Source organism: Diadema antillarum, unplaced genomic scaffold (genome assembly GCF_040938485.1).
Source record: "Diadema antillarum isolate AM-2024a unplaced genomic scaffold, OU_Dant_1.0 seq00000372_RagTag, whole genome shotgun sequence".
Classification (NCBI taxonomy): Eukaryota; Metazoa; Echinodermata; class Echinoidea; order Diadematoida; family Diadematidae; genus Diadema; species Diadema antillarum.
In genome coordinates, this window is record NW_027271372.1 from 70657 (window position 1) to 125379 (window position 54723).

General features: G+C 40.0%; 1 protein-coding gene across 1 annotated transcript; it reads right to left on the reverse strand.

The window, feature by feature from the left end:
* Positions 1-5152: 5152 nt before the first annotated feature.
* Positions 5153-31136, reverse strand: LOC139731443 (uncharacterized). The gene is made up of 20 exons (XM_071642326.1): positions 30928-31136; positions 29228-29345; positions 28413-28491; positions 26066-26212; positions 24419-24482; positions 23837-23911; positions 22966-23110; positions 21701-21903; positions 20923-21108; positions 19712-19814; positions 19251-19354; positions 17255-17437; positions 16498-16629; positions 16008-16109; positions 12887-15772; positions 11562-11654; positions 9603-9954; positions 8164-8339; positions 6375-6467; positions 5153-5356 (listed from the first exon to the last, which is right to left on the reverse strand). Exons 1-20 carry the CDS (start codon positions 31084-31086, stop codon positions 5183-5185), a joined length of 5574 nt encoding a protein of 1857 aa, XP_071498427.1. The 5' UTR covers positions 31087-31136; the 3' UTR covers positions 5153-5182.
* Between the last annotated feature and the right edge of the window lie 23587 nt (positions 31137-54723).

A 54723-nucleotide genomic window follows, 5' to 3' on the forward strand; every position in this document is an offset into this window, starting at 1 on the left:
GGACTTATCGGTTTTTGCGAACAAACTCTTCATATGTACGACTATCTCACTTTCTCTGCTCATGTCACTCTCAATGCTGAATCCTCCATGCCGACCAAAACATGAATCACAAGTTTTTGAAGGCGTAATTGTTGCATAAATTAGTCTCTTTTTTTCTCTTTCTTTCATGAGTTTGTTACAAAGCAAGGTCAAAACGTAAGTACATCGTACAAAAGATCTTCTACATAAATAAGGTATTTGTCAAATGTTCTGCTAAGTCATCACAAAAGAGAAATAATGTAAGTTACAAAAGGAGTACAAATTGAGCAGCAGGAATTACAAAACTTTTAGTTACCTGTACATTTACTGATTATTTTCTTTAAATATATGAATAAACATGATTCTACATGAATCTTGACAGACTGTGTCTTTGAATTGGTGCATTGGCAAGGTACTGTAGTCTGAAACCAACTTCACATTTTGACATCAAAATTAAGAGATGAAAGGTGTATCCACTTGTACTGACACGATCAATGCAGAATACATCGTGGGGAAAAAAAAACCACAATCACATCCGAAGCAGGAATGAACAGAACTATGAGCTCACAGAATTAGCACCAATTAGGTAACAAACTCACATTAAGCCTACTGACACTAAAATGTACATCTACACATATTGCCCATGTGATCTGAAAGAGTTGACGCAACTGATAACATACATCTACCCATGTGCAAGTCGACTTTTCATTGGTCAAATACTAGGATATGAAGAAGATTTAGTATTAAAGTTCAAGGTGGCTGAGAATTTAATAATTCCCATACACATGTGTTGGTGGTTACTGTGCAAGTCAAAAGGTTCATCTTTGGTCCCAGTGCATTAATATTCATGTTGCATGATAGTCTTTGTAAAAGACCCTCCAGCTGTAGTGACTGCAAGAGGAGCAAGCAGGGTGTCTTCATGCAAGACTAGTCAAAGCCACCAGTGCGAGCCAATACCCAGCAAATATATGGAAATTCAATTCAATTTAATCATCCAATAATTTCTTAACTTAATGCATTTGAATAACTGAATTTTGCTACACTGGTGTGTCATCATTCTTTTTGCATGGGCAAAAAAAGTAAAATCCATACAAGTAGTAGTACAATGTAGTTATCAAATGCAATCCTCATGAGGAACTCGATAAGATTATAAAATTTCAGGAGCACCATACTCAATCAAAGAAGGGCTTCAAAAATTATTTTGGCAGTGCTCTACATATGAAATTTTGCTATGCCTACATTTTGGTCTGATTCAATCAAATCTGTCGATATGACAACACCGCAATGGTGGACTTTTCAATCTCTGCAAGCATACCATTTTAGTACATTGTACTAAGCAGACACCTTTGCAAAACGTGCAGTGCACTTCCAAAGCAATCTCACAACACCCAATAATTTTAAAGCCTGCAGGGTACATACAATGTACCACTCAAACAGTTCCATTGTTGTTTTCATTTTCATTTTTTCTGCCTACTTCTGGAAGAATACCAGTATCCTTTAGGGTCAATGCCCCGCGTCGCATGTATCATTAAGTAGAGAATATGTATAAGGAATATGCCCTTTGGATCAAGGTGATCTGACTTGCAAGTTTCTTTGGGAGTACTGCACTACATCATCATGGATTTAAGAAAAAAAAAAAGAGTTCTGTGACACTTACTTTTAACTGTTCACATGTGTCTTAATTGTGATATTCTTTGCCTTTGACATGGATCACGGTCTATCTCAGCGCCTATCAATCTATCCTTTAGCCGTGTGTCTCCGAACAGGTTCAGTGTTCGATACAGGCTTGCAGAGTTTCACATAATCCGAGGTCCATACAAATTGTTTTTATACTTAAAGCTACCATACTCGTGTATCCTGCAATAAGGCCCTAATGAAGGTATCCACATTAGGGCTTTTGTACCTGCAAATACAGAACTGTGACGAACTGACAGACTGTTTCGACCTCATGAATCAACATTTCATATAAGAAACAAGGCCAATAGACAATGAACTAAAATATACATACAGACTTGGCTGGGTGCATTCACACCTCCAGATTGGAATACACTCGTCTTTAAGAATATAATTTCTTCTCTGAATGAAAAAGATACGATATGTCCCTACAGAAATGACAGCTTTCGTCAACTTCTACAGAATACATCCCTTCCACATACGTTTACATCCACCACAGCACAAACAGATATATATACAGTAGCATCTAGACTTTGAATATCTCTTTGGTTGGAGCTATGTACAGACAGACAGACAGTCTACATGACAGACAACAATTTTAAGTACTGCTTTGTTACATTTGTCTACATTAACATCAAGGTTTAGAATGTTCAAGTTCCTGGTTCCAGATAAAAAGGTACTATGGTGCGACCTTCGGAAACACTTGCTACATCTAGCCTGTACCCCTGGCCTAGAGGAAAGAAATCAACTATCAGATGCAGTAATTGCAACAAAATATGTATACATTGATTACATTTCCTGGAAATCATGATATTGTTCCACAGATTTTCAGATTTAACTGAAATTTATTTCTTCGAGAACAAAAAAAAAAAGAAAAAAAAATGGACAAAAGGTGATTCTTTTTCAAATGAAGCTGATAACCTTTATAAATGCTTGCAAACAACATCTCTTTTTTTCATCTTTCAAATGGCCATTTGAAATAAAGAACTCTACCATACTCTGCTTTGTGCTGGAGTGAACAACAATTCAAAAATATGAATACAACATACAAAGATTGAATACAAAGAGTCTCTTGTTGGCAGCTTACCCAGCTGAGTTTGAAATACAATACAATATGTTTCAAAGGAAATTTAAATTGCATATATTATGTAGTATTTATTAAATGTACATCTTTCCATTCTGGTACCAGTTCACACAGTGAATTAAGTAGAATAATTGGATGCCTTTGGTAAATTCTTGACAATTCATGATTTCATACATCATTTTTTATATCATTAAGATTTATTGCTACTTGTATTTTCTTCCTCAGTGCAACTCCCCATGTGCAGCATAATACAAAGCAGTCAGTAGTAAATCCTGAGCAGATCAAAATAAGTTTTGCAAGGGAACATTTAAATTCAAAGAGTGGAGTCTCAATTTAAATTTATGTGGTATGTTAATCACAATTCGTTACATCTGTTCCATATACTCCTTACATTATTAGTCAAATCTATAAATAAGAAATAATCACTACCATCTCTCTTAATTCAATGAATTTGAATTTGCATTGTCGCAACATTTTCAAATATATACCAATAGTTCCACCATGCAACAGACACACATGGAAGTAGATTTGAAATCAAAATGCAATAACTCTTGAAGCTAAATTACACACAATTCTTTTTTGATTTTTATTCCCCTACACATACTGAATTAAGAACACTTATTTGTGGAAGGCACTTTCTACAACACGCAGTTTTCAATACCATTGCCATGACTCAATAATCGGTGATTAACTTCAACACACCGTGTACTAGCTGAACACATAAACTCTCTCTGAAGATATCTACCTAGTACTAGCTTCGACTTCAAGTTGATAGGAGGTAAAAGTGAGTTGATTTGGCACAAGAGACAAAGAAGAAATCAATACAACGTGGAAACATGAAGATATTCCATCTCAACAGTACACGGAAATCATAATGTCACCAAACATGCTCATCACTGCGTATAAAAAATAAGGTCAAGTTACATAACAGAACGTTTATAACTAACTGTTCTGGATAGAAACATGGTTTGAAGCAAGTGCTTTCCCGCTGTAAGTGGGAGTCGTGATTACAAACAGTTTTGAAACATGGTCTTGAAATGCACTGTGGAGGTGTGATTCCAAACCGCGTTTCACTAGAAATAAGGTTTTGAAAGTCTTCTAAAAGCTGACTGCAATCTCAAACAGTTGTTTGCGCCCTGTTTGACCTAATTGCCAAGGGACAAGCTGCTCATAATAAGATGCGTAAAGACACAGTCTGGGCGCTAGAGATCCAGAAACACGCGTGGGAAAACTCTCATAAACTCTTCTCTGTCAAACCATGTTACTAAACCATGTTTCAAATCTGTTTTTCTGTATGCAAATTTTATAAACGCAGCCTTAGACACCTACCCTGTTAAGATTCTCATTCACACCTGGAATGCATATCATAGTTTCAATAACAGGGAATGCTGTCTTACTTTGATAAAATGAAGCAAAAAAACATTTACTTTCACACTAATACCATTTCTCACCCTCATTCTCAACAGTGACATAAAATTACGGACATAAAGCAGCCTCATCATTGGAAAAATACTAAAAAGTGAGAAATTGAACAAGGGTGACAATTTCTGAAGAAAATTTTGGAATGAAATTAAGTCTTCCTACGTCAAAAGTCATGCACTAAATGTTCAGGTGAATTCCAAATGACTAATGTTCCCCTTAAGTGAAGCTTGGTATATCGGCATTTACACTTGACACCAACATGTAAGCATTGTTGTAGATCAAGCACTACAATCATATTGTCAAGATGAGAGGAAAAAGGACACTGCTGCTTTGCATACCACATGGATTTCAACACCCTTTTGTTTCTCACTGTCTAAACTCTTCTATTCGTCCAACCGCAGGGAATGTCTCATATCATTAAATCACAGATTTGCATGAACCAAACTTACATATGTAATATGCTCAATCCCATCATTGGTCACGTGATCAAAAGGTTTTGGGGAATCTTCACCTTCTTCTGACCATTCAAGGTGACCAAACAACTTGGAAGCAGATTTAGAGTAAACAAATACTATTTTAAATACCATCACTGATAAATCAAGTTAAAAACAACTAGTCTTACATCACTTTTATACGACGGAATGTTGAGGGAACACGATAGTTGTTTTTTTTCCCCAGAATGAAAACAATTGTTTTCATAATGATTTCCCTTCAAAGTTTGACAAACAAAACATCTGCTGAGAAAATACAATGTTAGTTGAAAGGTTAAAAACTAATAAATGAGTGACCAGAATCATCAACGTTGTTTTCCATGATCGATAAAAACAGAATCAGAACATCATACAATTGGTCTGAACACTACATGGCAGTGATATTGAATATTGAGCTTTGAATCATACATGGTGGAATACTTCGGGATCGAGTTGGGATTTTTGGTTTTAGTTCACGTCTTTGGTGAATCGGCCTGATGAGGATTGGATACCATCACGTCTCCCTGCTAATCACCATGGCAACGGGATTGCTGATCTTCAGCATGGTGACCGCCTCCTCGTGGTCGATGTCCAGGAAGTCCCGGTCGTTGACCTCCAAGATCTTGTCGCCGGGGACGAGGAGGTGGTCGGCGGGGCCGTCCGGCTGGACTTTGGTCACGAAGATGCCCTGGGGGGACAATCATTACTCAATGGTCATCTCACATTTCATTACATCACGGTATATAGGTTAGTCAAATGCCAGTCAGCGATTGGATGAATGTGATCATGTGATAGCTAGTGGAAGATTCTTTGGATGCCTTCCCACGGCATTTCAAACTTCCACTTTCCTTATATTTTAGACAATTCGTTTTCCTGTTTGCTCTGTCCTTCCTTCTAACAAACTTAACAATTTCTTTTCCTTCGTCTTTCTCTCTTCATGCACATTTCCACGTACTTTTCTATGCTATGAATATATCCTTGCTTTCCTAGGGGAACGCTATTTTCCCTTATTAAGTACAAGGAATCAGAACATTTAGACACCATATTCTCTGAAACATTAGCACTTTTGTTTGCCCATGCACTCAGCTAAATCTTGGGAAGCTATTTCAGCAGCATTTGGTTAATTCCCCAAACCCGTATAGTAAGACAATCCACTCAGACAGAGCTGTAACGGTGATTCCAAAGGGATGAGGGAATCTTCTTAATCCTTAATCACTGTAGACTGATGATCAGTTTGGTACATCTGTGTTTTAAGAAAGTAAGCTGGAGGATGTGCTGCTAGGTGAATAAGTATGGAAAGGGTTCGGCCCCTTGGGGAAGAAGGGGGGTTGCTGAGAAAATACTGATGGTTATGCTAGTCACTCAACATGGATGCATTTTCTACATCATAATGAATACATCTTCTGTGAAGGACAAATTCCACAATGCAAAAACAATGTTTGGAGGAATACTGTAGATGCCAAATACTTCGCAAGGTTTTTATTTTCATGAATTTTGTGAGTTGGGTGCTATTCCCGAATTAATAAAAACGCGAAAATATCAGCTCTGATCCCGACAGGATTGTGACGTGCACGGATCCATTTCTCCATTCAGTACTGTACTCTACAATCACAAATCAAAACACTCACAAAGTTGTCTGGAAGTCCTGATTTGCGAAAAATTTGACTCGCTGAATGTATGGTGTATACAGTAATCAAGGATCTCACCATGTCTTCGGGATGGTAAGGGTTGCCCGGTGAATTCTTGCCTCCTGTTATGCTGAATCCCAACCCAGGGTTCTTGTAAATACTGACGGGGATCTGTTGGGTTGAACGTGTGAATAATCACGCTTCAGGCAATGAGTGAATAATGGGTGTAGCATCCTTTGAACCTGAAACAAATGGTTTCTTAAACAAATTTTATTCTTTTCTGAAACTACCAATTTATATGATTAAGCCAGTGGCTCATGACATTGACTGTGATTGTACTTTATCTCTATCATCAAGAGATTTATTTTAAATAATATTTGATGGTATAATCACCTACATTTTAATGAAAAAAGAAAATCATCATAAACTAGAAATGTCGCTATGGCAACTGGTATGCCTCCGCCATAATGGGATTTACAGACTTTAACTTGACTTTGACCCATTCATACGTTTATACATGGAGTTATTTTCAAGGTATGGAGAAAAAGTGCAATTTCTGTATTGAATAGTAAATTGTTACCATTTTCATCTGGCCTTTGACCCTAAAATTCATAAGATACATGTAATCACTGTTAGGCAGAAGATGCATAGATATGTAGTACGTTTCAAGATAACTTGAGCCACTTCCGAGATATGGAGGAAAAACTTAGTTCAGCACTTTCACTTGATCTTTTACCTTTTGACCTTAGAGGCAAAAACAAAAGAAAAAAAAAACTTTCCAGAGAATCTCTATTAGGTTAAACATGCATACACCTAGTGTAAAATAAAACAATCCTGCTGGCATTGCATAAATATGAGGGAAATAGTAAAATTTTGAAGTGTTGCCCTTGACCTTTGACCCCTGACCTTTGACCCCATGAACCCTAAATTCTCTAGATAATCACTGCCAGTCAGTACATGTATATATACTATCTTCCATGAAGAGACCTTGAACAATTTCCAAGGTACAGAGAAAAAAGGTAAAGTTTTAATATTTTTGCTTGACCTTTTGACCTCTTTGACCTCATGACCCAAACTTTCACCAGAGAATTTTAATTGGTTAATACATGTATACACTAAGTTTCAAGAAAAATATCTTCAGGTATTGCAAAGATATGATGGAAATAGTGAAATTCTATGTATTTGACCTTGACCTTTTGACCTTTGACCTAGAGCATATGCACCCAAAAGTTGATAGGCACAATTTCATCCCTAATACACATACATGCCAAGTTTCATTACGATACCTCAAAAGGTTTTGATAGTTACCTTGTCCACAAAACTCATTACGGACGGACGGAAGGACGGACGGACGGACGGATGGAAGGACGGACGGACGGACAACCCGAAAACATAATGCCTCCGGCACCACTTCGTGGCGGAGGCATAAAAAGGGAGGATTATATTTGTGGAGAGAGTGTGTAATCATGAATTGCAAATTCTTAAGTAAGCTTTAGTGAAAAACATCTGTTCAAAAGAACTCATCTATGAGAAATGCAATATTGAATATCAGTTTTTGCAGTTTCATGGGTAAGTATGCATATAAATTTAATGGCACGGACTATTTAGATAAATCTGTAGTCTATGATACATGTATATGGTATAATGATATGTACATTATACCACTTTTCCAAAATAAGACTGAATTTGACTTGTTATCAAACTGCATTATTGATTATGAGAGAGACAGCTTGGAATTTAGGATTTGAAGCAGTAAGCTTTTACTTTTGGTAATAGGAAAGACCCCCCCCCCCCCCACCAAAAAAAAAAAAAAATGGCATAAAATTTGGATTTCCCTTCTGCTTTGTGATGTACAAGAGTCACTCACTCTCTTTGGTCCTCCTGTACCATCAGGATCTGCCCTCCTCATCGGCAGGGGAGACTGGGAGGGTCCGGTGGGGGTCTGCTGGTAGGGATGCAGCCGCCTCTGCAGGCTGGGAGAGGGGGCAAAGCCACGCCCGTTGCCTCCCGTGGTGGAGCTACCGGAGCTACCAGGTGGTGTACCTGGCAGATATACAAGACACACAGGAACGTTAAGGCAGATTATGAAAAGAGACATTCGTGCATAATAAGATATGCAGTAACTGGCAAACAGAATTATCTTTATTTCTTGACACTGAGAGGTTTTAAAAGTTAACCCTAATCAGGCTGGGCTTTTTTGGCTATGCTATATCTGGGGGGGGGGGGGGGGGGGGGGGGCGGATTCCGCCCCCCCCTTCAGATCTCGCCTATGGAACGCGTGATCGTGCCGAAAATCGGCACACACGACGCCCACGACGTATACTATCAAAATGTATGGTTGCTTTCTCCGTAAAATTTTTCTTATATTTTATATTAATTAATTACATTGTAATTTATGCATAAAATCAGTTTTGGGCTCTAAATCACTTATTTATGCTCTAATTAAGCTAATTTCTTTTTAAAAATGTTTCTTGTATCATTCTCCTGAGACATAGGATAAAAAAAAATCTGTATCGAAATTGATTTCTTATGTATTTGATTGTTTTTTGGAATTTCTTTTGTATTTCTATGTTTTTCGACCTTTTGTTTTTGTTTGTTTTTCGGCCAAAATTTGTCACAGACATTTTTCGAAGCTTTATTATACTAAAATAAATTAATTTCGTCCATTCTAAGTCAAGATATGAATTTTTATGTGAATTAATTGAAAAAACACAATTTGCATTGGATTTGTACAAAAAAACACGTTTTGGAGCAATTTTGGGGTTGACAAATTTTTTTCGAACGGGCGTCACGTCAAAACGGTACGCGCGGGTGCAACAATTTTGGTCTCAAAAGTTGCGCGATACTTGAAAGAAAAAAGTCATGAAACATCACGGCGGGAGCTTATCGCGCTGCGAAGATATTGCGCGAAACGTCGAGGGGGGGGCGGATTCTGCCCCCCCCCCAGCCTGATTAGGGTTAAACTTATAGTTGCAGTGTGGACTGTAAGAAGTCTTGAATGCCTGGATATGGATGAATAAAGAAGGAAGGATGTTGGAAATAAGCACATACCCCTGTAATATGCGTCCTCTCTCTGTACTTACACATGACACACGATAATTCTCTCTTTCAACCATTGCAATTATTACCCTGTACAGTAAATGAGTTCAAGTTGGAAGTTCCACACTTTGTTGAGTCAGTTGTGAGGTACAGTTGTGGAAGGTTGTTCAGGATAGACCGTCATTTACGACAAAAGTCTCAACATCAGAATAACTGAAAAGATCATCACATCTAGTCTAACTCATCCATGGGCCTCCAGGTGCCTACCTCTTCTCAAGTCCTCTACACTCATCTGCTCCACGATCTGTGCTGGTGGTCTGCCATAGGTGGGCGGGGACTCGTCTCTATGGTAACTGGGTGGAGGACCTCTCCTGCCCTGGTCCTCTGGTATGGAGTTTGGTGGAGTGGAGTAGACGTGGCTCTGGGGCGACGGGTGGTAGTGGGGGTGTCGATGCAGGGATCCCTCTGTCTGTTCCAGGTGAGGGGCGTGGTTGGGGTGAGGTTGGGATGGATGTTGGTGGTGCCTGGTGGTGTTCTGGTGGGGGTGGGGTCCCGCTGGAGAGCGTGATGGCAGGACGGGGGTATGGAAGACATCATCACTGCAATCATCACTGGACCTCTGAAACACAATATGATTACAAAGTATATATTAGGGAAAATGGTATTCATAGTCATGCTCAACTCCTCTGTGATTGCATTTTATCATCATCTCACCTAGTGGATAATGTTTGTAATATTTGTTTGTTTGTTTACTTGTTTGTTGTTTGTTTTCCTTTCATTAATGACTCTCAAGGAATCATCTTTTATGCACAGGGTGCAATTTTACTAAGCCAACCACATAAATTCAAGCAGGCATAAATTCATTCATTGCTTTTGCAAATCCCCCTTCACATCTCAGGTTGCTAACTTGTAACAGAAAGAAAGGAATGAAAAAATAATCAGCCGTAATAAATGGAGGGATGCTATTATACAAGTACATGGACAAAGACTTTGTTCAAAAGGAAGAACAGCAAGTATCTAAAGATGCTAAGTGCAATATACTTTCTGCAAAACAGAAACTATTTGGGGGAACAGCGAAAAAAAAACATCACTTGCAGCTAATTTTGGAGAATTATAACAGACATTTTATCTGTGAATATCCTCCTCCAACCGTTAGAGGCATTTGACTTCACTACGAAGAGATAACTACGACAAAATAATAATAATAAATAAACAAACAAATAAATAAACAAATGAATGAATAAATAAATAAATAAAGAGAAGAAAATACACTGAAAATTAATCAAAAAGGTGATAGCAGGCAAAGAAAGTTGATAGAATTCTGAGAGCACAACTGATTCAGTGATGTCAATTGCATGGAAAGAGAAAAACAAATGAGAGCCATGTGACATTAAAAAAAAAATGCAGTGCAGCTTGTACATTTCTAAGCTTGTTTGTAACATGTCTCACACAGCTCATGAGTAACTCTACGACTCTTGATATGGATGAATTCCTATCCCCTATCAGCTTTTAACTGCTGATGACATTATAGACAAACTTTGAGCCTTACTGTAACTCTCCTTGGACAGAAAAGCTTACGCTCATACCGGCATCCCGTATTCCACAATCGGCTGGCTACGCTTTTATCACATAAGCATTTTCCCTGACATGAAAACATATACCTGTTGTTGTTTTTTTCTTCTTGTTCTTCTCCCTTTGGAGAAGTTTAATATTAGTGTGACAAAACACTGCAAAAGTTTTGTTGAGTACATTAAAAAATCAATCTCATGACACACACTAAAACTCTCGCATGGTGTGGGCCAGGTTAGTGAGAAGTTATTAATGAATGTTAGAAATATATAAATGTTAATTGTAAAGTGAAGTGGTGACAACACATAAAACAACAAATTTCAATTTAGTCAGTGCAATATTTATTATCCACAACGACAACAAACAGAAGAGTAGGCTAGTTGACCCACCACCAATACAACTGAACTAGGCATAAGAATCTTTACCCATATCTTCACAAACCCACTGCTATCTCTATCTTCTACGCAGGAAGAAACCAACATGGGTGCAAAATCACAACCAATGACTAGGTGAGGAATTTTGGTGCTGAGTGGAGAGTGGATATGGAGGATGGGGTGTGGTTTGGGCTGGGAGATAGGGGTTGGGATGGGAAATGAGGGGATGGGGTGGGTTGGGAGATGAGGGGGGGGGGGAACACTCTGGAGGTATGAGACTTACCATCTCATTCTGCATTCTTGCTCTCAAGACCTGTAACCGCCTACTCTGGACGGTGGCGGGGTGGCCACCACCAGAGCGGATCGAAATGGGCGTCTGCGGCGGAACAGATTAGCAATCACAGACTGAAGCAGTCTTTTCATAGCACAATCATCTAATTCCACTACCTCCCCCCAATCATCTTTCATTAAGACAATGAGTACATGTAGTATTGTCTCATTGCCCCTATGTAAAGCTGTTTAGTCTTGACCCTTTCTTTATAACCTCTGCAAAGATATTGTAAGCACATACTGATACATACTACATGTATATAAAATTATGTGTGCACATAAATACACATGAAGAGTTTTATCGCAAAATAAGCTAAATCTATTCTTGCTACATTGATATATTTGTGTTGAAAGCTGCTAAAAAACAAAGAAAATAATAAGAAAATACAGGATATTTTTAATCATAACTTCTAGAATATTCCTTGTTATATAACAAGTGAGGTATTTCTGGAAACGTTTAATTTTGCTCTATCCGATGATGGACTTACTTTGAAATGTGTAAAAATGGCACTTAGACCATCTTGCAATAAAACTCTTCACATACAGTGTATAAAAAAGTACTGTAGATAAGAATTAACATAAAAGTATGATGAAGTATATAAATAATCTTTATATTAGTATCAATGTTAGTACCAGAGTTAGTCATCCCCTCATTGATTACACTTCCACAAGGTAAAAGGCCAGAATGACATCCATGGCACGCCAAATCATCATATCATGAGATGAGGAACGTACACCTCAGTCTTATGGACTATGGACAGACCCAATAATTGGAGAGGTACAGAATGAATCAGAGGAAGGACTCTCAGAGAAAAAAATTAAAGAGTTTTTCTCCCAAACTTGCATTGCACAACATTGACGATTTCTGGCACAGTACTACGTATCAAAATTCCAGTCTGGGCGCGCCATCCACCTGTGTGTGTAAACAAAGAAGTCTGGCAAGTGTAGTGCTACTACGGCACTCAATCAAATAATATCAAGGAAATCTCTAGTACTGCCACAATGAGACTGCCTCTCACACATCACAAAATTTTTGAAAGCGAAAATGCAAAGGAAGTTTTGACAAAATTGTTTGGGAGTGTGGCTGGAGGTTAGTCGTGACATATGCGTGTCTCACGAAACATTTGCAAAGATTTTTTGACAGGTGTCTGAATATTCTTCATTGTCTCTGAAAACTGATGTCCATCTGCTTTGATGGCACTCAACTGAATTACAAGTGTGCTGCCTTTTATATCAGGAAAATAAATGTCAAATGAGCAGGAAAGATGGTATGCTTACCTGATGTGCGTGTCCCATGTTATTCTTCTTGGCCAGCTTGGCCAGGAGATGCTGCCTCCAGTTCTCCTCGTTCACATCTGGGGAGTTGCGGGTGCCGTCGGCCAGTCTCTCGGCCGAAGAATCCCTCCTGGCAGGATGACCCCTGTAAGGCGGAGGAGATTCCTGCATGGGCGTCTGGCCGTGCCCTCCGCCGTGTGCATGCCTGTGGGCTGCGTCCTGCGGCGAGCGAGGGTCCGGAGCAGCCTGCCTGTCCAGGGAAGAGTCCCTCGATCGTGGGTACTCTGGGGCATTCCCCTTTCTCCTGTAGGCAGGAGATGGGGAAGCCTGGTGTCCATAATTTGGTGGAGGAGGTCTGCCTCTTGTGGTTGCTAGGTGACCATCCTGGTAAGGTGTTATCCTGTGAGCTGCATAATCTGGAACAGGGGACTGCCCTCTCACAAAATTCCTGTTGACGTCAGCCTCAATTTTTCCAGCGTTGTCAGTCTCATCCCTGTATCTCTTCAAGTCCCACTGGAGGTATTTCTCATCACCCTGATCTTGTTGCCTAGGCAACCTTGTTGCATTTCCTTCAGTGTGGGGATTCACTCTGTTCCATCTATCATGGTTAGAGTTTGGCATCTGGGGTGCACCTTTGATGCTCAACTTTTGACCCTGAGGTAAGATAATGTTTTCATTGCTGTCCGAGTGTTTGACGGGGCTTGCTCCCCTGTGCACATCATTCAGATTCAGATGTGCTTCTCTGTCATGAGGCTGCCCCTGCACCTCATGGTCGGCTGACTCGGGATCCGGATACCAATCATCTACACTCTCGTAATCATCTGGAGGTCTTTCCCTCTCGTTGCCGAGTCTGTCACTGGTATTGCTTCTCTGAGTTGTCACATATCGACCTCTTTCTTCTGTATCATGGATATTGTCATTTGACACAGCCGCGTGGTCAGTCTGCCTCGACTGCACCTTGGGTCCGAACCCAGTGAGGGAGTTGAAAGCCTTGACTTGCTCTCTGTTGAGACTCTCTCTCCTGCGTCTCAGGGCTTCCTCGTAGCTCGGAATGGCACCCCGCTTGGCAGGCTGGCCAGACAGTGGAGTTTCCTTGCTGGGAGTTCTTTCTGGATGGTGCCTTTGGTCATCTTGTAAAAATCCACTGGGAATCCTGTTTGCAGCGCTGGTCTCTGATGAAGAGCCTTTTGAATTGAATCTACTTCCTTGAGTTGGCACGGGGGAATCTGTTTGTCGTTGACGATGGAAGTGGCCTGGAAGAGGAGAGGGACTGGGGTTGTTCTTCTGACTGGAGGCAGATGGTGGTGGATTAATGTAAAGTCTGTCTGCTGGACTTGGAGGTAGTGGTGAGTTTGGATCTCTCCTTCTGAAATATGTGGGAGGAGGTTTGTGCTCCTCATGGACAGTTTGTTTGGAAGGTGTTACTCTAAGGTTGTTCATCTGTCCCTCCACAACCTTGACACCATTATCTGCCTTTGGTGCTGGAAGATCAATCACAACAAGACCTTTCTTCACTTGTTTTACATCCTCAGGAGTGGAGGACTTCACTTTCTTGTTACCCTTTCTATCTGCACTTTGGTCACTGTCATCCCTTGTACCCTTCTGAGGCGAGGCAGCAGGGGTATCCGTGCCACTCTGTCCACCAGTCTGACTGGAGCTGCCGAGAATCTCTGAGATGTCCCACTGTAGTGTCTGCTGGTTGTCGGTTTCATCTTTGGAAGAGTGCTCCCCGATCTCTGCCTCCTTGGAGTGTCCCTCCGATCTGGCATTGGCCACTGCAATGCGACCGAGCTCTACGGGATGATTGCGGGCATGGTGCCGGGAAAAGCCTGGCTTGGGTTCCTCTGTGAGTTGTCTTCGTGGCATTTGCTCCTCCTCATGCCCTTTGGCAGACTGCTCTGGGGAGAAGGTTGGATAGACCCATTGTAACTCTTCGTCCTCTGCATCTTCAGTCCTCTTGTCTCTTTCTTCCACCTCATGGTCCCTCCCAGGAGCAGCACTATTTCTTGGATTGGAATCCATGTGGTATCCCTGTTCTTTCGACATCCTACTCTGTCTCTCCAAAGTTCTTTGAGCCCCCCTGGAAGATCTCCCATGGTCCCTCGTGGACGGGGCACTATCAAACGGTAAACCTGTGTACGCCATCACCTCCGAATCTGTCCCATAACCAGAGTATGGATTGCTTACTGCTTTACTGTTTCTGTGTTCACTTCCCTGACTTTCAGCAGCAACTTTGTTTGGTCCAGCCACATTGTACCCTGTTTTCTTTGGTGGGGTCTGGTATGCAGGTTGATGTTTCGTTCCGGAGCGTCGCTCCAGGGAGTTGTGATAGAGTTCCTCGAGCTCCGGATCGGTGCCGTATCCAGAACGGGGCTTCTGGGCGTTCCGCCTTCCCTTGACGTTTTCCTTACTTGAGGTGGGTGTGTCGCCCAGCTTGGCAGGGTCTGCGTTCATATTTCGAGTCAGACTATGCCTCCTCAAGTCATCCCCGTGATACTTCATCTCACCTCTCGGCCGTCTCCTCACCCCATCCTCCGGGTCAGCCCCGACTATAGTCTTCCTCCCTTCCACGTAGTCACTCTCATACCCCCTCCTCTCTGATGACCTATGGTCATTCCTGCTATGTCCACTCTCTACTGTCCTGTAGTCTGTGTCATCAACATGACCTTGTTTAATACGTCCATTCTGATGGGCATACATATTTTTGTTACTTTGGCCAGTCGGGCTGCCAATGTTGGCTTCATGACTCCTGTACTCAGCCACTCGGGAGTTTCCCTCTTGACCCAGGGACTGGTCGAGGGTCAGTGACCGCCGCATGTTGCTCTTCCTGGGTGTCCATTCCGGGTCGATGACCTCTGTGTCGCTGTGTGCTCCCCGGTCAGATTTGGCCTGCACGAAAGACACCAATGATACAAGAAATAGAGAAGATGTAGTAAAGGCCATCTACATGACTGGGCATATCTATACCATCATCATTGCTATTACCAGTACTACCATTTCTTTGATGCTTATGCTTGATATTCTGTTCATATTAAGTGCCAATCATTTTATCTCAAGACGTTATTATCCTGGCTGGTTCAAATGTGGTCACGCTTCTTTGCAAGCTTAAAAAAGACCAACTCACCTTCTTGAAGAATCCCTTGCTGCTCCGTGGAGAGGCATTTTCGGCATCGCTGTCAGCACTCGAGGTGCGACGGATCCTTGCCTTATCCTTGGCCCGCTTTTCCTGCAAGCAAACAAATTTGTCAGTTGTGAATCTGCTTCATTTGCCAGTATACCTGTTTCAACTCTTGTTAATACATCAACTACACACGCTCCATCATAAATAACAAGAACAACAAATTGTAGATATCTTGCCAAGTGAGTCAAACATTATCACTCTCTTAACAGAATAGCTCTGAAACATGTCATGAATAATTTTTGGTCTTGGTGCAACTACAGGTAGTACGGTTTAAAACTGACAGTGAAAACGTATTGATTTCAAATACTGTGTACCCAAACAGTTACAGCTCTGGAAATTTGAGGGATAGAATGAGTATGATTCAAATATAGAAGCTGTGGCACTGGAAAAAAAAAATAGACAGATCAGAAGTCACTGGTTTCCAACAAGTTACCTTGTCAGCTTGAAACAGGTGCAGGCTGTCACTCATGGCTGACCCCGGTGACTTGGGTCGCGTGACCTTTGCCTCCCTGATGCGAATCCCATCCAGCTCCATCTCTCGCCTCCCTCTCACTCTCCGGGGACTCTGAAGAATTGAAATGAGGTTGGCATACAATTTAGGAAAGAGAACCATCTCCGATTTCATGTATGTATGACTTTAACCTCCTTGTTTAACCTCCATATGATAACATATTCAACATAATAATAAAGGCACAGGGGAGAGTTGTTGCCTGACACATTAAAAGAGAATGAGACCCAAACATATATGTGGGTTGAGTGAATGCAGCAATATTAGCAGAACACGTCAGTGAAAGTTTGAAGAAAATCAGGCAATCTGTTAAAAAGTTATGAATTGTTAAAATTTTACTGGATGAGAAGAAGTTTTGGTACTGCCATTGCTGGGTAATCCAACACTTTCTGACATTATGTATGAAAAATGATATTAAGAAAATATAAAGGAAATTCAACATATTTTCACTTTTTTACCACAATGAAAAAGCAGTTAATTTACCTCTTTCAGAAAGCATGGGGAACAATATTACCCTTAACATCTCTTAAAATCTCTTTGTATTTTCAGACTATCGTTTTCCATATGTGACGTCACAAACTAGAAGTCTTCTCATCCAGCAATGGCTGCACCAAAACTTTAAATATTCACAACTTTTCAATGGATTGTCCAATTTTCCTCGAACTTGACCTCAACAACTCACCCTGACATCGACAGATGGCTTGCTGGGCAACAGCTCCATGTGGGTGCTGTGGACCCTGTCTGCCAGATGAGGTCTCTTGGAGGGGATGTGGCCATTGGGCGTGGCTGAGACCACGCCCATCCTGAACCTGGGTCTGATGGTCTCTTTGGGGTAGGGTGTGGTGGACCTCGCTGTATTTGCATGCTGACGGAGGGAAAAAATATACTGTCATTCACAAGCAGAGAACTGTCTAAGAGAATTTGACTGGAGGAGGGTAACAAGCAGATGAAGAAAGGAACATCTTCAACATTCTTCATCCGTGCCGACCCTCCTATGCAAATCCTGCCAATGACTTTTTCAGCACCAGCTTGGACTTCAAAGTCACATTCAACACAAACATCAGCAGAAGAAACTGCATGGAAACAGACAAACATGATGCTATGATACAAGCTGGAGCCTACTACATGTATCCCCAAGCAGAATAATCCAAAACAAAGGGAATGTGTTTGATTAATTATTGATAATTATGGCTAGCCTTGCCCTCTTTATAGGAAAAAAGAAAAGAAAATAAAACTTAACCCATTGAGGACAGGCTGATTTTGCTACAACATGCATTTCCAATAGACACTTGCCTGAGTACACTCGGGACTCGTCTTCAACGGCTTAAAGGGAAGGTAAACCCAAAGAGCAATGTGGATTGAGTGAAAGCAGCAACATTAGTAGAACACATCAGTGAAAGTTTGAGGAAAATCGGACAATCGATGCAAAAGTTATGAATTTTTAAAGTTTTGGTGTTGGAACCGCTGGATGAGGAGACTACTAGAGGATATGACGTATGAGTGGACAACAATACAAAGAAAATATAAAGGAAATTCAACAAAAATTCACTTTTCTAGAATTATGACAAAGCAATGGACCAACCGCTTTCAGAAAGCAGGGGGAATAATTGCTACCCTTAACATATGTCAATATCAAGTTGATGGAATTTGTAATTTTCATGAAAAATGGATTTTTGTTGTATTTTCTTTATATTTTTTTGGTATTGTTGTCAACTCATACGTCATAACCTCTAGTAGTCTCCTCATCCAGCGGTTCCAACACCAAAACTTTAAAAATTCATAACTTTTGCATCGATTGTCTGATTTTCTTCAAACTTTCACTGATGTGTTCTACTAATGTTGCTGCTTTCACTCAATCCACATTGCTCTTGGGGTTTATCTTCCCTTTAAAGGTAGGGGATACCTTTTACAGACCTCCCAAAATGCAGCAAAACATTAAATATGAACCTCGGGGGACTAACTGGGACTTGTTTAGGCCACTGCTGAGAAATGTGGAAGTCAACAGTTATCTACAATTTGAATAATGCACAAAACTCAACTACTCAGTAGTTCTGTGTGTCAGCCACACTTAAGCCTTTTTGTTGCAGTCTTCTGTATTTTTTTATCTATAAACACAAATCTAAAAGTATAAGAGCTGATGTAATAACATATAGAGTGTGTGGCAAGAATGTATATAGAAATGTTTGTAAGTTTTGATGAACTTTCTTCACAAAATATACATGATGGACACACATGCAGTACATGGGTCTGCAAAGGTAGCCTAGTAATGTACTGGAATTTACGGTGAGCCCCGAAAAAAATTCAATTCAAAATCTAACGGTCAAAAAAAGTGTACTAAATGTTACCTTCCACTTTCAATACTTTATGGGAGTTTCTAAAATGATACTCTCTTCAACATACCACTGTATTTATACAACTCTTCATTTAAGGCATGCAAATGGGATTCCCTACCTTTAAGAAATATAGCCTACGGTTCTAAGTCTTCCCAGAGTAAAGTCACATTGGTATTTTACCAAAGCACTGAATACTACAGCTAAAGCTACTTTCTCTTCTTGGTGAGATAGGTTATAGTTTCTGTTCATGTAGAATGACACTAAAATCAAACTATCATTCAGTGATCCCATCACGAGTTCTTCACTGAAAAAGTAAACCCCAGAATCACGAGCCCGCTACCGTACCTCTCTCTCTGATTCGGCCACGTCGAAGGCAATCCGCTGTCTCTTGGTTCTCTCCTGCTCCCATACAGACTGGTGGAAACTCTCTCCTTCACTCAAATATGAATCTATGCATCCAGATGAGAAGTGGAAAAAAATGATTACATACTGTACATTATGGAGAAGACAAGCACTGCACAGTCAATAAAATATTTTGCTTGTATATATCACACATCAACATACATGCAGGAAAGTTATTCAGCACTAAAAAGAGACTCAAACTACTTGTACATTAAGTTTGCAATTGAGACACTTTGTCAAACAGTGACTGCAAAATCATAATATTGCATCTCATTTTGCATTTCATCCTTTACCTTTCATAATTTAAGAGTCGTAGGATTATCACAGCAAAACAAATGACTTGCAAAAAGGTAAAGCAACAAAAAAGTTGAGGAGTCTCTATCCTATTGATGGTCACGCCTCACCTTCATCATAGTCCTGTGGTTGCTGTGGAAACAGGAAACATGTCAGAACCCGGGTTCCAAACTGGTCAACCACCTCTGACTGGAGAGGGATCAAGGGCTTGGACTGAAGCAGGACAAAAAAAAAGAACAAAGAAAAAAGAAAGAGGTAAATACTTTCCAAAAATCAATAGAATGTCTCCACATTTTTATAAAAACTATGAAAACATGGTCCTTTGTGATACAGGATTTTACAAAATAACATTGTAACTGTGACACGGCAATATAAGTGCCACTCAACATGACAAGAATGTTTCCTTTTTTAGGCACATACAAACTCAGATGATCATGTAAAGCATGACTCCCCCCATAATATTAACTGTTGAATGAATTCAATTCTTCTAAACTTATTTCATTTTGACCCCAGAAATGCGCATGACATGACATGTACAAGACTGTATGCTAACAGACATCAAACACTGAGCACTTGTGTAAGTCCGCAGACTGAATTTAACCCATGAATTTGATAGAGACTACCTCTGCAAATTTTGGCCCCATGAATAAGACCTAAACCCATGTGCATTCGCAAAAATGTATCTGGCTCCAATACTAATGACTGTAATTTTCATGGGATGTCACATATCACTCAGTTAGTGAGAGCACCAGTTCATTTCTGTAAATCACAGTGGAGAAGTGAACATCAAAACTGGAGACAGGGATTAAGCCCCAGCACACTGTACAAAGTGGAAATACATGTATTCACACAATCAATTTTTCATGCTGAGCGAATTTCAATGAACTTCTCTCGTTCATAATTTCACTGGCAAGGGTACTTCTGTACACATTTTAACATCTCCCTCCAATATCTGCATGTTCTTATCGTCACGCTCATTCAGCAGAGCAGGCACTTTGTGAAAATTCCCATGCTGGGAAATATTCCACGTTTAGACTACCGTATACGCCATTTCTTTCGCAAGGTTTTCATTTTTGCAAACTTTGCGAGTTGGGTGCTATTCGCAAATAGTACAAAACACATAATCATTAACTCTGATCTCAACATGATAGTGACATGCACACATACATTGCTCCCTTCATTACTGTACTCCACAATTGCAAATTTAACCACTCGCGAAATTGTCAGGTAGTTCTGATTCACACACACAAAATATAGACCTGCTAAACATAAATGGTGTATACAGTACTATCTATGAATAAGGATGCAAGCCCCATTTTACCTGGTTCTCCGACAGCCACAGGGCCTGGAGGTTCTTCAGCTTGGTGAAGGAGAATGGCAGGCACTGGAGGCGGTTGTTGCTGAGGTTGACCACCGTCAGGCTGGAGATGTGCCCGATCTCGTCGGGCAGGACCTGAAGAAAGTTGCCCCTCAGCGAGAGCAGCGTGATGCTGCTGCAGCTCCCCAGCTGTGGGAGAAGATTAGATGACAGAAGTCAGAGCGCAACTCTGACTTACAAACTGACAGACAGCAAGGTCTTCTGTGTCAAATACATTACTATTGCATTAGATAGGTGGGTATTTATAACCCAGCAAGTCAGCGATGCATGTTCAGATAAGGTGAAACAGCAACATACCACTGTCTAGGTAGCATCATGATGCTTTTCAAGTAAATGGAGTAATCACTATGTAAACTAATACACCTCCTTCACAGGTTTAGAGTGACTATGAAATGCAATATTTATACAAGTCATAATTGATCTGCCTATTTAAGGCAAGCTAAATGTTTACCTCTCAAATCTGATCTGAAATCCTCTCACAAAAGTATCAATAAGTCATTTAAATTTCTTGAAGAGTGTAACTTTGCTTTCATGTTGTTACAGAAAGCGTAGCATGTTAAATGTAATTGACATATTTAAAAGTGGCTTATACTTGGCAGTCTGTTAGAAACCAGACTAATTCCACAAAATGGGATCTGAACCCACGCTTCAATGTGGTTCATGTGTGTGGAAAAAGTGGCTGATTTTTTCCACAAAAGCGAGCCAGCCATCATACACGTACCTCAGGAGGGACGCTCATCAGCAGGTTCTCATCCACGTTAAGGTGCCTCAGTCTGCGCAGGCGTCCGATGCTCGGGGGGAGCTCCTCCAGGTCATTGGCACTGAGGATCAGTTCCTCCAGGGATTCTAGTCCCCCCATCAGGTCTGGCAGGGAGGACAGCTGGTTGCAGTCCGCCTTCAGCGTCGTCAGGCTGCTCAGCTGGCCTGCGTAGAGTTAGAGACAGGGCATGAACCCATGAATGCAGAAAACATTGCTTAATCACTGAGTAAAAACAATCAGCACTTGTATCGTCCCCTGATACTCGTTCTCAGGTGGCCTGCAGAGACGGACACACACGCCATGAACCCACGAATGCATGAAGTATGGTTTCATGATAGTAATCATGTGAGTGATACCTTGAGATTAACTTGGAAAGACACTATCAAAGAGCTACCAAGTCTGACCATATAGACTACAAAGGCCATGAACCCATAAATGCATAACATGTGGTTTCATGATGGTAATCGTGGCTTAAATGAATGAATGCATAAAATATGGTATCATTGTAGTAATCATGTGAGTGACACCTTGAGGTTAACTTCGAAAAAAACAAAAAAACACTATCATTTGCAAAGGGCTACCTAGTCCCACTGTACAGACTATAAAGTCCATGAAACCTTGAATGCATGTGTGGCTTCACGATGGTATATCATGTAAATGCTACCCTGTGGTGACCTCTGCGAGAAACTACCACTTGCAAGGACTACAAAGTCTGACTGTAGAGAGACCCAGGCCATGAACCAATGAATGCACAATGCACAAATGGCGATCAAGTGAACGCTAGTACCAAAGGCAACTCAAATGTGCTGTAGAGAGACAATGGCTGCAAATCCATACATGTAAAATGCATATGATCGCAACCATGTGAATGCTACAAATTGTACTTCCAAGATACCTTGGTATATAACCACAACTTGTGAAGGCTCTTCACTGCTAATGTAGAGAGATACATGCCATGAAAGTTGTGCAGTGGTAATCAAGTGATTGCTCCTTGAATGCAAGCTGCCACTTGCAGTCACTACCAACATATCCTTCACAGAGAGATGAATGCCATGAAGCCATGAACGCAATGTTATGCTGTACAATGGTACTCGAGTGACTGCCACTTGAGTGAGAGATTGCAGCTTGCACAGGCCACTCAGATGAGCTCTATATGGGGAGGCCTACACCAGTATGGTGTCCATGATTGTGGAAGTAGGTTTGACGGTGATCGCGTGACTGCTTACCGATGTTATCTGGCAGACGGTGGAGGAAGTTCTTGGAGAGGTGGAGGTCTGTGAGACTCTGCAGGTTGCCCATCTCGGTGGGGAGGTGGGCAAGACGATTACAGGAGGCATCAAAGTACACCAGAGATGTCAGGTTACCAAACGACTGTAAAGAAAACAAGAAAAAAGACAATATTTCAAATTTAACTTATTGGAAGGCACTTTGTCCCAGTTACTGATGTGTAGTCACAGTATGCAAGCTATCTCATCTGTTAGAGTAGGAATTTTCTCACTGTTGTCTGATCTGTGATGCTGTAAGAAGGGCAAAAAATGGTCTTGTTGGATAAAATAAACATACTGTTCCAGTATGCGAAAGAGAAAACAAAAAAATTGCCATTTAGACAAGAGATGCATTCAAAAGATTGCAAATGGGATGGGAAAACCATATTGCATGATCAATGTGGCAATAGGAACAGGAATGCCTTATTTCACAAATAATGTAGTGAGCAATGGAAACTAAGGTTCTACCATGTGGGATGCATTATTCGCAAAAACTGGCTGATATGCTGCAAATATTGAAATGTCTCTAGAGCAATTCTACCTGAATTAAGTAGCCATGCAATGGATTAGCATGGGGTTGCTACATTTGAAGTAAAAACATTTTTCATCATCAGAATTGTTTTTTCTCTTCTTACACATTCCTTGTTAATCTAAACAGCAACATCGAAATAGACAAAGCAAATTACATTAACAATTCTTTTCTGTTAGCATAACACCTTGGCTCACATCTTAATCCCATTACAATACATACATAACACCATCTACTGGCTTGACGGAAATGAAATCAATAGCTTTACTGAATGCTCACGCTGGAGACAAACTCCTCACTTACACTGGGCAAATGGATGACTTTGTTGGCGTCGATCCAGACTTCGGTCAGCCTTGTGAGCGAGCCAATCACATCAGGCTGAAACAAACAAACAAACAAGCAAACAAAGAATTCAAATGATTTAAATCCCACACATCACTTCTATCTACAAAATACCACGAATTGTAGACAATGCATTGTATGGAATACAAAAGGGTAAAAAGAGTGAGCATACATGTACACCGTAGTTTAGCATGGCATGTGACAAATGGGAGTGGAACAGAATAGAAAAACAAGCAGCACATAAATGCCATGCATTCAACCAGTCTACTCAATTGTCAGATGCATCTGCACTATAGCATGAATGCTGTGTTTCACAATTTCAAGTTATTTCTTCATAATTCATGTGCTACCCCCCCCCCCCCCCCCCCCCACCTCTTTCAACTCTTTGGCATGTAAAAGCACCGAACAAATAAACGCTACTGGTCCCAATGTACAAAGGGAACACAAGGAACATAATACTTTTGTGGGTGTTGTTTTTTTTTTCACAGTGGAAAGAGAGGATCAATACTGGCAGTATTCTGAATCCTACAAAGTTTTGCTTACAATCTCTTTGAAGCTGTTCTGCCCAAGATCCAATCTTTCCAACTCAGATAATCTTGATATTGATCTGCAAAATAAACAAGGGAGAAGAAAAAAAAAAAGATGAATGAAAATAATCATGATCACAATCATAATTCTATTTCATTTCATTTCATTTCACAGAAACATGACAATGACATGCAAATGTAATGACAAAAGATTGATTAATCATTGAGTTTTTTGGCATGCAATTGGCCAACCCTATTATCTGTGGCATTAGGTGTACAACTTCAAAAAGAAGCATCAATAAGTCTTATGGTCGGCAAAATAGTATGTGTAATTCCCCCACATTAGTGACTGTGAATATGCCAAACAAGACACAAATGAAATCTTTGCATCAAAGGATAATAAAGATATCCCAACACAAATATGATTTAGGCTGATGTACAAGTCAACTTGGTAGCAAGTAACCCATGCTGTGGTGCTGATGTACAATAATGATGCACAATGGTTTTGACTTCAATAATATAAGTACAGTTGAACCTCTCGTATCCGGACAAGTCGGGACTGGGGCTCATCCGGATAAGGGATTTGGCCGGATACGGGAGACTCAATGCTTTATACATGTACATATACATACACATGTACTGATGTAGCCCATTGATTATAGTACCACATGTAGTAATGTGTATACTGCAACCTTTTCATTGCTACACTCAGTAACAGACCCCAAAATAGAGGTTTGTATTTGCAAGAATGAAATCATTTTCTTTTATAAATTCTTGGGATGATTTACCTAAATAATTATTAAGAAATGTATCAAGTATATGTAATTCATGTGTGTTTGTGTAGGAGTTCTCATGGAGTTGGGAATCCCCCTTTCCTCCCGTAATTATATTAAAAAAGAAAAAATCACGGCGAGATTGCGTCCGTATAATAGAGAGATCCGGATAAAGGGAGGCCGGATAATAGAGGTTCAACTGTATAAAACAAACAAACAAACTAACTAACTCCTTCCTATGCAACACCTTTTTGAAACACAAACTCGAGTCATACTGAATAAAGAGCTGGGAAAGAGAGCTATCCAGCGAGAGTCATACTCAGCACTGGTCTCAACCAATCAGATTCGTGAGCACAGAAACTTGCATTAAATCTTCATTTGTAACATCAGAGCACTGAGGAATGCTACATGCACATATGAGAAGACATCAAAGCCACTACAATGTACTTAACATTGGGTGCAGTGATTGAAAAAATGTTTGAATTATCATATTTGATGCTTATATTTAAAATTCAGTTGTATCACAACACCCTAACAGAAAAAAATTTTGCAATAAAGCCGCATACATACGGGTATTTCACTTATTTTCTAAAAAAATGATGGTGACGGTTTACTCTAGAAACAGTTTTGAAAAAAAGAAAAAAAAATTCTTCACATTTTGAATATTTGCCAATATTTTACATTGATTATACAGAGTAACATTTTCATGTTAGTTATTTTTTATCCCTAACTCACATTTTAGAACTACATTGTGAAGCACTAAAGCTGGGTGTTTTGTTTTTTTTTTTAAATCTGCAAATGTGAGCAAGGGGCTCTAACTATAGAGTCATGTCTACTGGGATTTGAACCTCTGACCTTCTGATCAGTGAGGGGGGAAAGAGGAAACTTACTTTGGGAGTGCCTTGAGCCTGTTGTCCCTGAGCTCCAGGACCTTGAGTCGGGTGAGGCGGCCAAAGTTTGCGGGCAGGTAGTCCAGCAGCGTGTCGTTGAGGTAGAGCTGGGTCAGGTTCATCAGCTGGGTGAAGCCCTCCGGTAACCTTGGCAACGGGAGGACAATAGAGAGGGAGATGGAGAAAGGGAGAGAGAGAGAGAGAGAGAGAAAGTGAGTGTGTGTGTGTGTGTGTGTGTGTGTGTGTGTGTGTGTGTGTGTGTGCAAACGAGCAAGTGAGACAGAGCGTGTGTGAGAGGGAGAGATAGAGCGAGAAAGAGAGAGAGAGTGAGGAAGAGGGAAAGGGAAAAATGCTCAGAGAATTATTCAGGCACATTAAACCGGTGACAAATGAGGTCAATAATTTGATCATTACATGAATAACTGTAAAATATTTGCATACAGATAAGAAAACAAAATAGGCATTTACATGTACAGTATGTGCACAGTAGGAGGGGATGGTTTTTATAGCACAAGAAATGATTTACAAATAGACATAACCTTGGGTACACCAGCACTGGCTCAACATCTATTTGGTTTATTTGACAGTTGATCTTGGTGGTGAAGGATTAAGCTGAAGGGTTGGCACTGGGGTTAAAGGTTAAGACTTGAGGATTTAGCTTTGGCTCAGTTTCAGGGTTAAAGAGCTGAATGCTTCTTGCCTTAGACCAAATGGGAAACAGACCAAGGAGGACTGGAACTCAAGGCATGAATAATGTTATTACCCACAAAGGCAGTATACACTATAAAGATGTTCACACACCCAAGGCAGCACATATAAACATGAGTTACTATACGCAGATTTTTCACACAGTACACAACCTACTGGGAATATACACATAAACACATTATCAACAATCAAATGAGGACTGTTGGTTGTACTTACAAAAACAAACAAACAAATAAACAAACAAAACACCTCACTCTGACCCTTGAACTTCTTCAATATGTTCAAAGTTCATCCACATCTTTCCATAAACTAACATAGCATGGTTCTTCAGGACATAAATCCAGTTCATTTCTTCCTCTTCTAAAGAGAGTTTCAAATTATATCAAACTAGTCTCTCTCTCTCTGGAGTGAAAAAAAAAATGTTGGACATTATTTAGCAAAATCAACATGTTTGATTTCACGACACACTACTCCAACTAGCATTCATGATCAAACAGCAAGGCTCATGCATCTAATTACATGGAGGTTTACGGTCCACTGAGGCATGTTTCAAACAGTTACCAAGCAACCACAACAGGTACAAGTATGTGGGGCTTAAGCCAGATTAATGGGACATATATATGGAATTGACTCAGACGTCCTTTTGGGAATTCACACAGGAACTCGAAGAAAACAATTTGCACAAATTTTGGAAAAACATCCTCCAGTCCTGTGGTCCTCAGAGTCAAAGGCAAAGGTAAAACTTGTATGCTGCACACAAATACATGCCTTGTTGTTAACCTACTGTACAACTGAAGTAGGACAAGGAACAATATTTATGTATAAATATGAATCAATATGCATGTAAACGTTGCATCACACTGTATTTGATAGAAATATGTAGAGTAGAAATTTAATCAATCGGGATACAGCTTTATTTTGCATTATTTCAAATAACCTAAACTGTGAACACGGGATAGGCACACACTAGAGAGGGAATCAAACGTGTTGGAAAGGTAGACCATCTGCTCAAGCTCAACACAGGAGATTATCACACAATGTGTAAGGCTCAGTGTCACAAACTACTCAACTCCTCTATAAGAGTTCAGAATTCCCAATTTGCACACTACTCCACACCAACATGTCTTCAAACCACTCAGGAATCTATATAATTTCTGTCATTGTAAAAATGACAAATATACTGTATGCAATGTGCTTTGTAGGGACAGTGACATTGAAAATAGTCTGCAGTTGGCTTAATTTACCCCAAGAATACACCATACATAAAACAAGACAAGGCACAACACACTGTAAGGGTGGAAATCTTAGCACGATTGGTATTTCACGCTCGGTCGGGTTTAGATGAACTCTGTTTCTTCTCAATTTCATGGATGGGCTCAATAATGTAGCGAGCACTTCAAACAGCTCTCCCATGCCACAGCAAATAAGTGCACATACTGTCAAAGGTAACTGGTCTGCATTACAACAGCAAATTCACTCATGCTACAGAAGTCAAGAACATGAAAGAGACTACAAACATAAAAAACCAAAACAATAATGAAAAAATTTGCATGTTTTTTTTTTTGCGCTGGTTGCATACTGTGCAAAAATGTGTGAAAATTTCCTTGGTGATGCATGATAAAGGTAACACATTGCTTACTTCCCGAGAGGATTAACGCTGACCTCCACAAGAGCGAGTTTCTTGCAGCTTTTGATGTTATCTGGAAGTTCAACGATCCCTGTTTTGTGGGGAAAAAAAGATGTCAGAAATGCCACTGTAGCTCTCACATGCAAGTTGACATCCTAGCAGGGAAAACAAGTCAATCCCCAACTCCAAACTATTGCTTCATACATGCATTCCTGGCTAAAGCCCCCTGCAACAATGAAACTGCTCCAATAGTTGATTCCTGCCTAACAAAACATTTCTTTTTTTTTTCTTTTTACATGGGTGTCCCATATCTATCTAATAGAGAATCTCAACGCTATTGTGGTAAATTATATCAAGCACATTTTCATTTTTCATTATTCCAACAAAAGAACTATAAACAAGTATTTCTCACAATATGTACTTTTGACTGGCTGGAACCAAAGACTCATTCAATATAAGTTTGACTTGTATTCATAGCTGCAACTGTTTACAATGATAAGGCAAAGGAGATAACTTTTATATTACCTCTAGGGGAGAGGTGTGTGGAATGGAAACTTATTCCAAACAATTCTAATATCTACTTTGTAATTGGTTTCTTTGTCTCTCCGCAGATTAGAGAAGAAGCTCAAGATTAATTTGCTGTTTTAATATCTTTATGACTTCGGGAAATCAAATGGTAAGTTTTGCTCTTCACAAGATATTGCATCAATTTTGAGGGCAACGAAGGGCTCGTAGCCCTTGAAAAATCTTCCAATGATTCGATCCTAAGATATGATGGACTTGGGAAAGCAGAGACCACTTTCTTGATGTCCAGTTTGCTTACTGACCATTCTTGCTGATGTCCAGCTCCTCCAGGTTGATGAGGTTAGCCACAGCGCTGGGGATAGTGACCAGCTCATTGTCACTGGCTCCCAGTTTCCTCAACAACAGACAGTGGAACAGGTCCTGGAAACACACAGATACAATAACAACAACAATCATGCTAATCATAATCATAATCGTAATCACAGTCGCAATCACAATCATGATCACAATCACAGTTGCAACTGCAATTGCAATGTACACATAATATTTCCTACAACAGCATTTTAATACTAAAATACATGTATTCACTAGACAAAATTTGCTGTGCTGCATCATGCAAGCAAAATAGCCTTGCAGGCCAATTGTGCTCAAAGGGAGTGACAAATTATCAAAATACCAGAAAGTCGATTTTTGACCTCATTATAGTGATGAGTCAAAGACGGCCTCCAGCAATTTTTACAGTGCCCAATCTAGTCTCTCTCTCTCTCTCTCTCTCTCTCTCCCTTTTCTTTCATACTGTATCCTCTCTGCAGGTCATCACAACAAAATTCAGCATTCCCAGCATCACAGCAATACACAGTATGTTAATTACACTTGTACTATTGAAGAGCAATAGTGTACATTTTGTACTGTTAGCCTTGTATACATGTACATTGTACCTGTGATGTATTGTACTAGATAGATCACATGCAGAAGAGGTTAAAGGAATGGTACTGTACGTAAAGTTTTAGTTGAGACCTGGCCCCAGGTTTCTTACATGTACTTTCTTTGATGAGATGATAAGAAACCTCTAATAAAATATGAAAGAGCATGTACAAAATGTAATTCCTAGTGGAATTCACTGTTTATTTGATGAAAATTGGTTGTGAAATGGCTGAGATATAATATCCAAAACAAAGCGATCCTAATAAAAGGTGTGTGGGACTCACTGTTGTTTATACGATCACTTTGTTTTACTTTGTTTTTGGATATCTCAACAAAGGTTTCTTACATGTACTTTCTTTGATGAGATGATAAGAAACCTCTAATAAAATATGAAAGAGCATGTACAAAATGTAATTCCTAGTGGAATTCAATGTTTATTTGATGAAAATTGGTTGTGAAATGGCTGAGATATAATATCCAAAACAAAGCGATCCTAATAAAAGGTGTGTGGGACTCACTGTTGTTTATACGATCACTTTGTTTTACTTTGTTTTTGGATATCTCAACAATTTCAAAACCGATTTTCATCAAATAAACTTTGAATTCCTCTTAGAATGGTACACTCTGTAACATTTCATAAGTGGTTTCTTGGTACCATTTGGTATCTCGCAAAACATTTAAAGCTCAATCCTCATCTCCACCATTACTATATCATCCCTTTAAACTAAAAAATGTACATTGTGCAGTATTGTTATTATTACTTGTCCAAGTCAGTTTGGGTAGTATGATCAGCTCCACAGAGTGAGAGAAAAACTGCATCAGTGCAGAGAGATATTGTGTTGTGTATGATTGTAATGAAATACAGTCTTACATAAAAATGCACGCAAAAGTTCTTGTCTACTCAATGGAATTGACTGCCAGTAACAATTCATGAAAGTTTCATACCGCGAAAAAGGCAGTTGGCTCCTATTCGCAAAAGTTTCATGCCGTGAATATTTATAGTGTTATAGAGAAATATTTACTCTCCAGCAGCATATTACTTGACTATGAGGGCACCCTTGAAGAATGAGTCACTCACCCGGGGCAACTCTCTGATGTCGTTGGAGTCGAGGTACAGCTCCTCCAACGTGTCCTCGTACTCCACAATCTCCTCCGGCACGAAGTGCAGGTCGCAGTGCCGGAAGTCCAGCGTCTTCACCGTCTCTTTGCCGAGACGAATGCAGAAACATGCCGCCATGGCAACGGGTCATTGGGGTCGCGACCTGGCTAGTCCCAAGATCTCATTCATCCGACTTGTAACATCTAGAAAACAACAAAGACCAAGACGAACATAAGTAATTATCTTTGTCATATCTGCTAAAAGGTACAGAAATTGTTATCTGCTTCTGACATTATACACACCATTTGAAATTGCTATAACCTACCAAAAACCTGTCTTTCAAAAAATTTTCCTTGCAAACTTACATGTATGTGTGTACAGCACTCCAAACCAGAGCGACAAATGCACTATGAATTAGCTGCTACAGGAAGGAATATTACAGAATGACGTACAACATATTCAATTGTGATATCAGAATGTTGTCTTTTATAATCTTTTCACGAGGATAGAGGCTACAGCATTTGTAGACACTACTGAGCAGAGAACACTGTGATATAAAAGTCAAACTAAACTTGAACTCGTCACTGAGATGAGTTAGTACTGATGTAACAAAGAACACATTGCAATACGAATGTCAAATTAAGCACTAAACTAGGAAACTGTGCTGAACGTGGGACCACATGAGCAGACCTCAAGTCAATATTTTTTTTTATCGTTTATTCATTTTCATTCATTCATTTATTCATTCATTCATTCATTCATTAATTCATTCATTCATTCATTCATTCATCCTATGCCAAATTACTTTCACCAACTCAATAAACAGGGCCCCACACATGTTCATTAAATACTAGTTGTATGCCTACCAATGTGCAATTAGATACATATGTATGATGGGGCCAGTACAGGGAGTGCACTGCTCTTTTTAGGGTCCATTTTTATCACACGCAAAATTTGTAGAAACTACAGCTACTCGGAAACCTGTGCATCTCTACTAATACAAACGTACCATTACACGCAATATGAATTTTTCTCCCATTTGCCTAAAATAGGTATTCCGGCTAGAAGCCCATCCCTTTTACTTGCCCAACAGTATGTTTTCATTGCTCTGGGCAAGTGAGTTAATAACACCTTGCATTGCACATGTTCTGACACTGCACATGCATACATTGATGCATCGCCGAGTTATTACAGCCTCTCCTTTCTATCAATCACATCGGCAGCAAAGTAAACGGCATCACGGGGAAACCGGAGCTAACAGGGGTACAGAAGGGGTGAGGCAGCTGCACCGTAATCCAATCACGCCGACCAGTCAGGGTAAACAACCCCCGGTTCCCATCGCCAAACATAGCTTCCGCGTTGCCATGGTAATCACAGGGTAGACTGTGTGACGGTATGCGTACCATGTGTATGTGGCCGAATGTTGGCAAATTATTCGCGTTTTTTGTTTGAGGTGCTACAATACCGGACGGGCAAGTAAACTGTTACGACCAAAATCACTCTGAGAATGATCGCACAAAAGAAACAATCAACTGATGTTCAGGCGGTTTATTAACAGTGATATTGTGGGTACAGACTGGTAATCGGCGTCACATCAGTACAATAATGATCACGAGAAACAAATATAAGTCAGTAATGGAATTACTTACGTAGGCATTACACGCAATATCCCTGGAAATGTCCAAATACGATGTTCGATGCACAAATGAATGATCCGCGATGCACCGATGAATGATTCCTTCGACGTAAATCCAAACGCAGGTTGCGATAATCCTTGGTATTAATCCAGGTATATGTCCATGTGATAGGTCCACGGTATAATGTTCACAGCGAAATGTGCAGAATCCAACGACCACGTCCAGTCGATGCGTTGAAGGATGATTCACTTTATATTGTCCAGCTAGGAATCCAGCCCGTCACAGCTTTGTCGTAGCAATGTCCGTTGACATTTAAATATGGAGTCTATCTCCAATGTAGGCAATAATTCTCTGCAGGCAAAATGTCTCCCAGGCCAAGTATCTCCACAAACATAACAGGTCAGCAGGTAACACAGGACTGACTATAACAAGTCGCTTCAGAGCCAGAAGTGACGTAACTCTCAGAGCAGAGGTGTTGGGTACTCTGCCTACTGCAGAATTTCTCTGGCTTATATACTATCCATTCACCCCCTTCTAGCACATTCTATAACTCTCTCCAACCTACTAGCCAGTCTAAGTTCCAGGAAACCTGGATGACTCACTGCCTAACTATGTACAAAACATCATTACCAAGAATAACTACCAATCACATTGGGCTACAGGGACAGTGCCTCACTCAGCCAAACATGTAAGCACTTCCCAGAACTTTCTGGAATGGGTGAAATCAATCTAGATTGAGTGAGCTATAATGTATTTCCTGCTACAAGCATGTACTGTGTAGTTACATTGTATACCACCTAGAAAATTCTCCACTGATCTGGTCAGCCTGTATGTACTATATCTATACCACATAGAATGTTCTCCATTAATCTGGTCCACCTGTGTACATACACATTAAAACAGCCAGGCATACAGTACATCATACATGTACGTGTACATAACTACTAGTGTGTACATTTGTGACACCATCCCCCATGGGAAAAAGAAAGCCTTGCCGTAGCAAGGGTTTCTTTTACCTTCACAATTTCTCATTATTATTTACAATGAATGTGAGGTAAAATCCAAGTCAAGCTACAATAATCACATACTATCACATGCCTTTTGGATAGCTGTATTAATTCCATGTTATCTTTTCATGGATACCATTTACAATAATATTGCTTGGATTCTCAGAGCTTATACAATCATATCAAACTGTTTTGCACACATTAATGAATATGCTAAACACATACACTGGAAATGATATACGGTGAAAACTTTTCACCTTTGATACTCTCTTCATGTTACACTCTTGACAGAGCGTCGGCAATTACATTGTTTTTGCCTGCCACATGTTTGATTTTTAGTGCATATGGCTGCGTCATCATGCTCCATCTGAACAACCTGTTGTTCTTCATTTTGAACCGGTCTAAAAAGACCAAGGGGTTGTGGTCAGTATAGACCGTGATCTCCCCTTTGCTATTTGTCAAGTACACTTCGTATTGCTGGAGGGCAAGGATGAGACTGAGAGCCTCCTTCTCAATGGTGGAGTACTTCTTCTGGTATGTGTTCAATTTTTTGGAGAAGTAGCTAACTGGTCGTTCAGTGCCTCATCTACTTTCCCTAACATCTCTGAGTTAGACAACCTGGCACTAGAGGGCTCACTTCCATGCTCATCTTGAGCTTCCCCTTCTTCCTCTACTTCCTCTTCTACCACCTGAGCTACGCCTACCGGCTGACTAGCCTTTCTCTCATAGTACTCTTTCAGCATGTTTACATGACACACCCTCTGATCTTTTCGTCTGTCTGGCGTACTGATCACATAGTTCACATCATTAAGTTTCCTTTTGACACAGTACGGGCCACTGAACTTGGCTTTCAGTGGTTCACCTTGTATGGGCAGCAGTACAAGAACTTTGTCACCTGGGTTGAAAGTTCGGGCTTTGGCATTTTTGTCTGCCTTTCTCTTCATGGAGTCTTGTGACACTTTCAAGTGTTCCCTAGCTACCTCACAAGCCTTTGAAAGCCTTTCACGAAACTTTGACACATAGTCAAGTAGGTGGACCTCATCATCCTCAGTCATGAATTTCTCTTTGATGAGCTTCAGTGGGCCCCTGACTTCATGACCGTACACCAACTCAAATGGGCTGAAACCCGTCGACTCATTTGGGGAGTCTCTCGTTGCAAACAGCAGGAAAGGGATGCCCTTATCCCAATCCTCGGGATACTCCTCACAAAATGCCCTAATCATTGTCTTTAGGGTCTGGTGGTAGCGCTCCAACGCACCTTGGGATTGGGGATGATAAGCTGACGACTTCAGCTGCTTCACACCCAAACGATACATCACCTCTTGAAATATGCCTGACATGAAATTTGACCCTTGGTCAGACTGCACTTCCTTGGGCAACCCATACCTAGTGAAAAACTGCACTAGAGCATCTACCACAGTCTTAGCAGTGATATTTCGCAATGGGATAGCCTCTGGAAACCGTGTAGACATATCCATGATTGTCAAGAGGTACTTGTGACCTGACCTAGTCCTAGGCAAAGGTCCAACACAGTCAACTAAAACCCGACTGAATGGTTCTTCAAACGCAGGTATCGGAATCAATGGCGCCGGCTTCACTGAATGCTGTGGTTTACCAGCCACCTGACATGTGTGACAAGTCTTGCAAAACTCAGCCACATCCACATTCAACCCTGGCCAATAAAAATGCCTCATGATCCGATCCTTTGTCTTTCTGACGCCTAAATGGCCGCCAACAGGTAACTCGTGAGCAATCCTCAAGATCTCACCGCGGTAACAGGGAGGGACAACAACTTGACGGACCACCGTCCAATCCTCATCAGCTGGCCTATGGGGAGGTCTCCACTTCCTCATCAAAATGCCATCTTTGACATAATAGCACTCAGGGACCTTTTCAGCCTCAGCCTCAGAACACGCCGTCTGAGACAAGCCTTTCAACTCAGAGTCTGCCTGCTGTGCTTCAACCAAGGAAGACTTGCTAAACAGCCCATCACTGTTAGCCTTGGAGCCTAATACAGCAACCCCATCATTCAAATCCTTGAAAAAGGTTTCTGCCAACCAAACACCGGAATTCTCCTCCACATCAACAGAATCCGCATCATCTTGAACAGCTCTACGAGCCTGAGACCTAGTCACAACACAATCTGGGAAAATCCCAGGAAACTCCTCCTGCAACTGCTCAGTTTCAGCAACCACCACTGGTTTGTCTGAAACAACTGGAGACGCAACCACCTTGTCCCCAGCCAAGTCATTCCCCAACAAGAAGTCAATGCCTGCCATGGGCAACTCAGGAACAACTCCAACAGTGACAGGACCAGAAACTAGGTCACACTTCAAATCCACTCTATACAGTGGCACTGACATATAACTGCCATCAACAGTCTGAATCAAGACTTTTGCATTCACTGCACTATCTGGTGGAAAAGTCATACCACCACCCACCATCAACGACTGAGAGGCCCCCGTATCCCGCAGGATGACCACTGGCTTACCTGCCTCACCAGAAGTACATGGGGTCACCTCACCATCAAACAAAAAGCTATGATAGCTCTCATCCACCTGCTTCATCCTATCTTTGAATTTGGGAGATTGACTTTCAATGGCCTGTGTTTCACTGAACGGGACACTGTTTTCGGGTAGGACACTTTTTGACATGACAAATCCCAAGTCCTTCTTTGTTTTGTTTTGCAACTTCCAACACTGTGACTTTACATGCCCTGTCTTGTTACAGTGAAAACATTTGATGACATTTGCACTTGTACTGGACCCTTTGTCAGATTGAGGCTTTGGTGCCGATGAAGTTTCAGAACTCGTGCCTTTTTCAGAACCAGCATTCTTTGGACTGCTCGACTGATTTTTGTCTCTCTTATTTCCAGAGAAATTCCTGAAAGGTGGTCTGTTGTCATTTCTGTGGGTCAACTCATACTCATCAGCCATCAAGGCTGCTTTATGCAAACTTGTCACTTTGTGATCATCCAAATGCGACCTCACACTGAAAGCAACACTCTTTTTGAATTCTTCCAAGAGAACAACCTCACGTAGGTTATCAAAATCCTGATCCACTTTCAGGGATCTGTACCACCTATCAAACATCATTTCTTTTTCACGAGCAAACTCAACATGTGTCTGGCCTGGTTTGCGGTACGAATTTCTGAACTTGTGTCTGTACGCCTCTGGCACCAACTCATAAGCATTCAACACTGCTTTCTTGACTGTAGCATAGTCACGTGATTGCTCTTCAGAGAGAGATGAGTACACATCGGCTGCTTTGCCGACAAACACACTTTGAAGGAGCAAGGGCCAAAATTCCTGTGGCCAGTTCAAACTGTTAGCCACCTTCTCAAATGACACAAAGTATGCATCAACTCTGTTTTCTTCAAACTTTGGCACCAATCGAATGTTCTTTGCCAAATCAAATTCAGGGGGAGCCCTTTCACGATTTCCAACAGTCTGTGCATGAGTCAATTCCATCTCACGCAACTTCATTTGCTGCTCCATTTCGAATTTCCTCATTTCCATTTGTTCTTTCTCCCTCTCTCTTTCTAATCTCATCTTCTCTTTCTCCATTTCCATTTCTTTCTCCTTCATTTGCAATTTAGCAAGCTCAAGCCGTGTCTGATCTGAAATTTGAGCTTGATCAGGAGTATGAGTTTCTTCTTTGAGCTCCATGTGACCAGCTACTAAGTCGAGAATCTCTGCCTTTCTAGCACCTTGTGGAACATCAACATTTAAATGCTGTGCAACAGCGGTCAAATCACATTTGCGTAACCTTTGCAAATCTTTGAGCGACAAATCTGTCCTCTGAACAAATGCCTGAACATCCATTGTACTGATTGACATTGTCACACTGTATTACACACAATATACAATTGAACAATCAACTCAACCGGTATTTTGTCTGTACTAATATTCTGGATTCCGGAACGTTCCAAATTCTATATTTTGGCTTTAAATTCAATTCTCGGACACAAGCCCCCAATTTTGTTACGACCAAAATCACTCTGAGAATGATCGCACAAAAGAAACAATCAACTGATGTTCAGGCGGTTTATTAACAGTGATATTGTGGGTACAGACTGGTAATCGGCGTCACATCAGTACAATAATGATCACGAGAAACAAATATAAGTCAGTAATGGAATTACTTACGTAGGCATTACACGCAATATCCCTGGAAATGTCCAAATACGATGTTCGATGCACAAATGAATGATCCGCGATGCACCGATGAATGATTCCTTCGACGTAAATCCAAACGCAGGTTGCGATAATCCTTGGTATTAATCCAGGTATATGTCCATGTGATAGGTCCACGGTATAATGTTCACAGCGAAATGTGCAGAATCCAACGACCACGTCCAGTCGATGCGTTGAAGGATGATTCACTTTATATTGTCCAGCTAGGAATCCAGCCCGTCACAGCTTTGTCGTAGCAATGTCCGTTGACATTTAAATATGGAGTCTATCTCCAATGTAGGCAATAATTCTCTGCAGGCAAAATGTCTCCCAGGCCAAGTATCTCCACAAACATAACAGGTCAGCAGGTAACACAGGACTGACTATAACAAGTCGCTTCAGAGCCAGAAGTGACGTAACTCTCAGAGCAGAGGTGTTGGGTACTCTGCCTACTGCAGAATTTCTCTGGCTTATATACTATCCATTCACCCCCTTCTAGCACATTCTATAACTCTCTCCAACCTACTAGCCAGTCTAAGTTCCAGGAAACCTGGATGACTCACTGCCTAACTATGTACAAAACATCATTACCAAGAATAACTACCAATCACATTGGGCTACAGGGACAGTGCCTCACTCAGCCAAACATGTAAGCACTTCCCAGAACTTTCTGGAATGGGTGAAATCAATCTAGATTGAGTGAGCTATAATGTATTTCCTGCTACAAGCATGTACTGTGTAGTTACATTGTATACCACCTAGAAAATTCTCCACTGATCTGGTCAGCCTGTATGTACTATATCTATACCACATAGAATGTTCTCCATTAATCTGGTCCACCTGTGTACATACACATTAAAACAGCCAGGCATACAGTACATCATACATGTACGTGTACATAACTACTAGTGTGTACATTTGTGACAAAACACATGACTCGGGTGTTTCGCATCAGAAGGCTCTTTGATGTCAATTTCCTCTTCTTAAAATGTATACACACAATTGAGACATCGACATAAAAGAGTTTCCAAAAAGTAACTCTGCGCTGCACCGGGAGGTGCTTTGTTCTCCTATTTAAGATAATCACAAGATGGAAAAAAAAAATCAAACTGGGAAAAAAAAGACAGTACAGCGTACCCACAAGAGGGCAAACTGCCCTAACAGGATGAACTCTCCTTTAAGGGGAATTCTATCCTAAAACCAAGTTTATTTGAATGAACCAGAAAGATACATGGAAAAGGGTCGTGAAAGTGGAACCAAACTCTGATTAAGAATAAGAAAGTTATAGAAATTTTGAAGGTGTGACCAATCAAGCAGAAATTGATGACTCCATCACTTTCATCTGTCCTGTGTGCAAAATGAATTAAGATCTCGCCTTTTTTCCTTTTTAAACTGATGACAGAATGCATCTTTTTCCCAAGTGAGGTTTGTATGAATTACAATGTAATAGTTAGAATGATTTAGTATTAATCCATTGAGGAAAAGCTGATCTTACTTTAACATGCATTTTCCATCTACAAGGTGCATACAATTACACATTTACAGGTAACTTGATGGGAAAATGACAATTTCACACTCTACAGTACAGTGCAAACTTGAAGGGTTGAGCTTGCATGTGAAATAAAATTGCCAATCTGTGTCCGATAGATTGCAACTTCAAAGAATTACAACTTTCTTAGTTTTGATCAAAATTTGTTTAAACTTTCACTGTCCTCTTCCTGACATAATGAAAGCCATCATTGATGTTTTCACTTAAAGATAGCACAACTGAATGAAAGTTTTCCGGTCTGCCAGTAAAATCACCGAAGCTCGCCGGAATTTTTTGGTCACAGACTGTGCACAATCAGTCTTGCAGATCACTATTCGTTAAATAAAAGTGGCATGACCAGTAGTCATATTTGTCCACAGACAGGTCTTTTGTGTCGGTAACGATGTACAGAGGACACGAACAAAACAAATGTAATAACGCATGTACACGTATTGTCGTGGCTCAGGCCAAAACCGGCAGATGTCTACGATGCTGTGGTGAAAATTCTTCATACACAGGTACACTGTACATTTATGTAGGAATCATACCATGTTCATAGTGCAGTAGACCATTTGTGTAAAAATGTATTCAAATTCTATTCATGTTCTGTTCTCACAATACTGGAGACTGGCTGATCTACCACAAAGCCTGCCGGAGGCTTGCCCTACCTAGCAGCAACCGATGAACGCTAAGTGAATTCCAGCCTGAGAAACTCACTTGGAAGGAGCTGGTGAATTAAATGTTTCATTTATACTAGACTGTACAAAAAGAACACCAGCAATTAATTTTCAATACAGCCTGTACATGACAGAAATGGTCCATTCCTGGCTACTATGTTCAGTTAGTTGACTTTATACTAGATTTTGCGTACGATCAGATCGACATAATGATAGAACTTCATCAAAATGGGACCTTATGGGACAGGAACGATGTGAGATTATGTATTTTCACATGTTTTTACCTAATTTTGATAATGGTCACAACTACATGCAAAGTAGCAGCTGAGGTCATGAGGTCATCAACTCACAATTCTCCCAATGGTTCACACACAAGATCTTACAAAAATCATTCTGAAAAATCACAGACATTTGCAGCAAGAAACTTTAGCGAAATGGAGCTGACAACCTTTTTCGCGGCATGAAGTTTTCACGAATTGCCGACCATGAAAAAAAAATCATGAGTAGACTGCATGTACTGGATTGTGCTGACAAAACCTTTCACCTGCATTTTACTTTCCTGAATTGCAGCTCCTCACAAAATTCATTATAGTTTCCTGCACTCTAGTTTTACAGTGTTTTGGGTCGATAATTTAGCACAATTCTACAACCTCCACCCCCAAACATCATTGCTTCATGTAGGTACTTGTACAAGACTGCAGTGATTTTAAATGAAGGATGCACACTGTAACTTATTCTGTCAGAGCTGATGTCATTATCTGATAACAGAACTCTCCCATTGGTTTATATACATAAAAATATTACAAAAATCCCATTTTGGATCAATAATTCATGAAAATTCTACAACACTTTTTCCTCCTAAAAGTGATTGTTGCTACGTACTTACAAGACTACAACAATTTTATGTGATGGATGTATCATCAGTGATCATATTCTTTTGGGTTCCACATCGAAAAGGGACATTTTCTGCAGATCCTGGGTCAACAGAGGCCTTGTGAATGAGGTGACAATACGAGTATATCACCACCTCCAGTTTGCACTAAAATGGTGGTACAAGTATGATGTGGGTTGGTGTTACTACAGTTTGTATCACTTTCTAGTGACAACACTTTCATATGTATTCTTTTTTATTTCAGATCTGAAAGCTCTGCCATTCTGTTTGATTGCACTCCAGCTACTATACTGTATCATCCAACTAAACATGATGTGGAATAGCCTTTCCAATATTATTACAACAACCCAAATCTGCAAAATACTGTTCAAGTATACAGTCTGTAGCTTGTCAGCACATGTGGCATCCTCTCCCTTGGAGTCCCAATAATACACAATGTGCCTTCAACAAAACAAACATTTCACAGCTGACTTGAAAAGAGGGTAAGAAAAGAAAGGAAGGGGGGCAGAGAGAAGAAGAGAAATACATTGAACAATGAAGAAACTCAACAATCAACTACAGGTAAAAAAAAAAAAGTTTTACAAAATCCATGCACTCTAGCAAAGTTTATTTATAAAATACTGCCTGCAAACATTTGGCAATCTGTCTTCAATATGTCATTTTTGATTCAGAATACATTTTCAAGTGATGACTGACTTCAATGCTAAACATAAGATACGATCGCACACACACACACACACACATACACACACACACCCATCGATCCTTCTCTTTCTCTACCTCTACAAAGTCCTATACATTTATATTTGTCATCACCTCACAATTTTGCTGTTCACCTGCATACATACCTTCTCAAACTTCCCTATTGATATGAAATCAAAACAAGAATTAATTCATATCCTTCACTTCAAGTCAACATAGAAATATGATGAATTAATTGCAGCAAGGATGATATTCAAGGGTGAAAGTGGGTTGAAATCGTATTTTCCAACAAAACATGATTTTTAAAAATATATACATTCCATGGAGTGAGGAGGTGATGACATGAAAGTCTATATTCTTGTTCATTGCTGGTTGCGAATGATATTGTATCTTGTGAACTAATCACATGTAATTTTGATATTCTGCATCTTTCTCTCTACATAGCAGATTCTAATGAAAGTCTACAAATCCCTATGATAGCAAATCACTGCTTGCAATTTGGGTATGTCTGTCTGAACTTCAAAACAACAGCCAAAATGCAGAGAGTTGTTAGCATAACATCTTTGGCCATACCTAGACGGCCAAGAAAGTTTCTTTCCACTCAAGTATACAATGCTGATATCACCTCTAAAAGCCAAGAGTAGACTAACATAAACTGTTTGTGAAATCTGACTTGCTGCTGGCATACAATGCTACAAGTAGGAGTACGAATAAATCTCGAAGCGCAGCCCACAAATCCCTTCTCCATCGGACCACTCCACGTGTTTACCAACAATTCCCCACTGCCACAATGGCTGACACAAACAAAGGAACTGGCAAACTGGCGTCAAATGACATCTCCGAGATCGGGAGAAGGCGCACACACTCCTAATCCTCAGTCACGGGGATCTTGTGGCAGCGCCATTGTGGGACCACAGAACACATAGAAACTTTGTAACTGGGCACTGGTTTGCTCAAAAGGATTTTTCTCTCGAAGTAAAACCAAATAATGACACCTGCACTGTTGAAGCACTGGTCATCCCCTATTGTATTTGGGAATCACCTACAGTGTAACTGCAGGTCTTATGATTTGGCTCTACTGTGATTATCTACCAGCTACATGTGTACCTATACATATTGTACACTCCTTGCTTTATATTTCACCATTATCTATTGTCAGAGCTGTCAAATCCATCTCTGCAGTCATAAAATTGATAGTGTCTACATGCCAGGAACAAGTGAATATAACAGAATGAGGCCAAAGCATCATACTTTTTCATTCAGACTCGATAAATCACTGTAGTCCTATATGAATAAATACATTGTATGTCTAAAATTTGCACTCTGCCTTTTTATACTCTATAGGCCTACTCTTTCGTGTTTGTATTGCAGAGTTTCAATCCAAAGAATTTTTACACCTATGTTCACTGAACAAGTCTGTTCACACTTGTGAGATACATATAAAATGTCATCTACATTAAAAAGTAATCTTTAGAATACTGACTGGGGCTGCAAGAAAATTGTTACTACCTTTTGGACACAAGCCACACATGCGGTAGTAGTGAATGGAGAATACATTTTAGAGAATTTTGGTGTGTCTCATGACAAAATTGTACCCCCAACAATAGACTCTGTTCAAAGGTGACAAATCTTATTCACGTACACACGGACAAATAACAGAAGTTGTAAGTGTGAATGAGTTCTCTTCCGAATGCAATACATCAACCTGCATCCATTAAAGAACTACACTGAGGCATTTTCTTTGAGGCTAAAGAGTGGCTGTACCTTAGTCTCTCAATAGGGTCAACAGTGTCAAGTAACTGACTTAGGAACAAAAATAGCCCCCTTTTCAAATGGGACAATAATGGCAGAAACTATTCAATTTTGTATGAAACTGGTATACTGCTGAATGAAAAATATGTGAACTGAAATAGTTTGCAACACAAGCAGGCTAATTGTGGGCTGTAGCATCTTTCATCAATGTGCACGTGCCCACTCCTTCCTGTTCTCACCAAACATCTGTAATTGTTAAGTTGTCATTTTATGCTGCAGAATTTCCAAAGGCATTATTGCTCTTTGTCATAAAACAAACAGTCAAAAAAAGAAAAATTCCATCGGTTACTCCTACATGCAGTACAGTGTAGTTCATTCTCTACCTGGCTTACTGTGTGATTCAATTCAACTTCAAACTCCAAAACAATAAAACTCCAAATCAAACTCCATACCTTCCAGCTTCTATGGATACTGTAAGAGCTGTTATTTTCGCGAGGGTTTAATTTTCATGATTTTTGCGTGTTACCACTGTTAAGCCTCAAATTTAACACGCAAAAATATTGTGAATGGACAGGTTTTAGTGCACTTATAATAATAGCCTAGTGTCAACTCACGAAAAATGGCTGTGACCTCCTTGTTCACAAAAATATCTGTGCGCGAAAATAACAGCTTTCACAGTAGACTACTGATCAGAGCTTACTCTGTACTTTACATGACAGAACTCCCAACTTTTGAGGAGACATAAAATATGATTACAAATTCGAAGTGCAAAAAAATAAGAAAGAAGTATTAAAGTTAGTATAACATTGCCAGTTGTCAGCTTATACAATTATGAATCTATCAATTTTAACTAGTGCTGTTCCGTTCCATAAGACCCTCCAGCAAAGGCTCACTTCTTTGGCGATTTGGGCAAACAATATACAAGTGTATGCATCTGCTGAGACATGAGGTATTTAAAAAAAAACAAGAGACCCGCGGGTCTAGCGCTCACCTGAGTATCGCAAGTTCACCTTTCACGCAGTCACTAATCTAAATTATTCACAGCTCTACCAAAATTTGACGAGGCATTCTCAAGTGGAAGATGAAAATGTACAATAAGGGCCCAATTTTTTCAAGATTCCTTAATTTGGGGGAATTGGGGCCCCCTGGGGCCCTCTGGGTGGGGCATGGTGCCCAGTTTGATAAATTGAGATCCTGACCACCTAGGGATGCTACCTGCCAAGTTTGACAAAAATCCATCATGAGGTTTTCAGGAAGAAGATGAAAATGTACAATTCAGGCCTCCATTTGGACCCTTCCAACCACCCCCCCCCCCCACCCCCAAGAGGGGCACCCCTGGATCTCCTATGAACAAACTTGAAACTACAGTCATTACTGTACTCACTCATAGTATTATCTCAGCTCTATAACTTCTGATTCTAGAGAAGATTTTTAAAGATTCCTTCATTTGGGGGGTTTGGGCCCCCTGGGGGCCCCCTGGGCGGGGCATGGTGCCCATTTTAACAAATTGAGATCCTAACCCCCTAGGGATGCTACCTGCCAAGTTTGGTGAAAATGGGTCATGGGGTTCTCAAGAAGAAGATGAAAATGTACAATTTAGGCCCCATTAGAACCCTTCCCCCCCCCCCCCCCCTGGGTCCAAAGGGGGGCACCCCTGATTCTGCCATGAACAAACTTGAAACTACAGTCATCAATGTGCTAACTCATAGTATTAACCTAGCTCTATCACTTCTGGTTCTAGAGAAGAAGATTTTTGCGGATTCCTTAATTTTGGGGGGTTTGGGCCCCCTGGGGGCCCCCTGGGTGGGTCATGGTGCCCATTTTAACAAATGGAGTTCCTAACCCCCTAGGGATGCTACCTGCCAAGTTTGGTGAAAATGGGTCATGGAGTTCTCAAGAAGAAGATGAAAATGTACAATTTAGGCCCCATTAGAACCCTTCCCCACCCCCCTCCCCTGGGTCCCAAGGGGGGCACCCCTGATTCTGCCATGAACAAACTTGAAACTACAGTCATCAATGTACTAACTCATATTATTAACTTAGCTCTATCACTTCTGGTTCTAGAGAAGAAGATTTTTACAGATTCCTTAATTTTGGGGGGGTTTGGGCCCCCCTGGGGGCCCCCTGGGTGGGGCATGGTGCCCATTTTAACAAATTGAGTTCCTAACCCCCTAGGGATGCTACCTGCCAAGTTTGATGAAAATCGGTCTTGGGGTTTTCAAGAAGAAGATGAAAATGTAAAAAGTTTACGCACGACGCACGACGGACGACGGACGACGGACGACGGACGACGGACGACGCACGACGCACGACGCACGACGCACGACGGACGCCGGACGAAGGGCGATCGCAATAGCTCACTTGAGCCTTTGGCTCAGGTGAGCTAAAAAGTGTGGAAAGAGAAGAAAAGAACTGTAAACCGCGGTTTTTCACTGCTAAGTAAACAAAAGGTCCAATTTGCTGAAAGAGCTCACAGCTGCACGCACGGGCGGTATCAGATGACTTGCCGCTGAGCTGCACTACTGGTATTAAAAGCCACTGCTGAATTACAAGGTGGGGGTCCAACTTTACACTGCCAAGGTTGATTGGGATCTGTCTGGGTTGTGTTTCTCATCCCCCTCCCCCCATCCCCACTACTGATTTTCTTTTAACTAAAAAGAACTTTAATATGATCGGGGGGGGGGGGGGGGGGGGGGTACTGTCTACCCAAAAATTATATACATGTACTACAAATTGATGTAGACATGGCATGTGCCTACCCTGCGTTGATTTATGGTCACACAGCAGCTCTGCAGATGTGCCCTGTTTTCATGTTTTCCCAAATGTCGCATATAAAAGTCTTGTTTACACACATCCAAAATTAGCGGTTTCATAAATCAAGTTTTGCATTGCATTTAATTGCCAGAACCATCAACTCTTGTGTGCAGACATAAAAAAAAAAATCACAATCCCCATCGCAATGCAAAAACCAGTTCATCTTGATTTTTTTTTATATATTAATATTTTTTATTACTTTTTTTGAATAAATTGATTATTTTTTTCATTGATTATTTTTTTACCAATTTTTTATTGATTGATTATTTGCCCCATGCAGTGTGTGCAAACAGCATGTGAAAAAAAGAAACAACGAGCCGTGAAGCTTTTTCAATCCCATGATACAACTTACAATGTTATATTGTATGTAATCCACACACTGGTGTTCTTAGGATCACTGTTCATCATTATTAGGACATATACCTGTATATACATGTAAGTGCATTGCGGAGTATTTAAAGTGCTTCACTTGTCGCAAAATGTGTGGGTTTTTTTCTTCTTCTTCTTTTTGCCACGTGGTAACAGTAGCAAATAAAATCAATTTTTGCAACATTGACCAAAAAACACTGATTTTTGTGTGTGAATGAGTTTACTGGCCCCACTTTAATAATCTATTATCCTGCATACATCACTTATCACAGCATGTACATTGTAGGCTGATACACTGTGGTTCTGTGGAGACAGCCATTTTTTTTCTGAATCTGAATGCACTTTACAGCTGAGCTTTAAATACAGTATGGGCAACAATGCATTAAAAATATATATTGAAATACATGTACCACTAGCACACATTTTATAAGTACATTGCAGATCAAGAGACCATTTTTTTTTTTTAATTCTCCACTTTGCACATGAGCTGAAAAAGGTCATTTGTACCAATAGCCATGTTGGTTTGAAACTTCAATGATTATTCATACAATCCTTATGATAATACATGGTGCTTGCCAGCATATCCACCTGACAGCAAGCCTGGTATTTCACAATATCAAAAAAAAGAAAGTTTCTTTTCATACATTCAATGCAAAATGATGTATTAAGATGCTTTCCAAAGTGTTAATTGACACACCGTTCTTGTCACCTGCTCTGTGCAAGTTCATTCTTTTTGTAAATTAGAAATTGATGATTTCATCAATACATACGCTGTAGTATGTACATTGTATGTCAGGCAAGCTTATGCATTATTTCGCTTTGAAAACGGGTGAAGCGCCTAAACCAACTGAGAAAAAAGAAAGGTCATTTGTACCCATGTGCACATGAGGTACACTATTGTACACAAAATGTAATACGAAGTGGCTTCTTTTAAATCATTTTTTCCCCATTGCATGTTCATCCACATTATCACTGTTTGCAAAGGATGACTGCATTGTACAATTGTACATATCAACTGTATGATGAAGAAGGACATTCTTTACAATTTCGACACAGTCCATTTGATAATGCTAGGGACAGTTTGCCCCACAATGCATGAACATGTGAGCTACAATAGCTAACTCTTTTTTAACTCTTTGAATAGCAGCCATCAGCACAAGAATTCATAGCACTGTTTTGACAATGTAAACCGATACAAACACAGACTTACATGTATTGTGTAAGTTCATACAAATCCCACAAATTCAAAACCTTTTTCACATGAAAAGGGGGTTCAATGTGAAGCCAGCTGAGGAAAACTGCAGGGCTTCATGCCATCTGCTGTGAATTTGTCAAGATTGGTCCAGGAGAAAATGTAAAAAGAAACTGAGGTTCAGTTGATACTGTGAATACATGTACAGCTGTAGAATGGTGGTTATTTGTTATTCCATTACATACTAATTTACCATGAAGTACAGGTAGACATACTGTGGTTAAATTCAACTACAATTTCTATGAATATTTCAGTCTTTTTGTCCCTTAAGTTTTTAATCGACAAAACAAAAACAACAAACAGAAATTAAGGAGTAGAAATCAGCTGAATCCACTATTATTATGTGCATTGATGCATGTACAGTATAAAAAGTCAGAGGAGTTACCCTGACAACTTGGCACCTACAAATGTCCATCTCAGTAAAAGATGAATGTATGATATGAACATATTGCATGGACAGAGAAAGACTATGGGTATTTAAATGGAAAAATATGTATTCCAGGAATGCAAAGAATAGATTGAAGAAATTGCTGTGTCAGCTAGAACAAAATTCATAATCACAGAACTTGCACTGTACCACTCAGTCTGAAACCCATACAGCTTTATTAGAATCGACGACTCGAGACCCGCACTGGGCAGAAATGAGATCACGTAGACGGATAACGGCATTATATTTCATTTCTCCCCGCAACTCCTCCATGTTCAATACTGTCTCATCAGAGATTCTGAAATTGGTGACATTAAAGGGGTAGTTTCAATGACGAGAATATGACATACCCTTTACCTTCTGTTGTATTTGAGTACTGTCATTTGTGCGCGAGATTTTTTTTCTTTTTTTAATATCAAAACAATATACAAATTTATTATAATACAAGTGCAATCTGCTCATTGAGTTTAGACCTTGCAGGGCATGATGGAAAAAAGTTGTTATATCCATTCAGGCAAGTGTCTTGAGCATGAACCACGCAAAGCATCCATTCATTTTGCTTACCCCACAGTGATTTTTAGTTGCAAAAGCATTACACAGAAAAGTGGGTTGTAGTTCTAACAATGCCTTGAGATATTAATGGGGTGCATTCCGATGGTAAAAGGAGTGAGATTCAGATCGCGATCCAAATCGCAATCAAAATCTCACTTTTCAGATCACTGTTCATATGCGGCAAAAATTCTCTTGAATAATTGCAATCCAAACATCGATGTCTTTTTGGCAGTGGTTCACACGATGACCAAAAACCTCACTAACCCATTTGAGTGGAAATATATTTACTGTGATCAGTACGCAGTATTTCCAAGCTGGACATGCTTCAATATTATGCTGACAACTAGTCCTGATTTCAACAAAGGCCCTTCTATCTATACTGACAAACTGATAAATTTAGTTGCCTCTTTGCAGTACAAAGTACAACTGTATCACAGAGCAGTCAAATACTCCCAAAAGCTGAAAATTACTGAAGGAAATATAATTGTTCAAACATGTGGAATTACAAGAAACAATGTTGAAAAATCAACAAAGTCTTGGAATGATGTGCCAACAAAAGATACCTTTACATGGAGAGGAAAAAAAACCAACAACAAATGAGTAAGTTTACACCAGTCCTTTAAGACATCCCTCCTGTGGGAATGTTGATTTCAATGGACTTGGACAGGCATAGTGCACATACAATGTATTAATCATATCTCATGTTACTGCTTTCGTACACCACACAGGGACACATTAAGCTGGCAGAGTCTAGGTCTATAAAGTTTCTTGTTTCTCCACACATGCATTACAAGTGAAAAGTTCATTGCTCAGGGCTACCACTGTGTAAAGTGAGATGTATTTTTGTACCTGAACACAAAAGAGCAGGAACACAATTAGATTTCAAAAAAATCTACAAAGAGTTGATTTAAAGAAGGATCACAAACAAATATATATTTTTTAAACCTTAACCACCAACTAAAAATCCACTATTTTGGTGCAGCATTTCCTACAAATTTACAGAGTAAAAAGCATGCTTTCCTACTGTACATTTGTACTGCCATATGAATCAACACATCAAGTATATATTATAATGGATTTCAGTGACAACGAGAATTACCTACTTTGCATAAACACATCAGAATATTAATCTTTACTTTCTTTACACTGTAAGACAAAACACTGTGAGTTTTACAGTAAGATGAACTTCAGCACAAACGTACAATTATTTCCTATCACAGTGCTTTCTTTCATTTGACATTGTCACTGTAAAGTCTCACCGACTTTACATTTGTTTTGGCAGCTCGACAGCGAGAGGCAGAAAATAATAAGGGAAGGGAACATTGTCTTTCTGATGTGGAGCATGAACAGTCTCCTCACAGACATTGTATCCCACACGCTCCAGCAAAAGGCATTTTGCAATCAATTCACAATCAATTTGGAATCACGGAGACGCAGAGCGTTGAGAACTCGTCCCCGTGCAGCTCGCTAGAGTGGAGTGGACAAAATTAGCAGTGCCTCTTGTAGGGGCACTTCTCTCCCCCAAAAGTAAACAATTAGGCTGGGGGTAAAGCTGTAAAAATCAATACAAGGTCAACGAGCCCTACTTAGCATTGTGACTGGGCCCTATGCCACTGCCCCTGCTATATTCAGTCATGTCCCAGCTACAGTACGTACCCCTCATCAACCCCTCTGCTACTTCTTTATTGTGACAGCTTTGATCTCTCTCATATTTCAAAGATTTCTCCCATTTTGACAAGAAAAACAAAACAAAATTATATAAGAACAAAACAGAACATTTTGTTTTGATAGGGAAAATGAAACCATTTTTTTCTTTGTTGGTGATTATTCTGAGGCACCATTGATTTACTTCATAAATCAATGTTTCTAACAAGTACAAACAGCTGCACACCCTTGATGTACACTTGTATGCACTATCAATCAAGCCAATTCTTTATTTTGAAGTGTAGAAACAAACTACAATGCACTATTATAGTAAATATCATTAGAATATCACTCAGTCAAGGCAAAGTACAAGGAGACTGGAATTGTAAAAGGTGATTGACACAAGTTTGTAATCTCATACATGAATGGAAATCCAATGACACAATCAACATCATGCTCATCAAGTCTCAGATTTACATTGTACTCAGCACTAGAATAAACTCACATTACAGATTGTAGGTACTTAATACTCATCCTCACAATTATTTCCATGAGGAGTACAACGCCCAAGCAAGAGTTTATCATACAATGTAGTTGTCTGTCTGATACATATAGGCCTACATAAGTAGGCCCTATACTGTACAAGTGTACATGTACTGTACATGTGTAGCATGGATACTGATCTCAAAATTCTTTAAGTCTTTGAAATCATGTGATTCAATGGAATAAAATGCCATTTTTGGCGGATGTCCTTATATCAACTGTACTCATACAGTTAAAAGATGTGCACAGTGCATTTGATTTGAGAGACCATAGTACATTGTACTACTGATATCAGAATCTGTGTGTACGATTGTACAGCAAAGAGATGAGATCACAGCTAGAGAAAGGGTAAGGTAATTGGTTTGTTTTTTTTTTCGGCACTTAACATCTGACAGCAAGTAGTGCTTGTGAGCTGAATCCCTGTGATTTCAGCAGCAAGTTGAATAATTCATACCATTATATGCACTGTATTTTTAAAAAAATACAGAATCAATCTGCTTATCACAATTCCTCAGATCTGCAATCTGTCCTAATGTGCTACGTACTGTACACAGATATGAAATACTCACCTCCATGTCGCAAGTCCCCTGGAGCAAAGTTCTTACAAATTTCAACAAAGTTTTAAATACATTTTCTCAGTAGGCCTACTTGGTAATTAGAATTGCAGCAAGTACCACTTGATCACAGAAAGAAGCTCCAAGACTTCTTAAATTTCCATTGATTATCATGGTCTGGTACTGTAGCTTGACAGCAATTTTCAGTTATTGCTCTGCTACAATTCAAAGGTTGCTGGGGTTGTGATCTATGAAGTGCATCAAAAAAAAACAAAAAAAAAAAACTAACTGATAAAAGCTTGTTACTGTATGTGCAACTGGATGTTCAGGACATCACAAAGCCACTATACCAAGAATTTCAAATCAATTTCATAACGTGTCTTCACTGAAGACTGTCTGATATTGATGAAATTCTGAGCAAAATTAATATTGGCAGCTGGTGGTAGTCTTAATAATTCAGACCCAGTATCGCACTCAGATTATGGATGACAGGTTGTCACAGTGGAATATGAGCACTTAAAGGGGCATTCCGGACGATTTTCATAATTTCACACCATGTAGTACATTAATCGACAGCTCCATGTATAGATTTGTGGAATTTATTGTAGTCCTTGAGCAGAGAAACCAATAAATTGAAAATCTTAAACAAATTACACTGAAGAGTGTTGATGACATCAGAGCATCATATTTTTCAGAAATGTAGCAGTGTAATTCCATTACAATACCGCTTGCTCAACAAGTTCACCTGTGAAAAATCTATGCATGCCTTCTTCTTTTGTTCTGCTTCCTTGAGCCCCAACTCATGTACACTGTATTCCTGTGGTGAGGCTTGTATGTCATCATCCTTGTTCATTGCAATTTGTTATAGATTTTGAAAACATTCTCATTCCTCATCCCAATTCATACTAAAAATTCTTCAACTTTGTACTCAGTTTAACTAATTTATAGTTGTTCAAATGTAAAAGTCTGAAAATCATTCGGAGGTCCCCTTTAACCCATTGAGGATGGATTTTGCTCTCACAAGCATTTCTCGTAGACACCTGTCTGAGTATGGTACTCTGGACTACCAGTAGTCAAAGAGTTAACACAAAGACTCAAATCTTTGCTGTGACTTGAAGGAACAAAATGCTCACTGGAAATGAGTCCCACTTTTTCCATGTATAAGACCATCAGCATTTCCTTTATAGCCTAACTTCTTTCATACAAATAAGTATCATTTTTAACTGCACTGCAGTAATTTTCTGCCTTTACTCAATCTTAAATTATATCATGGTACTCAATCTTTTCTTCTAGCATGACCTTGAGTTTATACCTTAACAGAGCTTTGTACTGTACAGTTTCAAAAGAAACTCCAAATGTCACACATACACATAAACACACACAGACAGACAGCTTTGAAGAATCACAATTCCAGATCTTAAAGCTTTAATGGTCTACCAAGCACTGGAAAGCCTGTTTTTACACACTACACACACTTTACAATGAACATGGGGGAAAAAAAAGAAAAATACAGGTAAATTGTGCTGGCTTTGTGAAGAGAGAGGTTTTGATAACCTTGATCAAGACTCATTTGGATGGTTTTCCTGCTGCTTGCTCAACTGAGCATGTGTACGGAGATTTCTATGTAAATATGTACATGGAAAGATCTGCTCTTCACTAAAAATTCCTTTAGTATTCAGTCACTGTGAATGGCTGTGGTTTTCATCCTAGCCTATTCCATGTTTGCCTACATATGAGCGGTGTTGACATGACTGTGTCAACTTTGACGCCTATTTTCTACTCGAAAGTATAGTGTTATAGGTTTGGACATCACAATGAAGACTGTATCAACTCCGCAGAAAATATGCTTGAATGCTGGGTATGAACTAGTGTATATTATCAATACGACATGAAAATTCTTCTTCTTTTTCATGTCTGCAGTATGAGCATGAAGCACAAAGTATAAATTATGACTTTTAATTCAAATGCCCCCAAAATGTAAAACTTGGTTGAGTGCAGAAATTTTGGCAAATCACAGACAAGGAACCAGTATCTGTCCTGAAGTCACTATTAAACCTACAGTATAGAACAACACCTGTATACAAAGTGTAGTAGTAGTAGATACTGTATACGCCGAATATTTCGCGAGGTTTCTATTTTCGCGAATTTCGGGAGTCAGGTGCTATTCGCGAAATTAAAGACATGCGAAAATACTGACTCTGATCCTGATGTGAATGTGACGTTCGCGTGTATACTTCTCTGTTCAGTACAGGACTCCACGATTGCGAATCTAAACACTCGCGAAATTGTCGAGAATTCCCGATTCACAAAAATTTAGACTCGCGAAATATATGGCATATACAGTACTGTACATCTGTGCATGTATACACTGACAGTTGGACAGCCCCCCCCTCCCCCCCCCCCCCCCCACGACCTGTAGGCATTCTCTTACCAGGAGAGATACTAACAATGTATTAAGCTTGCATTGCAAAAAAGGATCTTTCTCACTGCTTTGTAGAGTCTGTTTCAGAAAGTACAGCTCAGCAACCTCTGTTCCTGGAGGACACTGCACAAGTTGAGCATTGAAACTGTCTGGGACAAAGACTAGTTCTGAGATCACGGTACAGCAGAATACAGCTCCATACAGCAGAACTTGCAAAGAAATAGTCAAGCATAACTTATGTGCTTAATTTGCCATGAATTTTTTTAGCATTGACTGCTCTGGTCTCCACAGCACTCTTTGATATTTCCCTTCACTCCAAACAATGACTTATTTGCGACATTAGGTGCTGCGGCAACGCTGAAATTTTAATCAAATTCAATCTGCACACTGCACAGGAAGGATAGACTCTCTGTATATTATCATGTGATGCATCAGGTATTTGTCAAAAAAACAACTGCCCTTTAATTTACACTACTGCATTGAATAATTCTATAAACCATTGTTTTGATTAGAATCTTTGGTTTACTGTTCATACAATTTTACATGTCACACCATGTTCGCTGTAAATTAAACTCCAGAAGACTCTAAATGCCTTGCAGTATCCTGTTCTGATTGCTGCTTCATTCAGGTTCCATAATTCAAAAGTTAAAAAAATGAATGTCCTCATTTTTATTCAAATCCTTCCATGTTGTGAACAAACTAGTCATTCCTAGTGATGAATGTGGGAAAATTTTACTCAAAGGTCAATCCACATAAAAGACTGTGAAGACTATAACCTCAACCACTATGCTATTACTCAATGTTACATCTTACATGTACAGTGTACAT

What these genes read in the sequence shown, in the direction of transcription:
- LOC139731443 (XM_071642326.1), bottom strand. Translation starts at nt 31,086, where the DNA reads ATGGCGGCATGTTTCTGCATTCGTCTCGGCAAAGAGACGGTGAAGACG. An exon ending in CCGTCTGCCAGATAACATCG is followed by an intron (nt 21,904 to 22,965) that starts GTAAGCAGTCAC and finishes AACTCTACGCAG; the next exon opens with GCCAGCTGAGCAGCCTGACG. An exon ending in TGATGAGCGTCCCTCCTGAG is followed by an intron (nt 21,109 to 21,700) that starts GTACGTGTATGA and finishes CTTCTCCCACAG; the next exon opens with CTGGGGAGCTGCAGCAGCAT.